Genomic DNA, 72,089 nt, shown 5'->3' with positions numbered 1-72,089 from the left:
TTATTTACTCTCTCTCGAGTAGCTAAACAATCCTAGATAACAATTCTAATGGTGATCAAGCACTAGAAAGCATAAGGAACAATTCATATCAAGCAATCCATAATAATGAAGCAAACAATGATTATCTAACCCTAACGAGCCCCCCAACCATTATCAATCCCGGCTACATCGCAACCCCAAAAGAAACTTAGCCTCTAATGGAATTCATAATCAACGCTAAACATAACAGAATAATTAAAAACACTAAAATAAAGATTGAAACCAACACAGAATTCATATTAAATAAAATTGATGTTCAACAACAATCTAAAGCAATAAAATAAATAAAAGAAAGGGAAGAAAGAAGAACGATTGAATTCGGAGAAGGAGAACTCGTCGGTTTGTCAATTCCGTTGAAGAACGCCGTTTTCCTCTTTCAAAAGCTCTCTAGAACATCCAAACAATAAAATAGAAACTAAAAACAAAAGGGAAGATATGTTTTTCAGAGCTTAGAGTCTCATATATAGGTCAAGGGGTGATTTTCGGAGCATATTAGGCCTTTGGAATGGTTTAATTCGCTCAAAAACATCAAAAACGAAAAGTAAGTCCGTCAAAACCCGAAGGAGGGCGCGGCGCGCGGTCGTCCTTGCGCGGCGCGCGGTCTGAAATCCAGGTTATGCGCGGAGCGCGCATAAGACTCTGTGTATTTTCATGATTTGCGCTCCCATATGCGCGGCGCTATCGCCGATGCGCGGCGCGCGGTCTCGAAGTCTGCCATCGCGCGGCGCGCGGTTGTCGTCAATTTCTTGCTTGTCTCTTTTTTACTCTATTTCGACCGTTTTGTCTCAAAATCCCGTCCTCTTTCCACGAAATTGATTGCAGACGCTCTATTACTCCTCGGAACCTGAAATTACTCAAAAACCTACTAAAAACCATTAAAATACTTGAGGACTCGTCGGTTTTTGGTTCGGAAAATAGGAGTTTTACGCGTGATTAACGCACGTATCAATTACACATTCGTGAGAAGCCTAGTTAAACTCAATTTATCAACATAGAGAAAATCGTATTACAACTATAATCTTAAACTTCAGTTAAACAATCACAATAAAAAATCGGCAATTGGACCATGAAAATTCAATCCTAATATAAGTGAATACTGATAAATTTTGAAATATTTATAACAAAATATTTCCATGAAACACGAAAAAAAAAAACAAAAAATCAAAACAAAATCAATGATGTTCAAAGTGAAGGAGAAAAGTGTTATCAGTCAATTTATCTATAGCCCAATCTAAGATGGACAATAATGGTCTATAGCCCAATCCAATCTGAAAAATAAATATCAAGAATATATTTGCCAATTTTCTCTCTACTACCACCAACCGAGATATCATAAATGCGAATGTATTGTATAGTGTAAGAGGTTTGTAAAAACGTAAAAAAAAAAATAATATAAAATATCAAATTGCTCGCCGACATTTGGGTTAAAACGAGATACACTTGCTACAGTTCAGAGAAAAATGCAAATAGTACAAAATCTTAAAAAGCTCCACTTGTGGCCAAAATGTTGTCCAAGTCAAACAAAACCACTTTTTTCTTTATTATTTTTCATTATTTTATTCTCATCATTCACAGCCTAGTGAGTAGTGACCGGCTAGTCCCTTTTCCACAGTGTTGCACTAGGGACTATTGTTGACCGGCAATAGAAGGTCACTTTTTTTTTTTTTTTTACCATTTTGCTCACATTAGAAAAACAATAAAAATGCATTTAATAGACTTCTTACCTACTCTTGCGCTCACTCGCCGAGTTTCAACTGAGTTCGCTGCTGACTCGGTTATTGACAGGTGGAAGATTAATGACCGTTGGTTGGTTCTTCGGTGAGTAGATCTTGGCCGTTGATTTGGTGGAGTGTGAAATTGGTGATGCAAAATCAAGATCTCTTCATCATGATGTTTTTAACTGGCCTCCTTTAGTCTTTAACGGAATTAAATGCTTAGCTCACGCGCCAATTGACTTAGTTGAGAACTATTTTCGTAATTATGGTGCAAATATATAATAAGCATTTTATAGAAAATACATTTCCAAAACATACTTTTGCACTTTGCAGTGAAAGCTTACCGTAGAAGCTGAGGTCCGAACGCTGAAGTTTGACGATAGCGCCTCTTGATTTGGCTTAATATTATCAAATATTATTTGAACAAAAAATTATACATAATATATTTGCAAAAATTAATTTCTTTATACAACTTCTAGGTTTTCATTTGACATTGTTTAATTTTTTTTAGTGTATAAAAGGAGATATCTTCTACATTTTTTTTTGTTAGTGGTAAAAAATATTGACACATATTTTTGTTAAATATTGCTACTTCACAAAATTTAGAAAAATTTTGACCATGTTATAAGTTTTAATTGATTATTTAGCCAAAATATCATGATACTATTATGAGCGAATTAGGCATATAGCTTATTTAAAATCTCCATGCTAAAACTTTAGGCCGAGTTTCAAAATATTAAGAAAATATTCAAAACTCAAACAAGACACATGCGCCATATTATAAAAGCCATATTATAAAGACGTAGGTATAAGTTGAGCTATTTTTTAACATTTACATATTTAGGCTGTAATTTTAATTGAAGATACTCATATGGTTAGTTACAACAAAAATACTGGAATAATCCATCAAGGCCCCATTACAAATTAAAACTTTAAAGATATCAATAGAAATATTTAGGGTTTTCTTTTCATGAAATAGAATAACGTACTTCTCGATGTTTGAGACTTGAGATGAGATATTTATTGCATAATCAAACATAAAATTTTCTTGGAGGGAATTACAATATGTATCACTCAAATTAGATATAACCTAAATAATCTCATTTCTAAAACATTAATTAGCATTCGTCGAAACTAATACATATATTAAAAAAAAAGACAAGGAATGTGATAGTTTTCTAAGGTTGAATTTTTTTTTCATTTAATATTATTACATTTTACAGAAAACCATATGGTTTTTCAGTTATTGTTGAATACTACCGAAGCCAAGATAGAGAAAATGGATGCCCTTTAGAATAAAAGGCAAGGGGGATTTTTTAAATATTAAAACATATATCAAATTTATCAAAATACTTATATATATCATAAATATTTGTCCAAAATGAGCGAATACAAAGAGCCAGTATCTTGACAAGACAAAGAATCCAACATTGAAAGTGAATGAGAATTCACAGTGATTTAAAATGTCATGATTCACGAGTTACTCTTGTCATTGCTTATTTGTTTGCCTCATTGTTTATGTCTACAAGTATTTTCGACTTTTGATAGCATTATTTCTAGCTGTTGTTCCATGTTGACTCATGTAATTCTATAGTTAGAATTAGACTTCATCTAAGACCCATAATAAGTATATATTGGGTCATAATAATCTCCGTTTAAAAAGCTGAATCAGATCGAATATTGATACAAATATCGAAATAAACAATAGTACATAAGAAACACATAGCATTATAGAAACGTGTATCCCTCACTATTTAATGAAGACTCATGAAAATGCAATTTCATGTCTATTTCATTGGTGTTCTCACATTTCTATGAACTTTTTGAGTTAACTACCAAACACAACAATAGTCTTTCTTCGATGAATGGGATTAATTGAATTACAAAAGTCTGCAAGTTTATTCTCATATAGTTCTTTTACGTTTGTATTTATAGTTAATTGACTTTTTTTTTTCATGTTATGTTATTTCTTAACTACTGCTTGCATTCTATACCAGGATAAAAGTACCAACTTTCTTAGTACTTTAGCTAATTTCAATGACCATGTTTCTTAATTAAATAAACTTACACTTTTGGTACAATTTATACGAGGACATATTTCTCTTCTACGTCTGTTGACATGATTTTCAAATGAGCACTTTCTAGAGTTGACTTTTCGATCTTCGACTTCGTTCATAGAATTAATGTCGGAGCACTAGATCGATAATATGAAAATTTCGTAAAATTTAGCTGGGTCTAATTTAAACACCAGGATTATAAAGAAAAAAATATTAGGTACCACGACTTTGGTAGTTCACTGGTTACATTTTTTTTAAGATATAAAATTTTTATTTTTTAACCTATTAGGAAAGTTAATATGTAAAAAAGATAAATGGTTTATGTGTCTCGTAGGTAATAATGATGAATGGTATGAGTAACGGAGCTTGTCAATGTAACGAAAACATTTCACTTTGAAATTCTTTTTTACTCACAAAAAATTGTTCAATAAATAATAAATATTAATTTCTTTTAAAGATATATATATATATAAATATATAGATATATATATAAATATATATAAGAAAAAAAATAAGAGATTAGACTCTAAACACAAATATTGTTCATTCGTATTGTTTTTTTTTATCGAAAAGATAAAAATGTCTACAAAAATAAAAAAATTTCTAAAAAAAAAATACTGTTCAAGCGAGTAGAGGGGATTCTTCTACTTTTTATATATATAATATATATATATATATATATATATATATATATTAGATGCTGTATTTATACGAGATAATAAATTATATGACGTTGTAATATGATTGTTTAGCCCTATTGAAAGTACCATAATTTATAATTCTTTTTTGCCGTATTTATTCCACGTGTTACTATCAAATATTCACGTTTTCGATTCCTAAAAAAACTTTTCCAATACATTTTTTTTATAAATATTCTTATTGTATTTTGTAAATATTTATTTAGATGCTGTATTTTTATATGACAAATTGAATTTGGAGAAAGGAAAAAAGTGATTAATAAATTCAATAACAAAAATAAAAAATTAATTCCAAACTATACAAGTCCCGATTTCTAACTAGTATATATTAGTCTTTACACTGAACTTATAGCTAGTCTCTATACTCACAGTCACGAGCAAGCAAATAAAATAGAATTTTTTTTTTATAAAAAAAAGAAAGAAATAGAAATAATAATAAACAAACAAAGGAGTTGGTAGCCAGTCTAAATATCTAAATTTATTTTTTAATTTTTCTATTATCACTCATTCAATGTAGGCCTTCTTTGATTGCCACGTGGAGAAAGCAAACTTTCCCTTTTGTTTTGTTTAAGATAAGATAATTTAACCTTGCTTTTATTGTGTATGTTTAACCGCTTTAGGATTTAAAAATATCAAGTTAGTTACGAAATTAAATTTAATTCCATCACTATATAACCTTTTTGTTGTTACTCTTCATACTTGCAACGCAAACAACTAGAGCAACAACTCACGTGTTAATTTCAGCAAAGGGTAAATCCGTCGTCTCTCTCTTTCCAAACACTCTTTCACAATTAATAAATTAATTAGTTCTTAATTGCATTACGCGGCGTTTGGCGGGTAATTAAACTGCCTGTGAGTGCCCGGTAAAAAAAATACATTTATTATTTTCCATTATAATAAATAAATATATAAATTTAAATGGAAAAACTTTTTAATCTTTCTCTGCACTATCTCAGCGAGGGTTACGTAATGAAAAGAATACTCGTCTTTGCAAAAAAAAGAAAAAAAGAAAAGAAAAAAAAAAGAAGAAAAAATAGAGAGAGAATTTTTGTAGAGAGAGAAAGTGAAAAAGCAAAAACCAAAACAGAGACTGTCTGTGACTGAAGAGTTTGGACTTTGGAGAGAGAGAGAGAAAGAACGAAGAAGAAGAAGAGAGCGAAACGAACAAACAGACGAAAAAACTGAGAAAATCTTTAAGCTTTTCTTCTTCTTTTTTTCCTCGGAGGTCTTTGTTTGGCTAGAAAATATTCTCTCAATACTTTCTTTCTGTAGAGAAAAGCACTTCCATTTGATCAAAGCCTCTCATTCCCTTTCTTTCTCTGTGTACAGACACAATATATGCATATATAAATACATACAATTTATACACATATATATTTATAGGGAGAGACATATTTCTAGAACAATCTATTTTTGATCACTGTAGAATCAGTCACTCTAGAAAGAGAAAAAGAGAGAGAGATAGAGTTCGTACAATGGAGAGGTACGGTCGAGCTACAACCGAAGGTTCACACTCCGATCCATCGCCGGAAGGTCTCGAAGGTAAAAGCATTTCCGATTTCGATGATCTCTGTGTCGAATAGGTTTTAATGTCGCGTATCGGAGAGTGCGATTTCGAGGTTTTCGACCGAAATGCGGTTATATTTTTTTTTTGTTTGTTCTTCTTTCTTCTTCTAGGTCTCGAGATTTTTTTTTCCTCTTTCATCTTTTCGATTCCTTGATTTCTGTTTGTTTCTCTGTGAAATGCAGAGTCTGGTTGGCAGTTAGGTCAGGGGAGCGACGAATCGTACCCAGAGAGACCCGAAGAGGCCGATTGTATCTTCTACTTGAGAACTGGGTACTGTGGCTATGGCCCTAGGTGTCGGTTCAATCATCCTCGAGATCGTAGCATGGTAATTCGTCTTTTTTTATGGCTTCGAATTCGTTTGATTTTGGGGCGAATTGGTGGATCACTGTTTGTTTCTGGTCTGATCATGATAATTTTTTCGTTCTCTAAGATTATCTCTGATCTTGTGGTTTTTTGTGCATGTAGATTCGACGTTTCCTTATAAGATTTTAGCCTTATGCGTCTATATATTATTTGTTCCCATAAGGATCTGTGTTTTGGTTTCCCATCAGCCAAATTAGTCAAGTTTGAAACAGTAAAAAAAAAAACAAATTATGACTTTGAACTGTACTGATCAGGTTGTTGGAGCTGGAAGAGGTAGAGCAGAAGATTATCCCGAGCGATCCGGTCAGCCTGTATGTCAGGTACGCAATTAGGGCTTGTTACGCCGAATCAGTTTCGAAGCTCAAATGGTTTTATTTTAGACAATGCACATAGTTTTGTTTTTCGTTATTGCCGTTTGTGACACGCTCTCTCGATTGTCAGTACTACATGAGAACGGGGTCGTGCAAATTCGGCGGTTCTTGTAAGTACCATCACCCGAGGCAGTTCGGGGGCTCCGTCGCCCCGGTCTCGCTAAATTATTTCGGATACCCGTTACGACAGGTCTGTCAAATTTCCCTTTTCCCGTCGAAGCTCGCGGTTTGTGTTCCCGTGTTTTAATATTTTTTTTAAATTTTTTTTTTTTGCGAAACATGACAGGGTGAAAGAGAGTGCTCGTACTACGTGAAAACCGGGCAGTGCAAGTTCGGTCCTTCGTGTAAGTTTCACCATCCTCAGCCCGCCGGAGTACAGCCGCCGCCGCCGCTTCCGCCGCCGATGCCGGCTCCGATCCCCGCCCACGCGATGTACCCGCCGCCGCCGCCGGTGCAGCAATCTCCTACAGGGTCTTCGTCGCAGCAATACGGCGTGGTCCTCACTAGGCCTTCTCTGATGCAAGGCCAGTATGTCCAAAGCCCTTACGGAACCATGGTGATTTCCCCGAGCATGGTTCCGATCCCTGGATGGGCCGGTCCTTACATGGTCGGTACAACTCCATTTCCATGATTTTTTTTTTTTTTTTTGTCGACGAACGTTCATTTTTTTTTTTTTTTTTTTGCAGACACCTGTAAGCTCGCTTCCGTCTCCGAGCAATCAACCCCAGGTTGGTCCGGGCCAAGTTTACGGGATAACTCAAATGTCTTCTTCGGCTCCTGCTTATGGTGGATCTTATCAGCAACCGAACGCTTCTCAGATCGGTGGCCAGAGGGAACAAGTTCAGTCGTTTCCCGAAAGACCGGGCCAACCCGAATGCCAATACTACATGAGAACCGGGGATTGTAAATTCGGACCCTCTTGCAGATACCACCATCCACTTCCGGAATATAGCGCCCCGAGAGAAACTGTTACACTAAGCCCTGTCGGACTCCCTTTGCGCCAGGTAAATTTTCCCTTTGTTCGAAAAAGAAAAGAAAAAAAAAACCGCTTAGGAGCGATTTGATTTCGATTTGTTTGTCTTGTCTCACTTGTGGCACCTAATATTCTCCTCAAGACTCGTATGTAGTACGTGAAGATGAGGGTTAAAATCAACTCATTCGCTTATCATCACCTGCCATAGTATCGGTTTTGTCTTCTTGTGTTTTGTAAATTAGCATTATATATTTGTTTCCTGTCTTCGTACCTTTACAATGATCTCGGCTGTGAATATGGCTTGCTGAGTTTCTTTATTACTACCGATCTTTGACGATTTATACTTGTTAATCAACCCATCTTGTCCCTTTTTTTTTTAATTAATATGTAAACCAGGGAGCTCCACTTTGTAATCACTATGCACAACGAGGAGTGTGCAAATTTGGGCCGGCTTGCAAGTTCGACCACCCAATGGGAACACTAAGTTATAGCCCATCAACGTCTTCGCTTTCCGATATTCCGGTCGCCCCGTACCCGGTCGGGTCCTCGGCCGCCACGCTCGCCCCGTCATCGTCGTCCTCGGATTTGCGTTCCGGGCCCGCAAAGGACTCGGCTTCTTCGGGCCGAATGTCTTCCTCGATGAGCTCTTCCAGCGGATCGGTCGGTTCGACCTTTTCGAAGAGCAGTGCTTCGGTGTCCCATTCGAGTCTCCAACACCCGGCTCAGGTTCAGAGTCCCGGTAGCAGCAAGAACGCAGAGTCTCATCCTTCAAGCTAAGCGCTATATATCGAACACAATTCCTTTCCTTTTCTTTTTTTTTTCTTCTTTTCCCTTATCATTTTTCCCCGCACAAAACCTTTTTTTGGTGCAAGCCCGTTTTAAAAAAAAAGTTGAGGCTTTCATATCTCTCACTTGTCACGATTTCAAAAAAAAAATTCTAAGTCCTAGGCAAATACAATCATCCAAGCTCTGTTTATCTCCGCGTTCATATATAGCTCATTATATTGGCCACTCCCTTTTATCTCTCGAATAACCGATGGCCAAACACCGAAAAGTTTAGCAAAGCAACAACGCACACATAGCCTTTTTTTTCGTAGTTTCTCATGAACAACCATGAAAAAAGATCTTGCAGGAAAAAAAAAAGTGTTGTGTTCTTGTTCTCTTGAAACGAAAGACCGAATTCCACGGTTCTCTTCCTTTTACACTGACCGTGTATTTCATGTCTATCGCCCTTTTTCTTTTTTTTCCCTTTTTTATTTTTTTTACCCCAGTGAATTTCAAAGCAAGGTTTACAATTCAACTTGGGAATTGAAAGCTATTGTTTCCAAAACTCTTTTTTTTTTGTCCAGGATCTATTGTCAAAAGCAGCAGTTCAGAGACCACAAATGAGACATAAAAAAAAAAAAAAAAAAAAAAATTGCTTTTTACCTTATTTTTCTAGAAACATATGTATAACTCAGATACAGTGGATTATGTTATTGTGGCATCTGAAATGCTTGACCTGGTTATTGATGAATTTATATTATCAAAATACGAAATATATATGAAGGAAAAAGAAGAAGAGAAGAGAACACTATTGAACTGTGCAATAATTCTCTCCTTTTGCTTTCCCTGTTTTTTTTGTTTCAAACCAAATATTTGTTATCAGACACTGAATAAATTTTCACCTGGGACTTATTTACAAAGTGATGTGAACTGGTTTCATGTTTTCTTATCTTCTCTTTTGTTAATTTTTTTTTTTCTCACCTAACATGAATTGTCCATTTCCAGAATTGGATGACATATATTCACATCTGTGTGTAAATGATTCCCATTTTATTTTCCAGTACTTGAGGGGTTTTTGGTTGCTTTTCATGAAAAAGTGGTTTAATCCTTATTCGTTTTGTCGCTTTATGCCGACTATTCCACTACACGACAGAATGACGAAAGAGAATTTTTAGCCGTCTGATCATACTTCATTATCTTGTCGTCACCGTCAAAGTAAAAAAAAAAAAAAAACCTTCTCTACCGATCTGTGGAGTAAATATCTAAGATATTTTTTTGATTTGTTTTTATCGATAAAGATTCTCTTACGTCGTTACACAAGACTTAGGGTATTATATCAACCTTATGAGGAATGTATTTGTATTATCACCAACGTAACTCCTAAATTTGGAAAAATCTTGTATGTGGACAAATGATTTTTCCAACATGACTGTTCTCACTTGAAAAGAGAGTTAAATTTCAAATTCCAAGATATAATGAGAGTAACACACTTGTTTGTCCGAAACTTGGAAGAGAAAAAGACAAAATTCAACGCAGGGTTACGGACTTAGTTACAGTACTTAAATCCATGTCATTGGGCCAAAATATCAAATTCATTCATTACACGACTCAAATGCCCCTCATGAAAACCAAATTTTCCATTAATTTTATTTCCCGATTTTCTTTTTTGATCGACAAACAAGTTTCGCGCTTTTTGCTATGGGACCCCGAAAAGCTCCGGGCCCCGACGGCTTCCATGCTCTCTTCTTTCAAAAGAATTGGAACGTGGTGGGCCCTACCGTCAAGGAGGAATGTCTCGGCATACTTAATCGAGGGGATTGTGTTAAGAAGTGGAACGAGACAAATATCATTCTAATTCCGAAGACAAAAAAACCAACCAAGGTTTCGGATTTTAGACCGATTAGCTTGTGTAACGTTGTGCTCAAGATAGTTACCAAGGCGATCGCCAATCGTATTAAGGGATGCTTTCCGTTGATCATATCCGAGATGCAAAGTGCTTTTGTCCCGAACCGGTTAATCTCGGATAACGTGGCTATTGCGTTTGAACTCCTTCACTCTATGAGATTGCGAACGAAAGGCAAACGAGGGGTTTTAGCGCTCAAGCTAGACATGAGCAAAGCGTATGACCGGGTCGAGTGGGGCTTCATAGGAGCAATGATGAGAAGAATGGGCTTCGGGCCAAATTTGGTTGCCGTGGTCCTCAAATGCATATCCACACCCGTGTTCTCCGTGGTCATCAATGGTAGAGTAGGCAATGCTATTATTCCCGGAAGAGGATTGAGACAAGGTTGTCCTCTCTCACCATATCTCTTCATTCTTTGCGCGGAAGGTTTCTCCGCTCTTATTAGAGGTCACGAGAGGTTGGGCCTTTGGAGGGGGTTTGCTTGTGGCACTTCGGCCCCATCGGTGACTCATCTTTTTTTCGCCGATGATAGCCTTCTCTTTTGCTCCGCTACCGAGTCTAGTTGTCGTGCTATTCGGTCGGTTTTGGCTACCTATGAGCGAGGATCGGGTCAAGTTGTCAACTTGGAGAAGTCGGTTTTTTGTTGCTCTCGGAACGTGGATGAAGGTCATATCCCGGGGTTCGAGTCTCTCCTTGGAATATCCGCTACACCGGAATTGGAAAGTTATCTCGGCCTCCCGATGCGAATTGGTAGAAGGAAAACCTTGGTTTTTAGCAATATCATGAGCCGGATTCGGAAGCAACTCCTTGCGTGGCGTGCTAAGATTTTCTCGGCGGGAGGAAGAGAAATCCTCATCAAGGCCGTTGTTCAAGCTATCCCTACCTACTCCATGAGTTTTTTCAAGCTTCCCTCTACGCTCATCGATGAAATTCACCGGTTGATAGCTCGGTTTTGGTGGGGGGTACGGGGGATAAAAGGAAAATACATTGGAAAAGGTGAGATCTTCTCACGCGACCTAAGACCGAAGGTGGTCTTGGATTCAAAGACCTTGGGACTTTCAATCAAGCGCTTGTGGGACGACAAATTTGGAGGATTATCAACTTTCCGGATTGCTTGATGTCACGCATCCTTAAGGCGAAATACTTCCCACACTCTCCGGTCCTAGAGCTCAAATGTAAAGACCATTTTTCCTATCTAGGGAAGAGCTTGAGTTGGGGGTTGGAGCTCATGCGGAAGGGGGTGAGATGGCGGATTGGTAAGGGTGACTTGAGAGCTTTCTCGACGCCGTGGATACCTAGAGCCGGGGGTTTTTCTCTAACCTCGGACGAACCGGAGGACGGGTTTCCTTGGAGAGTGGCGGATTTTATGTCTCAAGGGGGCTGGAACCGTGATCTTGTGTATACTTATTTGTCCCCCTACGACGCGGAGGCGGTGTTGAGTATTCCGGTAAGCGAAGCGGAAAGCGAGGATCGGTTGGTGTGGCACTATGAGGATAATGGACTCTACACCGTTCGCTCGGGTTACCGGTTGGCGAGACAAGAGGAGTGTGGAGGCCCCTCGAGCTCGAATGAGACGGAGAAGTTGTGGTGGAAAAAGTTGTGGTCGCTCCATATCCCTCCGAAGATTAAACATCTTGTTTGGAGATGTTGGTTTGAAACCACCCCTACCTTCGGCAACTTGAGGAGGAGAGGTGTAAATTGTCTGCCGTTTTGTACTTTTTGTGGGGAGCTCTCGGAAAGTGACGTCCATGCGGTGTGGGGATGTACTCGTGCTCAATCAATTTGGCAACGCTCCTTTCTTCACAAGTGGGTGGATAAGTCCGGTCCGCTTCCGTTCAAGGAGATATGTTTTCGGGCGAGTACAAGCATGTCGGATGAGCATTTGGGATTCTTCTGTGGTCTCCTTTGGGCGTGCTGGTCAGACCGAAACCAGCGGCTGTTCGAGAACGTTGTGAAGACTCCGGAAAGGTGGGTCAGCGAGGTGGCGGGATGGCTGGAAAGTTTTAAATCCTTTGCCGGCAAGGTGGAGCGGGCTTCGGTAGCAGCTACGAGGGCCCCGGAGGCGTGGATTCGACCGAGCAGGGGAGAGCTCAAACTCAACGTGGACGCGGCTTGGGAAGCGGGCTCCAATCGTGGAGCAGTGGGGGGAGTGGTCCGGGATCATGAGGGCACAGTCCTGGGAATGTTTGCGATGGCCCTGGACTCGGTCGACTCGGCCCTGACCACAGAGTGCCACGCCATCCGGGAAGGACTCGAGTTTGCAAAGGAGAGCGGCTGGAACATCTCGGCAGTGGAGACGGACTGTGCTCGGGCGACTCAACTGGTGGCGGGGAATTTTTGCCTCGGCCGACAAGGCGCGATTATTGCTGATATTCGGCTTCTGCTGAATTCTTTTGATTTATCTGTTCGTTGTAACTGGATTCCCAGAATATGTAATGCAGCGGCTAATTTGGTAGCAAAAACTCGGATTAACTCTCCGATGACAGACTGTTGGCTTTTGTCCTGCCCTCAGTGGCTATCAGGGTGTATTTCTGAGGATATTTTCAAATCCTCTGTGATAATTTGAAGCTCAGTTTTTCCCTAAAAAAAAAAAACTAATGCTTGAAACTTCGTTAGCTAGAAATCATATTCTAATGTCTTTATTTGAAAAAAGAAAACTCAAATAAAATATATTGGTGAATTTTTGTTCATTTCATTTTGACACTCACATTTATTATCTGACGTTTAATTCTAACATCCGACTACCAATTGAATATTCACTAGCATATTTTCAACACCAACAAAATCAACTTAGACTACTTGAATTAAATCTATTATCATTCAGCTAAGTTACAAAAAAATGCAAGTGCATTTAGATCTAAGAAACAATCAATCTATTGTACATACGGCCCACGGACGAAATCACCAACCGACCCCATCTCAAACTTAGGGAAATTTAAAAAACGGACCAAGTATCTTGTAACAAAGAGTTAGCTCCGTGCCGAGTACCCTCATGCCATGCTTCTCTTGCGTCGCGACCCAAATTCTATGGCACGTCACGCATGCTGAAGACCCTCCACCAAGAACCAAGCGATAAGGCTCTTCCTCGTGTTGACGCCGCGTTCAAAGAGACACATGGCATGCTACCTCATGCCAAAACCACACCTCACGCCGGAGATGCTCCCATAGAAGCAAACACGGCTCTAAAAACTCCCCTCTAATTCCAAGACTACATCTCACACCGAAGATGTTCCCTTAGAGCTCACGTGACGCCAGAGATTCCGTACGCCGAGATCACACCAAGCACCGAAGACCCTCCCGTGCTCGCTCACATGCACTTGAGACACCTCACACCAAGACCCCTACTCTAGGACCCGGGGTTCCTCCTACTGAGGACTCTGTATGCCGAAGACTAAGAGTCAAGCTTAGCTACCACGACTTGTCGATGTGCCCCATCTAGACGTACGATATCAAGCATCCCAAACCCGCCTAGGGACCAGTCTCGCGACCTGCGCCTCGCAACATGCCGCTCGTTGCTCCCGTGTCCTACAACTATTCGTTTTTACTCAGCTCTATATCGACCTCACTCGACCAAAGACATTTGCTTGTCACTTTTCTTCGTCAATGTCGTACTTCGCGACCTACGGCTAGTCACTTTCCCCCGCCAGTGGCTTGCCTCTTTCCCTCACGCGCTCTATTGCCTTACAGCTCGTGAATTCACCCCACTCCACCAAAAGTGGTTTGCTAAGAAGCACGGCTCGCATATCCTTTACCTCGTGGCTAGTCACTCCCTTCATCCCAAAGCTCGAAATTCCTCTCTCTCACCCCCGTTCATCATTCACATGCCTTGCAAAGATCTCACCATAATCCGCCAAATGCTGCGATTCACTATACACGCGTCGTGTAGCCTTAGGGCTAGGTGCCATACTATGGCCAATCACCAAGTCTAAGCCTACAGCTTACCTCACCTCACATGATGACTAGCTAAGACTAAACAGATCGTCTTTAGCCCAAGGGTCGGCGTAGTCCGTACAACCCAAGACCAAAACCTCTTATTAATACGCCGCTCGCACAAGAGAAATGGTAACATGAAAAACTAAGGCAAAAATCTTCCAAAATACTTGTTGACTCTTTATTCTACCTCTGAAGTTGCGAAAAGAACTAAACGCCCTCCACCTCACATTATCACTTAGACTAATGTTGAGCGTTAGGAAAAGGGGATGCGCAAGGGAATATCCTCTGTACTACAAATACAATAGCTCTTTTCTTATTCTTTTGGTTAGGCGATGGACTATCGGAACGCCGAATTTTGACGATGAGGAAAATGGGAGAAAGATTAACTCTTTTTCTATCGACGTGACTCGGAGGACTCCTTAATTACTTACATATGGTGGCATCTCAAGTTATGCCCTTGTATTGTCACAATCTTGATCGGAGAACCAACATTAACAATATATAATTATATACACAAGGGCAAGACAAGTGAGATTTGATTTAAAATTTACTTTCTTTTTAAACCCTATTTCACAATTTTTTTTTTTTTACATATGTATGATTTTTCTATTTTCCCCTTTTACACCGTTCAATTTTTAATTTTTTTGTGTACTTTTATATTGTAAAGATCTTGTTTAAAAATTTATTTTTAACATTGTCTGCCAAACTGATAAATTACAAAAGTTGGTTTAGGTGTTTTAATAAAACACGCTTCCTCCGAGAAGATAGGGAAATATATGCATTCTGAGATCTAAGAGCTTAAGAAACAATTCTGACTACTTTGTTTTCCCAAATTCAAAACATGCACTTGCATTTGCGCATGAGAGAATCATGACCCAACTTACATGAACTGTAGTGCCAAATTGCTCCAAAAAATAGAATAAAAATTGTTTCCCAAATAATAGCAAAAAAAAAAAAAAAAAACAGGACACTCAGTTGTTGATCCTAGATTGTCTTAAAAGTTGGGTCTAAAGATTTTGCTGTTGATGTGGCATGATCCCAAAGTTCTTGAAATTTGGAGCAATAAAGTCTTGACGACACTTTTGGTAGGTATTACTTCATGGATGTTGAATAGTATTTTGGAACACATATATGATTTATTCATTCAACGTCACTGTTCTTCAACATGGAAAAATCAAAAATCAATCCACGATCGACCATTTAAAAGTCCAAAAATACTAACCCACGTTTCAGAACTCTGAAAAGCCAAATAAAAGAAGTATAAAATAGAAATCGCAGTTGAAATGTTAGTTTAGGTTGTGATTTTTATTTTTCATGATCAGATTTTTTGGTTTACCTGAAAAAGACAATCAATACAAACAAACACAGCTGAAAAAGAAATGCACTATTTATATATAGTAGCCTTAACAAGCTAGTGGCACGTACCACGTTCATACAAATACACTACATTACCATATATATAATCATCCAAAATAATTATAAAATAAAAAAAAATCGTTAAAACTATGTAGTAGCTAGGTAGAGACACACTCCAAATCTATATTTTTCAACCCCATGCCAAAAACTCGGATAAGCTATGCATATAGCAAAAAAAAAAAAAAAAACTTGCATTGCATGGATATAAGATTTAGATATTCATATAAAAAAAAAAGGTCAAAAGAGTGATTGGCCAACTCCAAAGTCAACGGCGTGATGATCAGCGAAAGAAGCGTCAATGTTGATCATGGGAAAGAACGAGCCTGAATGCGACGACGGAACGTTGTCGTTGAACCCATTATAATCGATGACGACATTATCTTCTTCTTCTTGTTCTTCTTCCATGACCGTCCTCGTAGAGTTGACCATGGCCGAGAGATCACCATCCCACAAACCTTGCTGGTTGTTACCGTTGTCCCAAAACCCTAGACCAAACTGCTCTTCAAAGCACCCCAAAAAAACATTACCGTTGTCCGATGAAGAAGACGAGGAAGGAGTGGAAACCAGCGACGGCATTGGCAAAACTACTGCCTTGCCGCCGAAGCAACCGCTCTCACTATCGTCATTCGAAGAAGAAGAAGAAGGAGGTCTAAGGCAGTTATCAGGGACTATACAACCCAAATACCCATCGTTACTGTTATTATTACTATCATCACAGCTAGGCCACAGAAACACATCTTCGTCGACGTTAGGGCTTTTCTGAGCAGCGGTGGTGGTGATAGTGCTAGTGATCATATTGTTGTTGGTTTTGGGGATATTTAGGGTTTGGATGCGGTGATGATCAAAGGGCGAGGATGATGAGATTAGGGTTTGTTGGTTGGCGTAGAGGAAGTTGGTTCGGGCTTGGGTTCCTTTCATGGACAAGGCGGCTCGGTCGTAGGCTAGAGCGGCTTCTTGGGCGGTGTCGAAGGTGCCGAGCCAGTGCCGCTCTTTCGTCGTCGGGTCTCGGATCTCGGCGGCGTAGCGGCCCCACGGCCGCCGTCGGACGCCGAGGAATCTTCCCGGCTCGGCTTGCTTCCGGCGGCCTCTCCGCTCGCCGGGGCTGGCCTGCGGCGACGTGTTGCGCTGGAGGATGGTGATTCCGAACCCTAGGCTTTGGTTGTCTTTGTTTGATCCTTGTTGGGTGGTTTGGGTTTGGATGAATATTGGTGTGTGTGTCTCCATTGTGTGTGTGTGTGAGAGAGAGAGAGAGAGAGAGAGAGAGAGAGGGAGAGAGAGAGATTAGTGGTGTAGGGGTTTTGAATGGAATATTGAGAGTGAGAGTGAGAGTGATTGAGTGAGTGGTATTGAGGGATTTTGGGGTTTATATAGGGGGGCTCAAGAGAGAACGTGATATCTCTCTCTCTCTCTCTCTCTCTCTCTCTCTCTCTCTCTCTCTCTCTCTCTCTCTCGGATGTGTATTTTGTTGGGTGTCATTCTTTAGAATTTAATTAATTATAAAGGACATTTTTTTCCTTCTTATTTATTTGCTTCTTTTGTTATACGTGTTTATGATTAAATAAAAGTTTATTTCTATTTAGGACTCATAGTGCCCGTTTTGAGTTGAATACTTCAATAACCAAGTAAGTGATTCATAAAAGGTTTTTTTTTTTTTTTTGTCCTTCTTCTTCCAAAGTAGACTTATGTATAAAGGGTCTTAAATATGGAGGAGGGGTTTTTTTTTTTTTTTTTTTTATACTTTTAAACCAAGTATAAAGGGAGTTCCAAGTACAAGTAATAAGTGACTAGACATTCTCATATTTTATTGCTCTGCACACAACAGTCACTTTCTTTCATCCCCAAGCTCTCCGAAACCCTAGAAGAGTGGCCTAAAATATATATAAATATTTGCTATGGTTATGACACAAATGCATAGAACAATATATATATATATATATATATATATATATATATATATATATATATATATATAATATGATGTTCTAATTCTTCTTTTATTCTAATAAATGATGAGATAAGTATTGCCTCATGCTAATGTAAGGCTATTAGGATTTACAGCCCACCCCAAAAGATAAAAAAAAAAAGGTTAAAAAAAACTACTATGGGGATTTGTTAAATATGGCTGAGTTCGCAAAACATGGAATATAATCTTTATATAATTGAGGAACATACGATCAGATCACGTGCAAATATTTTTTTACTGCCTAATATAGCTCGATTACTTTGAATAAAAACCGCCAATATTTCCTATTTTTAGAAGCTCTTTATAGAATGTCAAAATGAAAAATAAAAATCTTGCTTGTTAAATCTCATTTGACAATATATATATATATATATATATATATATACACACACACATATGGAAAAAAAAAAAGAGCTACAAGTAGGGTTTTCTTGTCTGCTCATTAATTCCTAGGAACCCTAAAAAAAATTGAATTTCGCCACTAATATTAATTGTTATGACATGCACATGTAAACCCGCGTTTTGTGCTAAATAAATGAAAAGGATTTCCATTACAACAACAATATTGTCTCCAATTCATACCTTTTTTTTTTCTTTCTAACACTAAGGGAGTAGTTAGGATCATGGTAACCAAAACAGAAGTGATTAATTATGATATATTTGATATTCTATAATTAAACTATACATTATTGTTATAATAAGTGCTATTGTCTCATTCAATGTCCAATATCATGGAACCAACTCCACGATAGAATACAGTACACGAAGAGACAAAAAAAAATCTCTGTGTATATGGTTAACTTAAAGTCAAAGTTACATTTTCTTCTTGCTTTGATGTGGTTATTATTATATTATATAAATATGCCTTGAGTTGTTTTTAGTGACGTGTTTGCACTAGTAGGGTCTAGGAAATATAATTAAGTTATTAATGTGGCACTTAATTATATGAATATATATAATATAAATATATAATATTGCAGCAGTTGACCTCGGTCTCTATGCTATAGTGGAGTTTTCCTTCACTCTCAAAGTGGGCTTCACATGGTACAAATAAATAGTTAAATGATCACACTATGTCACGTTGCGTTTGATGATTTATACACAATCCAAATGATTGAGTCATTTACTATGATTTTAATAATGGCCTAAGAGCCATTTAGTGCCACCTTGGCGTGGCTGTATAATTTATTTAGTTTCTCTAGAATTCTTGGTCAAATAAATCCGTAATATAATTAGTAATTGTTTATTTTATTTTTCACATTAGATTTTATCACGCATTTAACTTGTTATGGAAACTCATATACTCCTAAGTCCTAATAAATATAAATATATATTATGATTGGCATTTTCTTATTTACATGAACATTATATAATAATATTGAGATGAGAATGGTTTACCACCATGAATCAGATACTCTTTTGAAAAATTACAATAAAATACTTTTGTGTGCTTATTCCCATGAAAATCTGTGTACGTATGAGACATTATTCATAGTGACAGTATGTTCTTAAACCTTTTATGATTTCATTTTTATTTTAATATCTAAATATTTATGTAAATACTTTTAAAGGAGAAAAAAATGAATAACAAGATCATCTGTTTATCTTTAACTACAGATAAACTTAGGCGTAAAGCTAACAAAATTAGAACTTTTAGACAATTATTCGTGAATAATTGTGCAAGGCATGATACACATGTTAATTTTTTTCATACCCTCAACTACTTTCAAAATTTCAAACTAAAAATCATACTTTATCAACTTGATCTAAACATAATTAGTCACATTAAAAAAAATTCCATAAATGTTGATAAAATAGATCATGCTTTGATCAATATATATATATATATATATATATATATATATATATATATATATCCCCTAGTTCTCTATTTCAAGATTGATTGTTGGTAGCTATATAACCTGGATGAAGATAGACAAACTAGCTAAAACCATACGTACAAGATCTACATTATTAAGTGCTATTGAAGTTGGAGCAAAAGAGATATTGTATGCATGGCATTATTAGCTCCATATAGAAGCTACCTCATAAGTAAAATCTTGTCAAGGAAAAGATAGAGATATAGCAGAATGTAAATAAAAATGGCGCTCATAGATAGAGTTTTTTGTCTCCAAAAGTACCAAGGAAAGTTAAAGGTCAAAAGGCAATAATCAAAAGCGTTGTAAAGCAAATTGGATTAAACTGCCCAAGCAAAACAAAAGCTCCAAGTGGGACAATATTGGTCCAATTTTATTTTGCACTTTCGGTAGGTTTTTATTTCCTTGTTTTTTTTAGAAAACCCTTTTTAATTAAACTTAAAAATGAACCTAAATGGCATTGGGAATGTCATAAACTAATGATAAGCAAACTGGTCAACTTCTTTTTCCGGTCTTTTTAGAGTTTCCAAATGTTGCAATCTTTGTCACTGGTCATTGTCACGGCTTGTTATAAATTATAATATAATGGGCCAAATATAACTCAAGAATTAGGTAAGAAAAAGTGAAAATTTTGAAATGGGAGAGTCCAACTCCAAACAAATCATTTACGTGTCTATAGAAAGACAGAGAGAAACCTTGATAAATAAAATATAAGTTCCATTTTTTTTAAAGTGTCATGGAATCTATGAACCTTGACTCATCCACTCAAGATTTGAAGAAGAAGAAGAAAAAAAAAATTAGACATAAAATTTATTTGATTAGACCCATCTTAATTATAGAAATTACGCATGTTAGAACATGCCTTCATAATGAAGTCATGTGATTGGAAAATACAAGATATTTTATATAAAAAGACAAATAACTATTCATATGTATGGTTCTACTGCTGATTGGAGTATTGATTAGTAATCAGTAATTATTTAAATCATGTGCACAAACAAATACACACATTTATTATATTGGACTAATAGAAGCACAAAAAATGACATGGGAAATATAAAGGTGTTAAAAACTATATTTATAGAATTAAATGACATGGAAGGGTTTTTTTTTTTTTTTTTCATTATGTGAAGGGAAACAAATAAGGGCAAGGCCAGTCAAGTCCTCATCTGAAAAGGTGTGACCTAGTTAGAATGGAAGACTATAAAGCCAAGCCAAAACAAGTACTTTTCATTGAACACGAATAAATTGGGTTTATTGCCTTGTAAAATAGCCTTAATAAAAAAAACAAGGACAAAAGACAATGTAGTACGGGCTCAGCTCCTCTCTCTCTCTCTCTCTCTCTCTCTCTCTCTCTCTCTCTCTCTCTCTCTCTCTCTCTCTCTCTCTCTCTCTCTCTCTCTCATACACACACTATAATATTTACTATGATTGTGTGTAAAAATACTTTCAAATATCACTTTTTTTTTTTTATAAGTGACAATAATTATCAAAATTACATAATATAATATATTAGCAGTGCATGCACATGTCCCGTGATATTATTGATTAAGATTACATGATTAGTACAAAAACATTAAGTTGAAAAAAGATAAATGTTTCACCCATAAAGAGACATGCATTTCTGCCATTCAAGTATTCGAACCTAAAATTTTCGGTCGAGATATGAGATATGATCATATGAGATATGAGTGGGATTATTACTAAACTAAATAAATTAGCTACCACTTTCGAATATCACTTTGACAAGGGACTTTTTTGGGTCAGATGGGAATTTAGCACATTCTTCGAAACTAGCGCACACGGATACATACATGTCCATTATATACTCTAGATATTATACACATAAATATATATAATTGTTTTAAGAATTTAAGGTCATCCGGGATTTATGGAAAAAGATAAAAATGTGTCTTTCATAGGACTTTGAACTTTTTGACGAGGGAAATGAGAAGATATGATGGTTTTCTTTCATTTTGAGATTAGTGTGGTCTATATATCTAAGAACAAATTCTTCACTTTAGGGTTGAATTTGAAAATTGTCCGGGTGATATACAAGTTAAATAGCCAATTAAAGAAAACAGCTAAGATGTGTAAGTATTGGATTTAATTTTTTATTTTTACTATAATTGTGATTCCTTTTTTTTATAAGTGATAAATCATTTATATAAATTATCAAAATTATAATAATAGCATAAATTTTTTATAACGTAACTTTGATTATTTAACAAAAACTTTAACTAGTTTACTTCAAATAATTATTTAGTATAATTTTTCCTTTTTTGTTTTCTTCATACAAGCGCCTTATATGCCCAATAAAACAACACTAATAGGGTCTAGTTTGTCCTTCCAATAAAGCAATCATCATGAGCCATTGCCAAATACCGATACGCTTTTTGAAAATTTTAATCAACATTTTATTCAATTTGGTGTTTATCTTTTGGTGTTTTAGTATTTTTAATAGGATTATATTATGGAGTGCAATTTGTCTAGGATTGGACATGATTTGGGAGTCATGTGGGCATGCTTAAATGTGTTATCATTGATATATTGAATTAGATTAATTAGTGTGGCAGACCGTTGCCATAATAAACTTTTTTTTATATCGGAATTGCCATAATAATTATTTATCATTATTATTATGTAAATTTAGACTCATGACTAAGCTTTAAACAAATCCATGCTTTCAAGCGTTCAAAAGAAAGACTGTCTCTCATTTGACCTTCATAATTTGGTCCTTATTGTTTTGTGGAAAAGTTTTCCCAATTTTAGGTGGAACATTTGCCAAATTGAATAAAGACACCACGACTAATTTTTGTATATTTCAATTTCAACTTTTCCAACTATTCCTATTTGATGTTTCTTTTGTTTGTGATTACAGTGATGAGATGAGACTATAATTTTCTTTTGACAGAGACATGTAATTAATTACTAATTGTCACGTGAACTCACTATTATCAAATACTACTATTAGTACTATTGAACGTAAATTATTTGGAATTTTGTATCTTTTGGCACCCCCTTCTAAGCACGATGTGTTAGCTATCTCCGTGGACGCAGCGGTGGATGTTAAAGCTCTCCGATTCGGGACCGGCTGCGTTATTCGTGATCAGAAAGGTTTTGTCATATCTTCGGCGATTTCCGCCAACCATGTTGGCACAGCCATTTTTCGGGGTTTGAGTTTGGCCGAGAGACTTGGGTTTGGCCGAGTTGTGATTCAGTCCGATTGCCTCGAGGTGGTGCGTGCGATTAAATGTAGAACGACCTCGCCAACGGAACTCGGTACCATCGTCAATGACATCAAGGTGGCTTCTAGAGTCTTTTTGGATTTTGATGTTATTTTTATTTCACGTTCTTGTAATGTCGTGGCTCACAAGATGGCCCGTTATGCGCTTAGTGTTGGTTCGGATGTGCACTGGCCGGGGTTTGTCCCGCCTTGTGTCATGCGTGATGTGTTATATGACCAAGAGGCTTTTATGTAACCACGGTTTTCCTCCCTCATTTACGTGAGAGTTTTTATATATTTGCCGTGGTTCCGCCCACGTTTATTAGGAAAAAAAAAAAAAAAAAAAAAAAAAAAAAAAGTACTTTTTTGAAAAATGAAATTACGATTGTTGAACATCATAATATGGAATTCTGTTGTTATCTAAGATGTGCTAGCTGGTGCAAACAAATATATACTCAAATACATCTGCGTTGGTATCCATTAATTACTCTAATGTTATTTAATATAAAATTAAAAGAAAAATTGTAAATTATAACACTATCATCCCCCCAAAAAAAAAAGTGAACATTCATGAAAAAAAAATATTAAAGCTGATGGGTTTTTTTAGGTTTTATTGGTTCAGTCAATTGATAGTTTAGACTCTTTAATGTATTTTGAGTACTTAAATCATTCACACAGAGAATTTTGTGTCATCGTGATCATCTTCATTATACTGATGTTGATGATCATCAATTAATCATCATCATATTTATTAGGTTAAATCATAATAAACGTAGACAATGATGTAGACATGGCTTGATTAACTGTTGAGCTCATATATTTGGTTATATGTCTTATTTAATCCCGTTTCATTCAAGTTTTCATTTTCTTATTTAAGTAAAACGGAAAATTTTCTCAGCAAAAGAAAAAAAAAAGAGTCCAATCCAAACCCAAAGTAGGTATAAATTGATCCAAAAAGTCGAATCAGAAGTGGACACGCAACCTAGTACATACGACAAGCAGACAAAAGAAGACATGACACGTGGACACTGTTGCCAGGTCACTCATCATCGTTGGGTGACGTGGCATTTTTGCTGCAAAAATCTCTGATAGAGGTCAAATTGTACGAAGATCGTAGAAGGATCGCTGGAACAGTGAGAGGATCTATACGAGGTACGGATTGGACGGCTGCGATTGGGTGACAGAGAGATCGGAGGGCTTAAAAGTGGAGAGAGTGGTCAAAGAGTGAATAATGGTTACGGACGATGTGGATCGGGATTGGACGGTTGAGAGACAGAGTGAGGTTTTGACTTTGAGTGTGACGTTTTTCACTCTCTCTCTCGGTCCATGTTTTCATGCATAAATTCAGTGATGTGTTTTACTATTATTACAAACCCACGTACGAACATGAACGTTTGGGTTTGGCTTTGTTTTGAATTTCGCACACACATACAAATCTGATTTTTAAAAGAATGTCGTGTAAGATGAAAAAAAAAACGACAACGGAAAGTGAAAGAGAATACTTGGAACAAACGACGAGGAATGGACAAAAATGCATTACGTTTTGTTTCTTGTGTGTGACTTTTTTTATCATTTCTCAAATCCGATTTCACCGTCACTTTTATAAACAAACTTGGTTGATTAGCACGTTAAGGATTTGGATGTGGTTTCTTCTTATAGAAAAGAAACGAGAAGTGTCATACAAAAGTCAAAGTCAATGACACTTGGAATATAAATTATGAAATATTTTATTATATTACTTCTTGTATTAACGCTTTATAACACTTGGAATATGAAATTAATATCAAGAAACTGCAAATAAGCTGAATTTACATATTAATTTCAGTTACAAAGAACAAAACACTAAAGATCTACTAATCTAATCAATAAATACAAGAAAGGTTGTTATTTCACATTCCAAAAAAAAAAAAAAAAAAAAAAACCCAGCATATTCAAATAAAGAATACGTTTACAAAAATAAAATAAAAAGGAAGACGACTATAAACAGTAGACCAATTATAGAATGGTTGGAAATATAAAAATGAATATGACCAAGGAAAAAAATTACGGCAATTACATGTCATACTCTAAAAAGTACTAAGATGGTCAATAACAAATCAAGGATAACAAGCCACAATTAGTCTAATAGATAACGTTTGTATAAACTATCATAATCCACAGCAAAGAAAAACTTTAAAAATAGTCTCCAATCAACACAAAGTATACTCACTGACAACGAAGATCTAATTATTTCTTTTGGAAGTCCTTTTAAACAAAAAAAAAATCTAAACAAATTGGTTGTATAAGCTCCAAAATCAATTTTACATTCGAGGATAAATAGCAATAAATCACGAGATATACAGGGAAATTAGTTCAAACCTCCTTCTCATGCATTTTCTTCATTTATATTCGATACCGACCCGAAACATTCTTCCTAACCTGACAATTCAGCAATGCACATTTGTCTAGAACTTCTAAAACAAAAAAGCCAAAGAATGAAGACGAAGAGAATTTTCGATAACTAAACGAAATCATTGGTTCTCGATAGTTATCGAATCCAAGCGCACCTTCTATTTTGGCAGGGTTTTGCTGCCATAATTTAAGTCCTGAGTTATGACCTCTAACCGGTCATCTGTGCATTGAATGACCACAGATAAGGACTGTTAGTGATTTTAAGTAAAAGGTTGTTCTTACACCCAAAAAAAAAAAAGATTAAAAAATTACAAACCGAACCTCGTTGCCAAATTAAAAGGCTATGATTTCCATTCCGCCCATCTGGTTGAGTCCGAGGATCTTTTCATATTCGTCAAACCAGAACTGTCAACAGAGTCGTGCCATTCCATCTCCATCTAGAGAGAGATAGAGATAAGAAAAAAAAAATACCGACAACAAAGATCAGAAAGCTTCAACGAAAGATAATAGTTCTCAAGCTAAATAAGCGAATGGAAAACAACAAACCTCGCCGATAACCACCGTGTCGCCTTCCTTAACCCCCAATTTTATCAGAGACTTGTTCACACCACAAGCGTCTAGAACGTGTTGGAACCTTCTCTCCGAGTCCATATATCTGTTTGAACATTTATCATCAGTTTCTTTTACTTTATTTTTCCTTTCTTCTAAGGAGCATAACCGATCAGCTATATGATCAACTTTTTTTAATTTTAAAATTTTACTCCCTTTGTATTATCTATTGATTTTGATAGTCTTAGATTTATCGACTTTTATATTTACTATCGTTGGCTCCTGAATTTCTTTGTCATTATCAATTTAATGACAAAAAAAATTTAAATATTATTTTAAATCTCTCGTAAACTTAATTTTTTTTACCCTTATACAATTTAATTTTGTCATTTGCATCCCTAACTTCGATTTCTACGATGATAGTTAACATACCGCCAGTTTGTCATCTGAACAAAACGCTGCAACCCAGCTCCCTCGACTTGCCAAATATCGGTATGACTGTCGCGGGTAATCACAAAGTCGTTGATCGAGGCGGTTCTCTGCTTGCGCACCATATCGGCTACCCGATTTAAATCAACCTGTTGCCCAGAACCTAAAGAGAATAAAAAGTCTCGGTTCACGTCGGAAGAAATACCATGGAGAGAAACAGAAAAAGAAGATTATATGCATACCATCGAACTCCATGGACGCTTTTCTTTCTTGAAGAAGCTTGTGAGCAGCCAATATCACTTCACGCGTGCCATCTCTTCGAGCGGCGCTCATGCAAAACGGTTCGATGCCGCGATCTCGCAGGCTTTTCCTGAACGAAGGCCAGTTCTCGCGCGCCTCGGGGAGGTCCATTTTATTGAAAGCGACGATGAAATCCTTCTCGGCGATTTCGGGGCTGAACATCTCGAGCTCGAGACGAACCGCCTCGAACTCGAGCTCTGGCTGTTGCGATGAGCCGTCGACGACATGTATCTAAGCTTCCACATAACACGAGTCTTAGATTATAAACAAAGAAAAATCACATGGTCGGCTCTTGAAATATTTGAATTGTAATTTAGGACGTGGCAATTAATTCGAAAATTGCATTCCAGTTCTATCTTTTTATTTTTGCAGTTAATATATACCTTTATAAATTGTTATTAACATATATTAACCAATACTAACTTTCGAATTCGGGGGTTTCCGTGTAGGAGAGGTTTTCCCTCAAATTTTGTGGTATTTTGAAATTTAGGCGGTCGGTTTAAGTTTAACTAGAGTACCCATAAAAAAAATACAATAAAAAAAATAAATATAACTATACCAGGGAAGAACACCTCTCCGTGTGTCGTAGAAACTCATGGCCTAAGCCGAAACCCCGGTGAGCTCCTTCGAGCAGACCCGGGAGATCCGCGACAACGATGGTCGAATCGAAGTCGAAAGAAACGACCCCCAAATTGGGAAGCAAGGTTGTGAATGGGTAATTCGCAATCGCCGGCTGAGCAGCGCTGATAGCGCTCAGGAGCGTGCTCTTCCCCGCATTCGGAGCTCCAACGATTCCGACATCTGCAACAAGCTTCAGTTCCAGCTCCAGCCACCTGTCGATCGACCACATATTACGAATTCCAAAATCCCGAAATGTTTGATTTGTAAACAAAGGAGATTAATTTAAATACAGCATATTCACATCCAAACTAAGAACTAAAAATGAAGTTTGAAGAATATAAGATCACGAGTTCGTCATCTCTCAGGCAATCCATTTTTTAGACAGAATTAGAGATACATTTATTAGAGCCTAATAGCTACAACCAACGTCGTTGGACCTATTAAAAACTATGATATACCATCAAGGGTCTAACAAGGTGTATTATAAGTCGTGACTCACTCTTCTCATTTACCAATTGGTTCTGAGATGGAATTGGTAGCAATTAGTTTTTAGATGAAATCTCACGACACTAAGTAATAGATACCAAAGAAACTAAGCCAAGAGACAGACTTTTCGGTGTCATGAGATTTCATCTAAAACCTAATGCAACGCACATACAATGCAATGCACATACACACGCTGCAAACTAAGTGACCGAGCGCCTCAAATAACACAAATCAAAGAGAACAAGGAAAATGCTAATAAGGTATTTAAGGCCATGAGGTGGAATCCCATAGGTCCTAATAGATACCAAAGAAGCTAAACCGAAGAACACACAAACCAAGTCAACAGTAACTTCGTTTTCTTCAAATAAACCAAGGTTCTGAACACTAGACCACCAACTCTTACGTAATCCCTTAGCTCTAAATAGATACCAAAATAATTAAACCAAGAGACGGGCTGAATTTGATGACAAAACCATCAAAACTTGCCAGGCAATCGAAAAAAAAAAAACACATACACAAAATCTACATCGATAAAAACTCTGAAATTCTTCACATAAACCAAGGGTCTGCACACAAACTAAGTCAATAATAACTTGGAAATTCTTCAAACAAACCAAGGGCCTGAAAGCTAGACCAATAACTCTTAATAGATTCCGAAGGAACCAAACCAAGAGGCGAACTAAAGTTAATCACAAGCCCATCAAAACTAGCACTGCAACAAGAAGAAAACACACACACAAAACTAAGCGACTCAAACGCTTCAAACTAAGTCAACAATAACACAGTAATCTTTCAAAGGGTATGAACCAACGGCTCTTAGGTAACCTCATAACTCTTAATACATAACTAAGGAACTAAACCAAGAGGCGGACAAAAGTTGATCTCAAAACCATCAAAACTACCACTGCAACAAGAAAACAGACACACACACACACACACTAAGTCAATAATAACTCAGATATTCTTCAAATAAACCAAGGGTATGAACTATGAACCCACACCTCTTAGGTAACCCCATAACTCTTAACAGATAGATACCCAAGGAAGGAACTAAGCCAAGAGGCGGACTAAAAGTTGATCACAAAACCACCACACGAAACGAAACACGCGACTCAAAACACTTCAAACCAATTCAATAAGTCAGAAACTCTCCAATCAATCCAGGAAAAAAAAAACGAACTCACAATTCGGGACCCTCCTCGCCGTTCTCTGCGATCCTGGGGACTTTATTTCCGCCGGACTTGAAGGAGGCGTTCCCTCTGCCGCCCCTGCCTCCGGGGAGGAGCAGCGCCCTCTGCCCCGGGCTGAGGAGCTCCAGCAGCGGCTCTCCGTCCCCGCCGGACTCCCTGACCACCGTCCCCGGCGGCACCTTGATCACCGCGTCCTCTCCTTTGGCCCCAGCCATCATCTTCCCTTGCCCGTGGGACCCGCGCCCCGCCCGGAAGTGCACGCTGCTCCGGAACGGGAGCAGCGAGTTCAGCGCTCCGTCCACCTCCACGTACACTCCGCCGCCGCGGCCGCCGTCGCCGCCGGAGGGGCCGCCGAGAGGGACGAACTTCTCCCGCCGGAACGCCACCACGCCGTTCCCTCCGTCGCCGGCCTTCGCGAAGATCTTCGCTCTGTCGAAGCACCTCATCACCGCCGGGATTCCCTTCTCCTTCACGTCGATCTCGTCCGGATCTCCTTCCTTGCCGGTGATTCCCTCGAATTCGATTCCGGTCTCGCCTTCGAACCCTAGGTTTTCATCTGAATCGTTGTACTCTTCTTCTTCTTCGATTTCTTCGCCGTTGAGATCGTACACCTGGAATTTTCCGAATTCTTTTTCTTCTTTTTCCTTCTCCTTCTCATCTTCCTCTTCGTCTGCGTCGACCTCGAAGATCTCGAACTTTCCGTACCTGGCTTCCCAGTCATCCTCGCCTCCTCCTCCGACTCCGTCTAGGGTTTCGGCGGCGGCTCCGCGGCGGCGGAGCTTTGCGGCGTCGGAGAGTTTGACCTCGGCGGCGAACTGGAGCATCGGGAGCGAAGAGGAATCGAGCTCGTCTGCGAAGTCCTCTCTGGGAGGAAGGCAAGTGTATGTGGTGGCTTCTACGCCGGCGGAGGAGGAGAGAGCGCGTTTTCCCTGTCGGGTCTTGACCTCCGGCGGGGCGGTTTTCCGAGATCCGGTGCGGGTCTTCCTCGGCGCCGTGCGGCGAGGAGAACGGGACTGAGCGCAAGGACGGAACCAAGTGGATAAGGACGCCATTGTTGAGTCCGACTCCGAGAGTGAGAGTTCATTTTTTTGGGTGGGAAAATGAAAGCGGGAACGTCGTGCCACGTGGTGATGGATAAGGCTCCACAACACGACGCCGTTTTCTTGTTCAAAATAATGTAATTTCTTTTTCTAAAACGACTTTTATTTTGACTGCGTTTGGCATAGCTTTGCTTTTTAAAAAAGTGATTTTAAAATAACTGTACGAAAAAACTGTTGTTTTAAAAAACAGATGAGTGTTTGGTAAACTATTGTAAAATAGCTGTAGTTGTTAACAAAAGCTGATTTAGTGTTTGGTAAAATATATATTAATATTTATTTGTAATAATTATTTATATAAAATGTAATTAATAATAATAATAAGATATATTTTGGTATATAAAAAATATATCAAAGAGGGTGTCTATAGAATGTAAAAAATAAATTATAAATTTTGGTGACGTCAAACAAATTATTTGATAAAAGCATATAAAGATAATTAGAATTAAAAGTTAGTGTAAGAGAAAATAAAAGTTAAGAGAGAGAAACTACAAACCAAAAACTAAAGCTACGTATAAAAGCTACAAATTGTAGCTTTTAGTTAAAATATTCAAAAACACTTTTTAGCTTTTAGAAAAAGCAATTTTACCAAACACTTTAATATGATTTAACTTTTAGAAAAAGCTAAAATCAAACTTAATAAGCTGAGCCAAAAATAGCCTTTATCTGGGTGACTAGCAAGAATTGCAAAGTCGAGACCCTTAGACAATCATTGAGATATCACTCCCCGTTATCCACTACTACAAATCGAGCTATTTGCGTCGCTCGAAAAGTGACGCAATAGGTCATTTGCGTCACTTTATAGGCGACGCAAAAGGCACTGCCGCAATAGGTCTGGGACGTCGCTTTTAAAAAAGCGACGTTCCACGTGGCGCCACGTCGGATCTAACGCACAAATCAGTTGGGGCGTCGCTTGGTTAAAAGTGACGCAATAGGCTCCGCGTCGCTCAAAAAATGAGCGACGCAACAAGCATAAAAGCGACGCAATAGGCCCGGCGTCACTCGTTTATCAAGCGACACAATAGATAATTTATTTTTAAAAAAAAAATTAATTTGAGCGCGAGATTCAAATTTTAAATTTTAAAATTCAAATCTCATGCCCTCCAAAAGTAAAATTCGAAAAACTTAAAACCACAAATAAAAATAATTAAATTAGAATTTCAAAATAACTTACCGGGATGAAAGGCTCGGCCGTAAGCATGGAGACATGGTCGGAGTGGCTAAAGGCGGTCGAGGAAGTCAACACCGAGTAAAAATCTTGAAACCACAAGAAAATATGCATTATAATCGAAACCTAAAATTAGGCCGAAACCTCATAAAAATGTTAGTTTAAAAAAAAAACCAATTATATAAATGACCACAAACATACCTTCGACGGAAACAATGATGGTCAAAATCGTGAGTACCGGACGAACCTTCCAAGACCGAGTAAAGGAAACCAAGGTTGAAAACCGTGGGTTTGAAAGTGAAGAAAAACCTTGGGTGGTCTCGTAAGAAAGTGAAGAAGAAGAAGAAGAAGAAGAAGAAGAAGAAGAAGTGTGGTTGAATTCGCTAAGTTCAGATTTTATACATGGAATCGTGCGTCGCTCAATTTAAAAGCGACACCCTAGATGATAAAAAGTGACGCAATAGATCAAAAGTTATGCATAGATTTAAAAGCGACGCAATAAGTCGAGCGTCGCTCATTTATTGAGTGACGCAATAGGTTGGGGGCGTCCCTCGTTTATTGAGCGACGCAACACATAAAAAGCGACGCAATAGGCAGGGCGTCACTCGTTTATCAAGCGACGCAATAGGTAAAAAAGTGACCCCCGCCACATGTCACCATATAATTGGACTTTGTGAACTTTCCAGCGTCACTTATTTAATAAGCGACGCTCAATTTAATCCCGCCAATCTAGCGTCGCTTTTTTACAAAACGACGCCCGATTAATTACACGTGGAGAATTGTGGCCATGCCACATCATATTTTGACAAGAAAAAGAGCAATTGCGTCGCTTAAAAACAGCAGTGACGCAATAGGGGCGACGCAAAGAGCAGTTTTTATTTTATCGGTAAAACTATGCTACAATAAAACTATATTGTCTTTATGATTTTTGCAAGTATATATCTGGATGTTTGTAAGTCGTTTGATGTTGTGGAATTCTTGTGGACTAGCAGAGACTCTAACCGAGTTGCCCACTCTTTGTGTCAATGGGCGGCAAGGTCGGAAGCCTCGGGTTTTTGTAACTTAAGAGATGCTCCGCCCCTTGTGCGGAGTGCTTTTGATGTGGATTTCGCTAGTTCTATGAATGTCTCAGCTCCTCCTCGTTCTACTGCTCTTCCTGCCCCGGAATGACGGAGAGTCTCCTGGAGGATGCTTTTTGTTAAAAAAAATTAAAAAAATAATAAAGTTAATGTAATAAAAGAAATTGTGAATTTTACGATTTTATTACATTTTTTGTGCATTTTTTGTATGGTTTTGACGGTTGGTGTCGGCTTCGCTAAAATCAATACCCTTAATATGATTTTTACGAAATTTTGCGCGAAAATTATGGTATCTCAAACCGTGGTCTAGACATACAAGTTACAGCTAAAAGGATAGCTCATTGTGTGAGTTTGAGTTACAAAGAATTTATTTAAAAATTCATATATGGTGTCCAAAAATCTCTTTTTTATTTCTCTTTTTTCACAATTTTGTAATATTTCTCAATTACGCTGTTTTTTTTTATTGCGGGATTTCTTTAGTATATCGTCGAGTTCTCGTTTGATCAAGCTTCTAATACCGAATGCAAAAGTAACAAAATTAATCAAAATCTCGATGAACCAAAACTATATATAACTCTCAAATAAATGTTATATTTCACTCAAGCCTTGTTTCTCGCGTGTCGCTCAAATTTTGTGTATGTTTCACTTTTCCCAATTGAAAATATAAATTATCAATTTATGCCAAATATATCATTTAGATTTTCTATATAAAATAAAAATGAAAAATAACCTTACTTCTATCCCTCGTAATCAAAATTGTCAACTTTCGTTTTTTATCGACATTTGAAATCACACATTATATGATTTACGGTCGGACCCTATCACCGCATGTGGGCTAAATAGTAGATAAATTCTCTAACTTAGTGTTACGAAAGGGTTTTGATTTGCAAGGACGTGCAGTGTCTCTCGCACAAAGGTGGAGACTTTATTGTAGTAACTTAGTCGCAGCAATTAACAATGACTTTGTCCCTCGTGTCATTGCTCCTACTATTGAAGACATTCGCTTTCTTTTTCGAGCTTGGTGGTGGCTCTAATTTTCATCACGTTTCTCACAAGAGCAATGTACACTTTTTTAGTATTTTGTATGAATAGGTTAATGATTAATGGGTCCAAATAAATGAGAATGGTGTTTGTTTTTATTAAAATACTATATATAATGTTTTTGTAAATTATAAAATGTGAGAATGAATTATTGAGAGATGGGTAAGAAATATAAAGACATTGAATGCAAGGCACAAAGTGTAAATAACGAGGGCATTGGTTGAATAATAATCGAAACCACTTTCATGTAAATAATGTGGTAGTTAGTTTGGTCTACTGGTAATCTCACGTTTATTAAGGTTGAGAAGTTCGGGTTTCGAGTCTCATGGGTTGCTAAAATGCATGCCCTTTTACAAATACAAGTGGATGATTTATCATCTTTCAGCTTAATATCACTGTACTAAATCATGTAATTTTGATCAATAATGTTATTTGCATTTACACGGTTAATATATCATGTAATTTTGGTCAATAACGCTCATGTTACGAAACCCCTCTTCTGGATAGAGTTTTTCTGGGTTCGATCTGTTACTTGTTGTGGAGTCAGTTGACATTAAGCTAAACTTGGAAAAGTTTTGTGAACTTTTGAGTCCGAGTATTTTACCTCAAGCTTTGTTCATTTGGATCCATGAGGTCACTGTCACAAATCATATCGAGTATGAATGGTTAAACTAGAAGCTAAGTCAAAACAAGAAACGAGACAAGTTTTACGAAAATTGTCTAAATGGTATTTTTGTCTTTTTGGACATAGGATGAAATGAATGTCAATAAATTTTTTGACATTGTCATATGATGACAAATATCACTCGGCCAACTTAAGTTATTTGGGCCTTGAGGATTAATTTCATTTCATGGAATTTTACTTGAAAATTCTTAATGGGCTTTTCTTATGTTGTCATGAACAAATGAAGAAAAATCTAGAAGCTCATTCTAGAAGCCTTGCACGTCCAACCCAAGGAAAAGATAGGCTGAATTTCGTGCATGCCATAGTGTGAAAGAGAGTTTATTGCATAAGCAAGGTCAGGTCTAGAGCATATCATGGCATACATTAAAGGGAAATTGCCACATCTACTACTAAATCCATAACTTTTTCCAATTTCCCACCAAAACCATAATTTGGACAAAAATACCACTAACTCAAATGTGCAATTACCCTTTTACCCTCCACTTAAATTTTTCTTACAACCTCACCAACTCTCCCTCATATCCCGCTCATATCTCATTAATACATGAGACTTACATTACCTGACTCTCTCTCTCTCTCTCTCTCTCTCTCTCTCTCTCTCTCTCTCTCTAAAACCCTCGGCGTCTCTACCCCCACGGTCATGCAGAGCCAAACGCCTACGAGACCCAAACGCCCACGAGTTCGTAGTCCAAGACCAGCCCGCGCCTACGAGACCCAAACGCCCACGAGTTCGTAGTCCAAGACTAGCTTGCCCACAAGGTTTGTCTCTCATTTCTTCATTTCCCATAAATTTCGTGGTTCAAAAAGTTCAAGTTCTATGTCATTTTGATAGTTTAAAGAGATTCAAATGTTCTGTTTGGTCTCTTTCTCGCACCAGCTCTCTAAAACCCGAGGACCCAAACGCCGACGAGATCCAAATTCAAAACTCAAAACTCCAGATTTAGTCCAAGATCAGGTCGCGCACAAGGTTTGTTTCGCTTTTTAGGATATTGTTTGGGATATTGTTTGGATGAACTTTGTGGTTAAGATTTTAGGATATTGTTTGGGTATGTTAAGAATCTAGAGAGTTCATCAGTTGTTAACATTAGATGTCAACAATGGACGTCCATTGTTGACATCTAATGTCAACAACTGATGAGAGAATTGACATCTAAACTCTACAGAGTTCACCAGTTGTTGACATTAGATGTCAACAATGGACGTCCATTGTTGACATCTAATGTCAACAACTGGTGAACTCTGTAGAGTTTAGATGTCAATTTCTCTCATCAGTTGTTGACATTAGATGTCAACAGTTGACGTTCATTGTTGACATCTAATGTCAACAACTGATGAACGTTGTTGACTCTAATATTGTAAAAAATATGCAGAAATGTCAGAAAAACACTCCATTGAATCTCCGGTGACAAGCTATGATGACTTCGAGCCCCGAAAGAGAAAATGTTCTAAAAATGAGGTACATTTTGGTTATTATTTTTTATGATTGTAGACATTCATACCTATAATTGTAGACAATTACTAAAATTGTAGTCAATTGATGTTAATAATAAGGCAAGCGGATCGGAACTCGGTGATGCACAACTCACAGAGTTTCAAATGAGCGAGGCTGAGTACATATGGTACTTGGATACTTTTTCTAGTGAGACTGAATCGGGTCCGATCATGTGTCTGGAAAGTGTTATGAAAGAAATCTTCGGAGACGACTGGGAGACTCAGTTGAAGAAAAAAGGAGATTTTATGGAAGTCGTGCCCAAGGGGACACTAGTGTTTATGCTGAAAATCCAGAGAGAGGAACTCCTCTACAATAAGAGGATGTGGATTAACAAGAAATGACTCTGCCGATGAATTCCCCACATCATTGGTCTAAACTTCGTGATATTTATGTATGACTTGAATGCCTGAAACTGCTTAATATGTCTATTTACACTATGTTTTATATATGAACAAACTAGTCATTGACAACAGATGTTTGACATAAGAGTACATAATCTAGTACATAAACTACAAAAGATTGCTTAATCTATTATATGAACAAACTAGTACTTAAATCAAGAGAATGTCATAATTTAACCAACCAAAATAAAAAGTTTCCTAATCATCATCCATTTCAAAGTCTGAACCAACTTTTGTTGCTATTTTAACCGCCTCGTGTCTGTATAGATCAATTGTGATCTTTTGTCGATACATGGCCATGTCATCTTGTCGGATTTCCGATAGATCATACCCGTGAGTCAAAAACTCGATGGCCTTTATCACAAACATTCCACAATCGCCAGTGTTTTTAAAAATAAATTTGAAATTAGACATCTTGAATGTTCAATAATAGCAAGACGTACCCATTATTCTGTTGAGGCATGTTCGTGTAAGTTCCGACTTTGAACTTCGACGAACTTGTGTCTTCAATCCCCAGCCCATCAAACGCACCAACATAACAAAGAACTAACGGCAGAAATTCAGCAATTTTTTGTACGTGGGCCGTTACCATTTTTCGGTGATGCTTGTTCCCGGACAACGAGTCATAGATCATGATAGAACGTTCCCGAATCGTCACAGCTAGAAGAAGCCAATGTGACCTATCTGTGAAGCATACGGGAAGGTAAACTACCTCGACGTCCACCCAGGGAGAAGAATGCTTCAAGGACTTGTTGGTGGCTGTAATGTAGTCATGGATTCGGGACTGGTTTGTCCAATCAAACCTATCTTTATCTTCACAGTTGAGCCATGCTTCGTACCCTTTGATGCAGTAGCTATGAAAGAAACTGCTCATTATTGTGAATGATTCTTTCAACTCACCTGTCATTCTCTTCTTCCTCAGGTAGTACGACACAACATCTACATGCTGCAAAAACAATGAAAAGGTGAGGGATATTAATATAATATAAGATCAATTGTAAAAAAAACATACAACAATAGAAATCAACAATAGATGTCAACAATAGACGTCTATTGTTGACATCTAGATGTCAACAATACACGTCGATTGTTGACATTGATGTCAACTGTTGACATCAATGTCAACAATACACGTCGATTGTTGACATTGATGTCAATTGTTGACATCTAGATGTCAACAATACACGTCGATTGTTGACATTGATGTCAACTGTTGACGTCTAGATGTCAACAATTGACGTCTATTGTTGACATTGATGTCAACTGTTGACATCTAGATGTCAACAATTGACGTCTATTGTTGACATTGATGTCAACTGTTGACATCTAGATGTCAACAATTGACGTCTATTGTTGACATCTAGATGTCAACAGTTGACATCAAGCTTATTACATGAAAAGTAGGTAGATAGTAGTAGTCATACCTGATCGCACAACCATTTTTCTTCGGTCCAAAGGGTGTAAAAGAAAGTATTTGACCTGACTTCTACCTCTGTGAAATCCCATCTCAATGATCTTCCCTTTTCACATACCATAAGCCTTCATCGTCCTTCTTCTTCCTCAGGCCGATCTTAAGCCAAGTCTCTATTACGAGTACGTCCACAAGAGACGTTGAATCGAACTGACCAGTGAGAGGGTTCTTCATCGGGCGATCGATGTTTTTTGTGAACTTCAAGTACGGCCTTGGGATAGGAGTCGGAGTGTATTTCTCCGGAGATCTCGTGATTCGGACAGGTCTTCTCGGTGAATCGTCTATGTTTATCGGAACGATCTTCCATGATTCTCGATTCTCCTTGTCCGTTGAAGCGTTGATCTCCTCATCCATATCCCTCAAGGTTTTGCCCTCAGGAACTGAGCCAATATAAATCAGTTGGCTGTCGTTGTACATATCTCTCTCAAACTGCTCGCAATCCAGTCGTAGAAGGTGCGATCTGGCTTGTGATTCAGTTAGATTTTGGGACTGAATGTCTTCGATCTCGATCGGTCCTGAATTAACAAGAAATAGGAATAGGAATAAGTTAACAACAAATCGGTCCTGAATTGCATTTATTGACATAATGTACGTACCATCTATTTCTTTTTCTTTCTCGTTTTCTTTTTCTTTTTCTTCTCCTTCTTTTTCTTCTTCTTCTTTTTCTCCTTCTTTTTTTTCTTCTTCTTCTTCTTCTTCTTCTTCTTTTTCTCCTTCTTCTTCTTCTTCTTCTTCTTCTTCTTCTTCTTCTTCTTCTTCTTCTTCTTCTTGCCCTTCTTCTTCTTCTTTTCCTCCTCCTTCTTTTTCTTCTTCTTCTTCTTGTTCTTGCTCTTCTTCCTCCTCGTTGTCCTCTGGTTGATTATCTTTAGAATTCTTGTTGGACAGCTCCAACAATTGATCCTTCACACTCTTGGTGAATTCATGGAAACGTTGTCTCATCTCCATCCGGAATAAGCTCCATTCACCCTTCATGAAGGGAAGTTGATCTTTCCCTTAGAGGCTGACTTAAAGGAGACGTTCTTTATGTACTTCCTGGCACATTCCAAGAAGAACTTCCATACCACGTTACCCCACGAATGAGAGTTAAATTGGTCTAGGTCTTCCACCAACCTCACGTACGTCCAGTCTGGGATGTTGGTATGCGGTGCGGCAGCGAGAAGTACGTTGATGAGAAAATGGAGAAGCAAGAGCTTCACCCGCTTTGTCGGATTTTGCCAACCCTTGCTCTCTTTGAGCTGGGAGGTTAGGACGCCACGAGTCTTGTATGTCCCGTTGTTGAAGACGCTCGTGAACAATCCGTCTTCAACAACTTCGGTATAGTTGACAGCTTCGTAGTTGTCGACTATACGAAGACCCGTGATCTCCGCGAAATGGTGGATGGTAAAAGCTCGAGGTTCACCCCCGAGCTCAATGACGAGCGCATCCTCACTCGCGTGCCCTTCATACTGACCGACCCTCATCAACAAGTGGTTGATTATCTTGGACGACATGTTGATCTTTGGAAGCTTCAGAAACTGGCCGAAGCAAGACTCTTGAAAAAGAGCCGTCTCCACCGCTGTCATGTCAGCGGCTTCTTCAAATTTATCTAATGAACCATAAAAACTAAAATTATGGTCCACTATTTCCCCATCGGGGACAAACCTCTCCCATCCCTGAAAACCATTACAAAAAAGAAGGAAAGAATGAGAAAATCAAAATCAACAATTGATGTCAACTATTGATGGCAATTGTTGACATCTATACGTCAACAACTGATACCAGTTGTTGACATCTAGATATCAACAATTGCCATCAACATTGATGTCAACTGTTGATGGCAATTGTTGACATCTATATTCATCCCATTTGTTGACGTGTAGATGTCAACAATTGCCATCAACAGTTGACATCAATGTCAACAATTAGTTCAACAACAACAATATTCATTCAACAACAACAATATTCAATCAAACCATAACAAAACCGAGATAGCCCAATGCAAACCGAGATAACTCAAAACTAGTTAACCAAAACTAAACCGAAACTAAATCAAGTCTATCCCAAAATCAATCAAGGTCCCATCAATCAACAACAAATCAACCGAAAACCCCCAAACTAACCTGAATATTGGCGGACTTAGGGGCTTGCTCTTCTTCCTCGGCGTCAGACGTGACATGCATGGGCTTCCCCTTCCCACGCCGAGGTTTCTTCGCTGAACTCTTCACCGGTTTGGGTGAAGCTGTTGTTTTTCATTTCCGGGACGGTTTGGGTGAAGACGGCGACTCCTCCGGCGCTTTCGTCTTTGTCCGGGGACTCCGTCTAACAACTTCATTTTGTTTTTTTCCGTGTTGTTTGCGTGATTGAAAGTCGTTATCGTCGTCCATTTCCGGGACGGTTTAGGGTTAGGATTTGGGGGTTGGGTGAGTGAGGGAAATCGCGACAGAGGGAGAACGCGAGAATGAGAGAGAGCGCGAGGATGAGAAAGAGGAAGAGAGAACGCGACAGAGAAGAAGTGGGGATGACGACGGGAAATGAGGAGAAGTGGACGGTTTTAGGAAGAGAAGAGGGGAGTGACCATTTGAGGAGAGAGAGAATTTTGAGGAGAAAACGAGGGAGAGATATGAGCGGGAATGAGCGAAAATGAGGAGTGAGATGGGATATGAGGGAGAGTTGGTGTGGTTGTAAGAAAAATTTAAGTGGAGGGTAAAAGGGTAGTTGCACATTTGAGTTAGTGGCATTTTTGGCCAAATTATGGTTTTGGTGGGAAATTGGAAAAAGTTAGTGATTTGGTAGTAGTTGTGGCAATTTCCCTACATTAAACTGCCTACAGCACTAGCATAGGGAATTTTAGACATCTCAGCAATATCAAAAGGAGTACTAGGACACTGAGACATAGATAATTTCATATGTTGAGGTATATGAGTGGATATAGATTTGGCCTTAGCCATGTCAAACCTCTCAAGCACTTTGATCGGATAGTGCTTTTGGTGAAGCTTGAGGCTTTTCCTGTTTCTAAATCTCACTATTTCCATGCCAAGGATCTTCTTTGCTGGACCAAGATCCTTCATCTGAAACTCACTTCTTAGCCATGACTTCAACCTGTCTATCTCAGACATATCTTGACACACAATTAGCATATCATCCACATAAAGGAGTAAATAGATCATGTGAGTGTTTTTAAGACATTTAAAATATACACACCAATCATAATTGCTTCTGTGAAAACCATGCTTAATCATAAAAGTGTCAAACCTGAAATACCACTGCCTTGGTGATTGCTTTAAGTCATGTAGTGACTTATGTAGCAAACACACATTGGCTTGGTTCTCACCAACCACGAACCCCTCAGGCTGCTCCATATAGATAGTTTCTTCAAGATCACCATAGAGGAAAGCTGTTTTCACGTCCATCTGTTCAAGTTCCCAGTTGAACCTTGCCACCAGAGCAAGTATGGTTCTGATGGATCTATGCTTGACAACTGGCGAGTAGATCTCATTGTAGTCTATGCCCTCTTGTTGTGAATGTTGGGGATGATTCTCCCATATAACCATATTAATGCGGAAAAGTAATTAATTACGCTAATCATGAGCTAATTAATTCATTGATTATATGACAAGATCTAGATTTATGTTAATTAATTTTATACGAGAGCATATATGTCAAACAACCGATTTAAGAGTAAACGAATACTTACATTGATTTTCGGTATATACAAGATCTAGATTTACGTTAATTAATTTTATACGAGAGCATATATTCACGTTGAGTGCTTCCGTGTTGTCACACCCTTCTTCTGCAATGGCGGCTTTCGCATTCTTCTTTGGTCGATCGAAATGCTTGTCCTTGTCCATGCAATCCTTCTTCATGTGACCTTCCTTATGGCAGTGGTAACATTTGTAGGGAAAAACTTGGTTTTCTTCGCTCTGATTCTTTGGCTTGTCTTTGGATTTTGATTTCCAAGATTTCTTGTTTGACTTTGATCGAACGTTCAATCCTTCGATGTGAAGTCCAATTCCTTTGGATTTAGGGAAATCTGAACTTCCTCGAGGGTAAGTGATTCGCGTCCGTACTTCATCGTCTCTACAAAATTGGCGTGAGACTTTGGGAGCGCATTCAAGATCATTACCGCTTGATCTTCCTCTTCAATTTTCACATCGATGTTTGAGAGATCAATCACGATCTTGTTGAATTCATCGAGGCCTTCTGAGATCGATTTACCCTCTGGCATCTTGAATTCGTAGAGCTTTCCTTTGAGGTGGATTCTGTTAGTTAGAGATTTGGTCATGTAGAGAGATTCGAGTTTTGACCAAACTCCAGCGGCGGATTTTTCTTTGGAGACTTCGTGCAGTACTTTGTCTCCGAGATGAAGAATTATCGTGATGTAGACGATGTCGAGGATGTATGATTTCTCCGCATCAGACATTGTGGATGGCAATTCCTTTTCTCCTCCAAGAGCCTTCTCCTTCTTTATTTGCACTAAGACTGCTATCATTCGAGTCCGCCAAAGAGAGAAGTCGCCTTTGCCGTCGAAGCGCTCCACCTCAACCTTGTTGACTCCCATTCTTGAATTCATACGCAAAGCACGAGGCTCTGATACCAATTGTTACAAAACCTCTCTCCTGGTTTGAGTTTTTCTGGGTTCGATCTGTTACTTCTTGTGCAAGTAACGTCAACGATCTAGCTTTGCGTGATGATGATGAACAGCAAAAGAAAAGAGGCACAATCTTTTACCCTGGTTCGGTCTAGAATGACCTACTCCAGCATTCAAGTCAATCAACTATCAACGAAGAAGACTCTCTCTCTCACCCGGTTACAAATCACTCAAACACCCCTAACTCGATCTCGAGTTATTTCCCAACTCACTTCTCTCAAGTCACTCAGTGTTTTTCCCAGTTTGTAAATAATACAGAGAATTACATTAGGCTTTACAAGTCCCTAAAACTCCTGTTTATAGGCCACGAAGATGCTTCCTCGATCACCAAGTAACACCAGATGAAGATCCAACGGTCCTGTAGTGGAGTTGCTGTGAAACTGCCTTGACTGCTGGTGAAGCTTGTCACGTGTAGGAGTAGATAGGAGACTTAAATCAACAGCTCAAAGAAAAAAAAGAAAAAAAAAATAGAAGTCATTTTCCTTCACTTTTTGGTTTGTGACGTTCAATTCTGAATTTGTTTCTTCACACAAAAAAAAATGTAATTTTTTTTAACTTTGGGTATGATTTGGAAGAATGAATAATTTTAAGAGGACAACCTAAAATCTTAGTGGACCTCTCTGCCCAAATCACGACTGGATCTTAGTGGGAAGAATAGAAGACAGTGAATCTTGTGGGACATAACAGCTGTAAAACAATTGTATATTTGTATTGTATTTTGGTCACATACTTAACATATTGTCCTATAACATTCAATGTTCACATTGACCATTTGAAGAGCAAAGCAAATCCAATCCAATAAAACAAACACGCCAATTGGCCTATGATTTCATGTGGTCTCAGCCCTTTAGTACTTTACCATTTATCACCATAAATAAAATTTGTTTTCAATTTTACGTTGTACTTTTTTTTATTAAAAAAAAATCCTATGTGGTGTCATTTCATCACAAACATTGTCTACTGTAGAGGTTTTTTTTTTTTTTTTTCCCCCTTCACAACTAGTAATAAATAAATTAAAAGCCTTTAAGTGGTGTGGCAAATAGACTCAATAATAGAGAGACATAGGCTTGTTGTCACATCATCACTTTTTTTTTCAAAGTCTATATCAATTGAGAGAAGGGTTATCAATATTCGATATCCTTATAATATCATTCAGTTCCATAATTATGAGACATGTTTAATCAAATAATTTTTTTTTCTTCATATTCATCTTCATCCCACATTCCACTACTTGAATTATTCTTCATTTTTGTTTTTTTTGGTTTAAGTGTAAAGACATATCTACATTGTCTACATCTATACACCTTAAATTGTACAACCGGTTCTAAACTTCATTTTTTTTTCTTAGATAATTTTTCTTTTTTATAAATTTATAACTAATTAGGTCACATCAAACATTCCGTTTTCAATATAGTCAACATTTGAAAAATTTTAAACTTATAGTCGAAATGATGAGCTAACGGTTGATACCATATGTTAAAATTCCAATGGTAACTTTTTTTTTTTAATAAAAAAATCATAACCTTTACCTGGCGGTTATTTATTTTCCTTAAATATTTTGTCAATAATTATTTTCATGTTAAATAGGTCACATCTGTTTCCTATTTTGTTGAAGTTAGCTACTAGTTTTTGAACTTAAATGACCCAAATATTCAGCACAAAAAAAAAAAAAAAAAAAAATAGTAGCAACTCTTGGTTCATTTCAGACCGTAAGGTGTTAGAATTTTCCCAACCTTTCAATTATTTTGGTATGAATTAGATTTTATTTGCAATGATAATAAATCACTACCAGGCTTTAGAAAATATATGTCATCTTCATTTTATTCGTAGTTTCTTTTTATTTTCTCAGGGATTAAATCATTTTTTACTCTAATAAATTGTTACTAATTAACAGTTATTTACATTTATAACTTGTTTCACAATAATGTACATATTTTTTATGTTAATTTGCAGGTATTAATGTACATATTTTTCATGTTAATTTTCAGTTATTAGCAGTTATCACAAAACTATTAGTTTCAATATAATTAATAAATATTTCCAATTATCTTTTGTTATGTTTCGTATCATTACTATTAAAGCAGATTAACATGCACAATCGTAATGTTTTGCAATATTTTTTTATGTTAATTTTCAGCTATTAACGGTTATCACAGGACTATTAGTTTTAATGTAATGTAAAAAAAATTCCGATTATCTTTTGTAATGTTTTGTATCATTACTATTAGAGCAAATTAACATAAACAATCGTATTCGAATAACATAAATCACAGGACTTGTTTTTTATATAATTTTTTTTTTCGAGTTGATCACAATAAAAACACCAAAAAAAATCTTGACGTTTGTAAATTGATTACAAGATTTGTTTATTCTATATATATATATATATATATATAAATCTTCTTACGAACCTCGTCTTTCTCTTCCCTTCGATTTTCTATAAGATGATTTATAGGGTGTTTGTTTTCATATAAAAGCGAAGAGTCACTTTTGGTAATTTTCGTTTTTAAATTTTTTAATGTTGCATGTGTATAGGAAGCTGTTATTAAATATTGGAACTAATTTATGGCGCATCATTAATTGCAGTTTTTTAAAATTTATTTTGGCGTTCTAACTTACTAGCCTTTTTAAAACTTAGAATTATGAAATAGCCAACGTTTTAATAATATTTGGTAATTAATCAATCTTTGATGCAATAAGACATAAGTATCCTTATTTTTTCCCCTAATTCTTTGCCAAAAATAAATTAAATGAAATAATTTATCTATAACTAAATACTCTCTCTCTCTCTCTCTCTCTCTCTCTCTCTCTCTTCCTTACATTTTTAGCCATAACGGAGGTTAAAAAAACAGCATCTCGCAGTTAATAGTCGGTAATAACTATTAATAGGTTTCTACCAGAAACCTATAAACAATTATTATTGACTATTAGTTAAAGCATAAACCTATTAACAGTTATTAACGATTATTAACTGCGATTTTTATGTTTTTGACCTTTGTCAATGGCTAAAAAAATGTGACAAGAGAGATATATAGAGAGAGAGAGTGTGTGTGAACGTGAAAATAGAGAGAGAGAGATAACTGAGATCCTAATAATTAGGGATTTTGAATAATAAATTAGATTTTATTAATTTTGAAAACAAATTATATTAACTAATTAATAAGGGTAAAAATTGTATAAACAATGTGCCACATAAGCAGAATGACTATAAATCAAAAAAATCTGAAACGTATGACATAATGAAATTCTTAGGTTTGAATATGGTTAGTCAGCTACAAAACTCAATTTATTTTGTGCATTATAGCTGGATTAGTTGAAGGGTATTTAAGCCAAAATGTATGTGTCAGTTAATACCGTGTGCCTATTTTTCAAAACGTTTACAAACGTTGGTTACATAAAAAAAATTTAGTTTATTTTGGATTAGAAAACTACAATAAAAAAAAAAATATAGCATTTAAACGAACGAAACTTTGCTTCACAAGGATCTCAAACTCTATTGGCTCAAAGTTTTGTTCTTTTTGCCCAAATTGCAATCCAATGTTTGTGTATGTGTTGTACTTTATGATTAATAAAAGGGATAATTCTAAACTATGACCATTTAAAATATTTTTAAATAGAACTTATTATTTGTTTATGATTTTAAATCTATGATTAAAATTGTCAATAAATACATTTGTTTATTGATATGTTTGTCAATAAACATAATTATTTATTGACAAATTTGTTGTAAATAGTCATAGTTTTGGAATTAAAAGAAATTAATAGATTTTGATAAATAAATAAAAAATTAAATGATTATAATTTTGGAATTTCCCGTAACAAAACAATGAAGCCTAATTTCACAAAAGTTACGATTTCTCTTTGCAAGTTGTAATTTTCTCTTAATTCTGTGGGGGTGGGAGTGTGTATTTTTATTTTTTGAGAAGTTCTTTCCCTCTAAGTTAGATTATCTTTTTTCTGTCTAAAACAAAGATTCGAATGTTAAAGGTAAAATAAAACATTTGATTAACAAAAAATGTAAACAAAACATAACCAATTGATGATCCCTGAAATCTCAGTAGTACAAGAAATTGACATATCCTAAATTTAACTTCTTTGTGGGCACAAAAATTCATACACGACAGACAAAGAATAGAGTACAAGTTGATTTACATAGATTTTTTTTTTTCAACATCTCACAATTTGGACACAATGTACAATTTATCCACCCAAAATAAAGAAAGGGAAAAAAAAAAAAAACCAATTTCATCTCAAATGCCAAGCTGTTAGTTTTTACTTGTGGCCAAGCTTGAGCTTAGTACACAAGCTTTATGAAACTTTACCAACAACTTTTTTTTTTTTTTTTTATATATATAAATATATATGATTAATTTTCAAACTTTCAGCTAAAGAGTTGGCTTCCTAGAGTGATTGTGGCTGTTCCTTCTCCCATGACCGTTGTCAATTCCATTTCTTTCTTTTGAATCTTCTCGAGTTCGGCCACAACATTTTCCATATTCGGACGCCTTTTTCCCGGGAAACTCATGCATTGTAAAGTCAACCGTATCAAATCCCTCATTCCATCCATCGTGAAGCTACCGTCGATTCGGTGGTCAACAAAATTGTTTATACTCAGCCGCGATTCAACCTTTTTTTCCACCCGATGAAAAATGCATAAACTTAGGTTACATCTTTAGGACAAAAATATGGTTATCTCCTACTTTTCTTGTCGAACAAGTCATTAAAAACGAGTTTTTGACTTACCCATTGAACCAAGCTTTCGTTTGACCCCAAAATGTCGTTCCGTATAGCCTCCTGGCCCGTTACGAGCTCCAAAAGAAAAACCCCGAAGCTGTACACGTCGCTCATATCAGACGAGACTCCGCTAGATATTCCTACCCTAGAGTGTTCGACAAGCAATCAAACAAAACAAAAACAAAAAAATTACTACCTTGCGTGACAAAAACCCCTAGAAAAGGTGAAAATTATGTAGAGAGGGTAAAAAAAAACGAGTAAATGCAATTTTGTTACTCTGGATCGTGGAAAACATTGAAACTAGACGCTCGGGACGAACCGGCTTCTTCGATCTTCTCGAGCAAAGATGCGATCCCGGTGTCCGAGACCTTGGCGATCAAATTCTCGTCGACCAAGACATTCGCGGTCTTGAAGTTCTTGTGCAGCATCGGAGGCTTTAGGCCATGCAAATGCCACAAACCTGCATTTGTTAGAAATCAAATAAAAAAATATATATATCTTCTTAAAAAAAAAAATAATAATAATATTAAAAATTCCGAGTTTTGTTTACCTTTCGCCGCCCCTAGAGCGATCGATACCCTCTGCTTGAACTCCAATTTATTTGAAGGATCTTTCGTAGTATCTTCTCATACAAGAATTACATTAAAAAAAAAAAAAAGAACCTATCTAAAAGGGCATTTCACAAACAATTTTATTATTTATGCAAAAACATACCATGATACAAGTGATTGCAAACACTCCCATTCGGCAAGTACTCGAAAACCAACATCTGCGATCCGCTTTCTTGGCAGTACCCGATCAGACTCACCAAATTCCGGTGACGAATCTCCGACAACAACACTGCCTTTTGAAAACAACACACACACAAGTTAAGATTTTCAAGTATATATACAAAAAAAAAAAAAAAAAAACACCCCTAAGAGCCTAACGGGCATCTAGAGAGAGAGAGGAAAAAAAAATTGAAAATTACAAAAATAAATTTTTTTTAGGTGGAACAAATCTAGCGTAACAGCTATTTTATATCCTTTAAAAAATAGTTTTTTTTTTCAAACGGTAAAAAAAAAAAAAAATTTCCTTAATAATATCGTAAACCGTAAATAAAGCTGAATAGAGGTAAAAACTAAAAAAAAATTCAAACATGTTATTTTCGCGATAAAATATTTTTTTTAAAAAAAGCAAGCTACAAGAAGCAATTCAAATAATAAAAAAAAAACACCTCGGTGGAGAATTCGGGCCTGGGCGGGCCCGAGCGCCGCTTGACAGCCACAACGGTCCCGTCGTCCAACAAGCCCTTGTAAACCGACCCGAACGATCCGTAGCCGATCAAATTCCCATCCGTGAATCTCTTCGTGGCCCGCTCCAGCTCATCCGCCCCGAATAACCGGGCCGGGCCCGCCGGGCCCGATGTCCCGGCCCCACCTCCTCTTCCTTCTCCCCTACTCCACTCAACTTTTTTTTTCCCCAAAAAACCTCAAAATTAAAAATATCAATAAATAAATAAATAATAAATCTACGCCGACTATTTTTTTTTTTTTTTTACTATTTCAAAATAAAAGGTGTAGGTTTTTTTTATTGGCTAAAACTACTCTCAATTACTTGACCAACAAACAATGTGAAAATTGAATTAAATTGAAGATGAAATGGAAACTGAGTTTATAAATAATACCCTTTTAAAAAAATTGAAAATTTTGGGATTTGACTTAGCTGATAATCTTTAATGAAGGCCATTCTTTAAAAAAAAAAATTAAATAAATAAAATGGGCGTAGATAATAAAATTTTACTCTATTTTTTTTTTTTTTTTTACTATTTCAAGATAAAAGGTGTAGTTTTTATTACTTGGCCAGCAAACAATGTGAAAATTGAGATAAATTAAATTGAAGATGAAATGGGAACTGGGATTAAATTGAAAAAATTTGGGCGTAGATAAATATATATATATTTTTTGTTGGCTAAAACTTGGTCCAATTACTTGGCCAACAAACAATGTGCGGAGATTAAATTAAATTAAAATATAAAAAAATCCGAAGTTGAAACTGAAATGAGAAATAATACCTAATGCAGAGGGATCTGAAGAACCGGTATCGGAGTTCCGATTGGAGAGCCTTTTCCGGCGGAGTCTGAAGAGCCAAACCAGCCCCACCGCCACAGCAATCGCCGCCGCCACCGCCGCCGCAGCAGCGCCGCCGATTACGCCGCTCGACATTTATCTACCTTTTCAATTCTTCATCCAACAGAGACAAGCACGAATGTTTTTGTATGTGTGTATATATATACAGAGACATATATCGCTGTGGCTAGTGATTTGGTGCCGACACGGAGCTCATAAATGCTGACATGATGATGATCTCTAGTTTCTGGTTTTAGGAACAATTTTTTTTTTTTTTTTTTTTTTTGGTTTGGGTGAGAACGAAAGTAATGTTGTTGTTGATTGATAAATAAATAAAATAAAATAATATTTATTTATTTATTTATATTTATATGTAAATTAGAAAGACATAAAGATCAATTTTTTGTATGGTACCCCACATTTTTGCTGTATAGCATTTTCATGGACAATTCTCTAATCAAAGCTACTCTCACCAAGAGAGAAAGAGAATCTCCAAAATTGAAGAACATCTCTGTCATTTGGCTTAACTTAACAATAATGATTTTATTTATTTATATAAGTATTATTATTATTTTACTTATATATTTTGGATGGAAGAATAAGTCTTTCATCTAACTGCTGAGATAGGCTAAAAAGTTGGTCTAGATTTGGCATTGCTCAGTAGAATGAAAAAGGGCAGTTTTAAAAATTAAACCTATGTAAACAAATTAGTTTAAATTAAGATATGAGATAAACGTTACATCCTACTAAACATGCAAAAAAGATGATTTCCCTTTGATCAGTCACTTTTGTTTTCTGGCCAGGAATTGAAGGAAAAAGAAGGCTCATTATTTTGTTCTCTCTTTTTTTATTTTCTCATAGTTGTTACCAACTGTAAATATATTTGGATTGACTTGTATAATGCCCATATTTAATTATAAATTTAATTCAAAAAAATATTTAATTTTAAACAAACAAAAAAAAAATTGTAACTTTTTATCAGAGCCTAACTGACACTAGTTTGAAGACATAATTATTGAAAAGGATAACAAAGAATTATTAAAAAAAAAGGATAAAAAGAAAGAAAAAAAAAGTTGTTATTTTACACTCACTCACTAGAATCCTAATCATCAATATTTATCTGTAAAATCCTCTGTCTCTCTATCATCTTACTCGATATGTATTCCCTTCTATGTCTATCCATTATATATATATATATATATGTATATATATATATATATATGTATACATATATATATATATGTATACATATATTCCTTTTTTGTCTTTCTTTCCATTTCTTAATTTCTCTTAAAAATAAATACATAAGATAAAAGGAGAGACAGGCTTTTTCCACGGCAAATCTAGAGAAACGGCCACTTTATTTTATTTATATAACTAATTTAAATTACATTTAAGTCAATAATTCACCCTCTTTATAAAAAATAATCCAAATTTTACGAAAAATATTATTTATTAAACCGAAGTTAATTTAATTATCCCGTCCTCTTTTTAAAAAATAGTCCAGGTTTTATTTTATTTAAAAAAAATCTACAAAACCGAAGTTAATTAAATTAACTGCTCAGTTAATTTAATTAACTTTGATCTGGTGGGCTATTTCCCTAATAAAATAAAACTTGGATTAAATCTTTAAAACGAGATAGATAATTGACTAATTGCAACAAATACTTGCAAATTTAAACTACAGTACAAATAATTTTTTTGAAGGTAGTACAATTAGTTAATTATTCATATGCATACATTAACTTTATTTCAAAATACTAATAAAATTTTCATGTTATATATAAAATAAAATTACATGATAAATTAACAAAAATTTGTTAGAACTAATAGTTTTCCTTGCAATTTTTAAGATTTTAGTCAAAATTTCATTTTATTAAAAAAATAGTTCATCAGATCTGCAGTAAATTAATTAATTAAAGAGTAAAAATTAATTAATTAAAGAGTAAGTTTAACTTATAGTGAGTTTGGTGTGGAATTTTTTTTTAATAAAATGAAATTTTTGGTATTTTTGGAAAGATGATAAATTATTGGGTTATTGACCTATAATTGTCCCATAAATTAATCATCATTTACAGTAAAATAAATTATTATTCATATGCATATATTAACTTTATTTCAAAATACTAATAAAATTGTTATGTTATACATCAAACAAAATTACATGATAAATTAATCATCATTTACAGTAAAATAAATAAATAAATATCCTTATTAAAATCATTCTATTTATGTATGCACAAATAGGACGGGGCTCTTTAATGGGGTCATGACAGCTTAGCAAAAACAACGACATTACTTCAACAAGTTTTTATTCAGTCATTTATTTTATTTTATTTAATTCCCGATATAGCTTCCATAAAGTTTTTGGTATATTGTTGAAAATGAGTATATATTTTCCTCTTTTGACAAAACTAGTACTTTTATGCAATAGCTTCACTCTTCTTTGCCTTCATTTCTCTGTGTCCATCCCAAATTTCAATTTTATTTTTGCACCACATAAATGAATAAATATATACAAGCTGGTGAAGTGAACAAAATGGTGGGGTTTTATATACATACATACATGATACATGTATAATAGTATATGCTTTATATTTTTTTTATACTATTATTATTATTTTTGTTGGCTTCCATATTTTGGCTGGAAAGCAGAAGGACATTGGTGGAAAGGATGTTGTCATGTTGTGCTGTGATTTTAATGGGCTGGATTTAAAAAAAAAAAAAAAGATTGAGCATAAGAGAAGAGCCAATGTCAGAAATATAAAATAATTACCTGTTTCGAAAAAATAAATTGCATGCATGTATATTATTTGATAAAGCCAAAATCTTGAGTTTACTGTGGCAAACTTGGGGATGTTTTTTTTCTGATCTGCACAAATTACTATAAAGGTAGTATTCATTTATTTATTCGTTCGGCGTAACCAATCATAGTCTTGTATAAATAATGTACTTACCATACCCAACCCACATATATATGTATCAATAAGATATTTCCATAAAAAAAAATGTATCAATAAGATATGTATTGATCTGGTAATGTTATAGCTATTTTTTTTTTTAATAATACATTGATAAAGTAAAAAGGACTTAAGAGACTACAAAAATTAGGCTCAACAAAAAAATATAAAACTTCTTAAAAAATAAAGATGATAATTAGATCATAAACACAAACGTGATCACAATTAAACAACAAAAGCAGTGAATTATCAGTCTTTTTTATTGCGTTTGAAGAGACTTCGTCTGAGTGAGTGAGAGCCATGCCTAAAATAATAAATCTCTTATTTAAAATTTAGATCTAAATAATAAAATTTAAAATCATTATAATCAAAGATCCAGCAGTACAAAAGTCAGATTCATGTTTGAATTATTGAAGCATACAAATTAGAAAAAAAATAAAACAATAAAAAAAACTCTCTATTGAAGACATTCGAATGGTGTTGGTGTGCACGACAGAGACGTGCTCGTAGTGGAGGGATGATGACGGCTCTAAGCTCCGGACGACTACTGAGAAAAGTCAAGAAGCTTTCTATAATGATAAATTTGATAGAAATCGATGAAGACACGGAAAAAAAATAAAATGAAAATAGTGTCTCTCATGACGAGAGCCCTCTAATAATTTTTTGAGAGAAGAAGAGTGAACGTGTATAATTTTTTAATAGGGCGTGAGTCTAATCTAATATTGAAGCTTAAATGATATTTATCATTTATTTATAGTGAAGTAGTAAAAATCTTGGAGATATTTATTATCTTTTCTTTCTTAGCATTTTACTTGTGTCTTACTCATCGACATGTGTAAAAAAATTAATCATGTCTAGTAATAAAATTTTGACAACAGTTTTAGTTATTAAACATTAGTCAATTGTATTTATAGTAATAAGTATATTTTTTGTGCTTATTATTATAAATGGTGAATAATTTATACTTGAAGGATTTTTTTTTCAATTTTTGTTTAAATATTTAATATAATCAATTAGACACTATATGTGTAAATTTATGAATGAAAAATAATAATAAAATATATAAATTTAAAATAATTTAGTTCTTACATGTACATATATATGTTATGTTTACGGTGACTCGAACTCATTTAGGGACAATTAGATCAGTAATACAATAGCTCACTATCCTTTTACAAATAGCTCAAGTTTTATTTTATTAAAAAAAATAGCTCACTATATCCGTCATATGTCAATTAGCTAACGAGTAAATTAAATTTATTTTTAGTTAATTAATTTACTACAAGTCTGGTGGACTATTTTTTTTAATAAAATGAAACTTTGTTTAGAATTTTAAAAAGAGCCGAGGAAAAGAATAGTTGCAACAAATTTTATTTTTTTAAATGAGGTGATTACCACTTAATTAATTAGTACCCAGTCTCAACTAGTGCGTTTATGTGTATGACATAGATAACTTATCTTTTAAAACTGGTAGAAGTCAAAATCTGAATTATTTATAGGATAAATATTTTATTATCGATAATAAATTGAATTAAAGAAAGGTAAAATAGAAACATTGTCGAGGTTGAATATTTAATTAATAAACAGAAACTCCAGACATTTTATTTAAGGTAGGCGGCTATATTATAAAAATTAATATTATACTTGAATTTTATTTAATGCAACTCAGTTTCTTACCTTCGTATTTGTGGAACAATCCAGTAAGCAAATGTGTAATATGACAAAATATATAAAGAATATATAAAGTGTAAAACTATATGCTCAAGGTGACCAACTCTGAAATATCAAGGATTACAAAAGCTGTAAGATTCACTGCAAGATTGCCATTTTTAATGGGGTTTGGATATTTATTACTTTAAATAAACTCCTAAAGGGGACCATATTTTGGGGGCATGAGTTATAATAGTAATAGTTAAAGAGTATTTGTCTTTACTCATCTTTCTTAGACCATCTCTAAAACTCCATAAATTGTAAAAGAAAAAATTAAACTAAAAGAGAGTTTCCATTAATATTCAGGTTAAATACTCATTTATACATGAAAAAATATTGTAGTACAAGACACACCACAAACTTAAGTTAAAGTGAATCTAACACTAAATTACGATAATTGTTAATCTTGTGCTTGCTTCCGATAAAGAAAAGACCAAAAAACACAAAAAATAAAAAATTAAAAAATAAAATCGAACACATGTAAGGCTCTTTCAACTACTCATAATAGTTGATGGAAAGATCTATCGAACTGCGATCTTATGACCATGAAAAAGATGACTCTTCGGCCTCTATATAAATAAAAATCTAACACCGGGATAGTGGATGACGGCTTAAAACCCATAATTGAAATGTAAAAATACCAAACCAAAATTCAAGCAAAACACCAAAGATAAAATAATATAAAAAAACTACCATAAAAACTAAAGAGTAATCTTCACTCGTTAACCACTTGCTAAACTCAGAGAATGACGACACAATCCATCCGCGAATCTCCATTGTCACAATTCAGTACACGAATATCTCCACACTAACCGGTGGTAGGACTGAGTCAGCGAGAGAAACAGGGCCAGATGGGTCTAGGAAAATCGACGACCAAATGTGCCAAAAACAACATCGGCTGACGAGCCGGAGTGAGGTGGCGATTGAAGACTCAGAATGGGCCGGAGAGTCGTGGAGGTGGGGGGACCATAAACAAGACGAACTTAATGGTCTTATCAATTACATACCATAAAAATTCCACACGGAGGTACCATTGAAGAGCGAAGTCGTAGGAAAACGGAGGCAGCGATATTCAATATCAGCGGAGGTGAAATGACCGAGTGATTTGTGCAACAGAGGAAGGTCGCAGAGAGAATGACGACGATTGCACTCAGCTTCGGCAACAAAAACGAAAACTTGAAGCACCCGAAAATCCGACGAACTCGGCCGGAAAAATACCTCCAAACCCCAACTCCTCCACCAAAGAAGATAGGAGAGGAGAGGAGAGATGGGTGAAGCTTCGCCGAATCGGATCTTCCGGCAATGTGTTGATAGCCTACACCTCTGTAAAACTAGAGACAAAATAAAAGACATAAATAATTATTGCAATACTCTATCCCCCCAGGTCGAGCACTCCATTAGAGTCAGAGACTCGGCCACCTAGGACTCTAGGAGGTGGCAGTGAAAAAAACCTGAAAATCCTAGATCAAGTTTTCAATTTTTTAAATCTTGATTCACCTACTAGTGATAAAATAAACAATAATTGTCGGCAACAATAACGCGGAGGAATAAATAAATAAATAGTCTAAATTACTCTAATAATAATACTTAAACTCTTTAATTTTTTTTTTATATATATTACTATCTTATAACACCAATATAAAAAAAATACAAAAAATTAGGTAAATAGCAAATTAAAACGCTTGAGATTGTTAATTATATAACCAACGTTTCGTAAATTTTAGGTATATAGTCATAAAGATGACGTAGTATTTCTGGTTTGTACTTTCATTGAAATAAAAAGGTAGAATTTATGTCAATTTACACGTGTAAATAGATAGACGTGACTATTTACCTAAAATTTACGAAATATTTGCTATATAACAATGTAAAAAATATAAATATGACTATATACTTAATAGAAAAAAATCCTTTGTTTATCATTGTCTTTCTACCAAACAAGTAGACTTCTCATCTCTCTCTAAAAAAATCTTCCTATATTCCCCCACATATTTTTCATGGTAATAATAATAATAATAAAAAATTCAACTACTTTCTCACGTAGTTTACTTTTTCATGCATATGATTTGTATTGTATTTTAATAATTTGTATTTTTTGTTCTAAATAATGTAAGTGCCAAATGCTATTAGTGTGTAGTGGGCATAATATTCTCTTTTCTCTCATTGTTATCAATATAGGTCATAGTGATATGTTTAAAATACTACATTTTTTTGTATAAGCTCGAGTTGACAAATTTAAAGGCATAACATAGATCTTTTCAATGTGTACATTATACAAGTTGCCTTCAATACAACTCAGCATGTCAGGGCATATTTTTAAATCCCCACTCTGAATTTATATTTATTAATTTAACTTCAATTCATGCCTGCAATATTGTCTCTGAAACAATACTGCACATTTTGCCGTACTTTTATAGCACACATTTTCCAACAAGTTATAGTACATGACAATGAGATCTAAGTTTGCTCGTGTACTTATCTTTGTTTTATTTTTATCTTCTTTGTATAAGATGAGGCCTAAGTCTAAAAGGTAAAGTAACTGCTCAAACAAAAGATATTATATATTATATATAAAGTAGAAAAAAAAGACACTCACAAAACACTGTTTTAATAAACATTGTTGTGTGAAGAAAAAAGCAAACCAAACACCAATAAAAAGTATCTCTGCTCCTCTCGTCTGAGTCAGAGTCTCTCACTGGTTCTTCCTAGTCGTCCCGGCGATGGAAGACCTATGTGATAAATGGTCCGAACTGGATATTGGAGAGGATGAAGAGGGTGAGATGCTAATTCTCGAAGCTGACGAACTTGAGAGTACCTCTGTCGATCTCTCACGATGTCTCCTGGGGAAGCTGCTGAGGAGGAAACCCTTCAATCGCAACGCCCTCAAATCTGTCATGGCCGGAATCTGGAGGCCTAAGGGAAAGCTCGAGATTAGCGATTATGACGGGGGAGGTTTCTGCTTCAAGTTCGAATTAGAGGCGGACAAAAAGAGAGTCTGGGAGTTAGGCCCCTGGTCTTTTGACAAGTCGTTGGTGGTTCTGCATGACCCGGAGCTGAAAGCTGATGACGGGGGAGAGTTCAGATTTGTTGAGTTTTGGGTTCAAATGCACGGCATCCCGCTGAGGAATCGCTCGGCTAAAATGGGTGATCTGCTGGGCAAAAGAATTGGAAGAGTGATAAAGATTGATAAAGACAAGGAAAATAGAATAAGAGAGGAGTTTATACGTGCTCGTGTGGCGATCGATATCGGGAAGCCGCTGGTTAAAGGGATCCACGTTATGATCGGAGTGGAGAAGACGTGGGTGACGTTTAAGTTTGAGAAACTCCCTGACTTCTGCTATACCTGTGGAAGTCTTGGACATGGGAGCTCTGACTGCCCAAAAACCGAGGGATCTACAGGGGAGACCGGGAAACTTAGGTTTGGGACGTGGCTTCGCGGGGGAGCCCCAAATCGAAACGCTGGTGGTTTCAGAAGCTTCAAAGGCGTTGGTACGATGATGGAGAAAGGTTGGGTAGGACCGGAGAAGCCTCCGACAAAAGCTTCGCCTCGGACTCCGCCGGCCGAGATGCCTAAAGACAACTGTACCTCCCCGGCGGCGACGGAGTCGGAGACCCCCTGTACGGCGGAGATGGAAGTAGACGGGGGTAAAACTGACGGCGCCAAGGCCTCGTCCTCGGCGGTGAACGATGGCCCGACTCCGACTGAGGAATTACCAGAACAGGTTTCGATGCCAAATGGGGCTCCGACGTTGGGAAATGGCTCCACCATTCCCCGGCGAAGAAGAGCCCGGTCCGACGAGAAGACATCTCCGGCACTGAAGACCCAGCCAGCGAGACCGAAGGCAAACCAGACCCAGCCGGCGAGTCCGACGGCAAACCAATGGGAGTCGGGTTTCCCGGGGAAAAACAAGGTTTGGGCGGCGAGTGGACCCACGGCCGAGAGCCCTGGAATCGGACCGATGGAGCATGGTACGCCTTACCCTGCTCGGCAAAACACGAGCTGTACCACCCCGGTTTCTGAGGAGAACAGATTTCCTGATTTGGGGGGAGTAGGTTTTGCTGCAGTAGTTCAGAATAAAAAAAATGAAAGAAAAGGAAAAGGAGATGGGTTTGGTGGCGTGGGCACGAGGTTATAGAGGCAGAAGTGGCAACAAGTCAACTGCAGAAGAGTGTGACCTCTCCTAAGGCGGGGCCCGCGCGCCCTCTCCCTATTGTTGCTGACGTGGGCCGGGCCCTAGTGGATGTTGGGCTTTCTACTGATGCGGCTACCATAAAAAATGGGCCCATCTTTAATCAGCCAAATCCCTTGGGCATGGAGAGGACTTTTATTTTCGAAGGTGGTGCTTCCGGGGGGCCCGATTCAGGCGATGGAGGGATCACGGGCACCGGTACGCGGCTGGGGACGCTGGGAACCGGCGGAGGAGGCTCGGGCACCGGCACGAGGCTGGGGACGCTGGGAACCGGCGAAGGAGGATGGGGGGAAAAGGAAGTCTAGCGAACGACTCCGAGTCGGCAATGTGAAAAGAATGGCGCGTCTTTTCGAAGCCAGCGACGTAGGACAAGACGGACCGGAGAAGACGAGGCGCCCGTCCCCAAAAGCCCAGGTAAGTCTCTCTTCTCCCTATCCTAGTTTGAGTTTTCGTGGGGATTTTGGTGAGGGGCAGGGGGCCAGGGATCTTGTTTTGGCAGATTGTATCTCAGAGGTTCCTGGTTCGGCTGATAGAGACTTACTTCCTGCTACACATGACCTAGGGAGAAGAGACCTTTTTTCTGTTTCTCGTACTTTGGAAGTTTCTAGTCCACTAGATTCGACCTTAGTTGTTTCTGATGAGAGAGCGGCGCCCCTCGAGAGTGAGGGCCGCCGAACGCGATGATAGGTGTTATTTGGAACGTCCAGGAGTTGGGTAACCCCGGGACGAGGTCAGCCCTCCTTGTTCACGTTCGATATCACAATCCCGATTTTATTTTTCTTTCGGAGACTAGACTTCGGCGAGAGGGGGCTGAAAGGGTGAGAGTGTTGTTGGGTTTTGACGGCTGTATGACGGTGGACTGTCTTGGTAGGGGTGGAGGCTTGATGTTACTTTGGAAAGAGCCTGTGAGATTCCTACTCGGGACGTTTTCGAAATATCACATTGAAGGAGATCTGGTTAGCGAGTTAGGTGAGAGTTGGAGATTTGTTGGGTTCTACGGGGATCCTGTGAGCGCCCAGAGGAAGCATTCTTGGGAGCTCCTTCGTCGCCTCCGGAGCTCTTTCACGGGTCCTTGGTTAGTTGGTGGCGAAATGAACGAAGTTGCCTCCAACTCAGAGATTAGAGGCGGTAGAGACAGAGGTCCCGGCCAGTTATCAGCTTTCAGAGAGATGATGTTGGATGGCGACATCCATGACTTAGGTTTTGAGGGAGACCCTTTCACCTGGCGCAAATGTGGTATAGAGGAGCGTCTGGATAGATGCCTTGCGTGTCACGAGTGGAGCGACCTCTTCCCCTCGGCCACTGTTCGTCACTTGAGTTTCTGGAGTTCGGACCATAGACCTCTTTTTCTGCTTACTGCGGGTTTCAGAGATCGCCGAAGGAGCAGGAGGCCGAGGCGTTTCTTCTTTGAGGAGTCTTGGATAGGTGAGCCTGAGTGCGTCGAGCGGATCCGTAGAGCATGGGGGACGGGTCAGAGCGGTGATCAGAATCCGAGCTTAGCTGATGCGATCAGTCAGTGCAGACTGAGTCTCTCCCACTGGGGCGGAACGAGGAACAGAGAGATCAGAGACAGGATTGAGAAGCAGAAGAAGATCGTCGAGCTTGCGGGACTATCGAGCCCGGATTTCTGTATGGAGTCCTTCAGACGGGAGGAGAGACAGCTTGCCGCTTTAGTTGAGAAGGAGGAACAGTACTGGAGACAGAGGAGCAGAGTGTCCTGGATGCGGTGCGGGGATAAGAATACGAAGCTTTTCCACCGCAAGGCTTCTGCTAGGAGGAAGATGAATGCCATTAGAGGTTTAGAGGATGAACACGGGGATTGGCACAGTGGAGACTCTGAGATAGAAAGGATCGTCTCTGATTACTTTGGTGATATTTTCTCTTCAGCGAGGCCTTTTTCGCAGAGTATTGAGTTAGTTTCTGCGGGCGTACAACCTAGGATCTCGGAGGCGTTAAACGCCGAGTTAGAGCGCCCTTTTGAGCCAGATGAGGTGAAAAAGGCGCTTTTCTCGATGGATGCTATCAAGGCCCCGGGGAGTGACGGCTTTCCCGCAATTTTCTACCAGAGATATTGGGACATAGTAGGCGAGTCGGTCTTGAAGACATGCCTTGGGATTCTTAACGACGGAGATGAGGTGGCCACCATTAATGACACTGTGGTTACCCTCATCCCCAAAGTAGAGGACCCGAGACGAGTCAGCGACTTCAGACCGATTAGCCTATGCAATGTGATCTATAAGATAGTGGCCAAGTCCTTGGTCAACCGTCTTAAGATCACGATGCACGACGCTATTTCTGAGTCCCAGAGCGCTTTCGTAGGTGGTAGACTGATCTTCGATAATGTCATGGTTGGATTCGAGGCTCTCCATACGATGAAGCGGAAACGCTTCGGAAATGGAAAGTGTGCGTCTCTCAAGCTTGACATGGCGAAGGCTTTCGACAGAGTTGAGTGGGCCTACCTGGAGTCGATGATGTTGAGACTGGGATACAGCGCGCAGTGGGTGCACCTTATCATGAGATACGTTACCTCAGTCAGATTCGCTTTCAACATCAACGGCTCCACCCGAGGCAGTGTGACTCCCTTCAGAGGTCTCCGCCAGGGGGATCCTCTCTCTCCATTTTTATTCCTCTTCTGCTCTGAGGGCCTCTCGAGCCTCTTCCGAGCAAGCGAGGATGCTGGAACGCTTTTAGGAGTCCGATTCCGGGAACTCCACGTGTCTCACCTTCTTTTCGCGGATGATAGCCTGGTTTTCTGTCGAGCGACACCCGACGAATGTGTGAGGGTTACATACATTTTACGGACTTATTCAGAGGCCTCGGGCCAGATGGTGAACTTTCAAAAGTTCGATGTCTGTTTCGGTAAGGAGGTCAGTGAAGAGGAGGGTGAGGTTTTGGCCCAGATCCTAGGAGTTAGGAAGACAGAGTGCCATAAGCGTTGGGTCTCCCCGCGTTCACTGGTCGGAGGAAGACAGAGCTTTTTGGGTTTGTGAGAAACCGTGTCTGGGATAAGATTAAGAGTTGGAATGGTCTCTCCCTCTCGCAGGCTGGCAGGGAGGTTCTCATTAAGTCCGTCCTCCAGTCAATTCCCAGCTACGTGGCCTCTTGCCACAAGATCCCGCTGCGTTTGATTAGGGACATCCATTCGGCGATTGCCAGATTCTGGTGGGGGGTGGTACGGCGACGAGGAAGATCCACTGGTGCAAGTGAGAGGACCTCACGCGTCACAAGTCAGTGGGAGGGATGGGCTTCAAAGATCTGGAGAAATCCAACCAGGCCCTTCTGGCTAAGAGTGTCTGGAGACTCCTCAGGAGACCGAATAGTCTGGTAGGCCGAGTCTATAGTCAAAGCTACTTCCCCGATGGTGATATTATGACGGCTCTTCCTGGCTCGTGTAGCTCATCCATGTGGCGCGGTCTTCTTTGGGGACGTGAGATCATTCAGTCTGGCTCGAGATGGCGGATCGGGGACGGGGAATCTGTGTTCGTCATGGGCGACAGTTGGGTTCCTAGGGACAGACCTGCCACCTGGATTGATCCCCCCTGGATTCCCCCCGATATACGGGTAGCTGAGCTTATGAGGTCCGACGGTACTTGGGACGTCGATCTTATTACAGCGATGTTTGGGGCGGAGGACGCTGCGGCGATCTTGAGCATCCCGTGTGGTGGTGAGGGTATTCCTGACGTGCGTCGCTGGCATTTCACTGATGACGGAGAGTACTCCGTCAAGAGTGGTTACCGTGTAGCTATGGAGAGAGCCAGTACTCCGGCCGCCAGCTCTTCAGACCCGACGGTGATGGAGAGGTGGTGGACAAAGTTCTGGCAGCTGAGAGCTCCTCCTAAGGTGAAACTCTTCTGTTGGCGAGTCTGTTCAGGCCAGATCCCGGCCAGAGCAGTCTTAGCCAAGAAGAGGATCACCTCTGACGACAGCTGCCCTGTCTGTCAGGAGGCGAGAGAGACTGTTTTTCACGCGTTTTGAGGTTGCAGGTGGAGCAGGAGAGTCTGGAATGAGGTGAGCTTCGGCCACATTCTTCCGCCTTTCAGAGACGGCGATGCTTTCGACACTATCCTCAGAGTGACGGAGACCCTTGAGGTTCGTTTCCATGAGCTTTTCATTACTATTATCTGGGAACTTTGGAACCACAGGAACAACGTCTTAGCCGGGAGATCAGCTTGGAGCCAGCCTCAGCTAGTCCAGTGGACGGTGAGCTTCCTCGAGGAGTACAGAGCGGCTACGGATAGGGAGACCCCGACGAGCACGAGGGTGACTACGACCCCCAGATGGACCCCCCCAAGGGACGGGACCCTCTCGATTAACGTTGACGCGGCACTAGCTCGCGACCGTGGAGGCTTCGGTGTCGGTTGTATAGTTCGAGACCACACCGGAGAGGTGATCGCCTCGCAGACGCTTTTCCTAGCTAGGGGGTTCTCCCCCCAGCTTGCGGAAGCGTATGCTGTCCTCCATGGCATAGAACTAGTTCGCAGCGTCAATGGCAGGAGAGCGGAGATCCAATCTGACTGCTTGGGTGTGGTGAGGATGATCGATGAGGGCGTGATGCCTGCGACAGAGCTTGGGACGATCTTGCTCCGCATCTTCAGAGAGGCGAGGGAGCTTGAGGTTTTTCGCATTTTGCATATTTCTCGTCTTTGTAATGTTGCAGCGCATAACCTAGCGCGCTACGCGGTTAACCACCACTCGTCCTCGACCTAGCTGGGTTTAGTCCCGCCTTGTTCGGAAGAGGCCATTAGGGCCGATGATCGCGAGTTGCGGTCCCGCACGGCCTCCTAGGGCCCTTGTTGTTTGAGTTTATTTATGTTCTCTTTACCGATGGTTTCTGTTCCATTCTTATCTTTGTAACCACGGTTTTCCTCCGCCATACGTGAGGGCTTTTATGATATTTCGTGGCACCGACCACGTTTCCTCAAAAAAAATAAAAAATAAACATTGTTGTGTGATTTTTATTTTTTTAAAATAAAAAAATAAGATATCAAATCCTAAACATAAATAGTATTTATTCGTACAGATTTTTTTTATCAGAAGATAAAAATGTATTTTAAAAAAAAAAAAATACATTTTTTTAAACTTAAATATTTATAGACAAAGTGTTTATATATTTTTTCATCCAGACTAAAATATATTAATTATTCCGCAGCAACGTGCGAGGTATATATTGTTTGTATTACATAAAAATCGCACATGATACATGTAGTAAGAAAATGTAAATATATATGTATAGATAAAATCGCACATGATATTGTAATAAAGTTTAGAAAATTGAATAGTACAATTTTTCTAAATAATGACAGTTTTAAACCATTTTAAAAATATAATCTTTTCAATCTATAAATAATTATATGTAATTAATTTTCTTATAAATGAAATTATAAATAATAAATAAAGTATATACAGTCCAAAATAACATAATAAAATAATTATTTATAGTTTAAAAAATATTATTTTTATGATAAAAACTTTAAACACACCACTTTTACGATTAATTTGAAAAAGCATTGTCACAAACAATTTTGGAAAACTGACAGTAATAATACCATTGACTTGACATTTACAAAAATCTCACAAAACTCAAATATTGACATATTTAATACCAAACCTAGTGTGTAAAGACAGAAATACCCTTAAATATCATTTAAACAAATACAAAAAGATTTAGCTTAAGTGACTCTCTCTCTCTCTCTCTCTCTCTCTCTCTCTCTCTCTCTCTCTCTCTCTCTCTCTCTCCTTTCATTCCCTGGTACAAGTCCCTTCATTGCCGACTCTAAGTTTGTGAACAATCGGCGCCGAAAGAAATTGGTTGAAACCCTAAGTCGGTGTCAAAAACAAAAGAAAAGTCTACACTGCCACGGGTAAGGTCGTTGGTGAGCCTCCCTCTGACTCCACCGTCGGAGCGGCCACAACGAATAGTCGCCAAACAGAGTTGGGAGGTGATGAGCCACACGGGAGCAGCAGAAGTGCTGCCATTAACGGTTATGACGGCAGCGCCGCGGCGAGCCCCAATTTTGAACGGGTGACGTAGAATATAAAGTGGTCAGAGTATCTACAGATCCCCAATTTTTTTTTCCTATTGTGTTGGTATTAATGGGATATGGGATGAGAGAATTACCGTATCTTTGGTTTTTCCTTTTGGGTGGGCGTCGAATGTGTTTGGACGGTATGTAATCAATTAGTTTATGGTGTATTCAATTTTCTTAGATGGATGTTGATATATTGTTTTCTAGGTCTGAGCACATATTCTGGTACTTTGAATTTATTGTTCTTATTTGAAAGTGGAACTTGTTGGTGAGATAAGAGTGTAATTTTGAGTTGAAGTGGATTAGCATGTGGTATATGAAAATTTAATGACAACAAAAATTTGAAAATTGTGACAAATCGATCACGAAATGAGTGTACTTCGTGACACATGTGTCAAGAAGTAGATGTATTTCATGACACATGTGTCACTAAGTACACCCATTTTGTGACACATGTGTCAAGAAGTAGATGCGTTTTGTTACACATGTGTCACATAATGACTTCATTTTGATTTTTTTTCCTCGCCATTGGATTTGTCCCCTGTTTAGGATTTTTTTTTTGTTTTTTTTTCTTTTTCAAGATTTCATGATCACTCAATCACGGAATTGGAGAACTTCGTGACCGATCGGTCACGAAATTTAAGATATCGTGACAGATCTGTCACCTCGTTCTCCAATTTCGTGACAGATATGTCACGACATTCTCCAATTTTATGACAGATTAGTCACAAATTAGAATTTGCGTTACAGATAGGTCCCAACTCTCACGATAACATAAAACAACAGCACATGAAGAGAACTAAAAAAATCAAACAAATAGCTCAAACTCGCATGTTCATATCAATGCAATACAAAAATTCACATAACACAACATTATTTTTTCCCCTTTTTAAGAAGACTGCAAATTTCATAAATCAAACACGATCACTACAAATTTCATAAACCTTAAACTAACCCATTATGGCCATACTAATAAAACTGCAATGAATCTTCATTTGAACTGAACTCAATACAAAATCTTATTTTCTTTCTCTTGTAATCATTGAACTTCTTTTTCGGGACCCTCGAAACATTACTCGGTCGGACCTCCTCTGGCTTCATAGACTTGTTCGTCTAGAGCATGTATAATCATGCATCGAGGTGTCGCCGTCTTCTTCATGCTGATCGAATACTATGTTGGTACTTTCGCTGAACACATGATACGCCTGGTTGTACCCACTTCTACTATGCTTATCATATACACATATTTCCTTCATCCCCATTTACAATTGGGGATATTATATATACGTCCTAAAATATGGTTGTTAACATTGAAATAAATACATTTTGTGACTTATGTATCACGAAATGAACCCATTATGTGACACATGTGTACTAAAACGCATCTATTTCGTGACACATGTGTCATGAAATGAATTTGAACTAGTTTCAGTGTTACGAAGTACATCCATTTCGTGACACATGTGTCAAGAATAGGTCAAATTGGAATCCCATTTTTAGCGAACTAATAACTCAGAATCGCATTGGAACCACATTCAAATTGAACGTAATCACTTAAACTAGTTTTTATTTGTTAAACGGACGACGAACTAACCTAAATCTGGTGGAGGAATTTTTGGATCTCGACCCAAACTCCCGAGCAAGGAAGAAGACGACCAAAGCTCCTGAGCAAGGAAGAAGACGACCCAAACATTATGAGCAAGGAAGAAGATGATCCAAACTCAAACCACGTTGAGTTGATGACCAGCGAAGAGAAGACGAGCAAATTTATTTAAGTTTGGACTTTTAAATTTGGTTTAGCATTCAAACCTAAAAAACGTGACCCAAAGATCCTATTCCCAAGGAAAGACGACAGGTTCCTTTGTAATATTCTGATCGGATGAGTGAGTGAATTCAGGCGGGTTCGGTGGAGTCAGAATTTGGCGAGCTGAGTGTGTGAAAACGTGAAAGTGAAATAGAAAAAATAGAAGCGAGCGTGAAGGAGAAAGGGAAAAAAGAGAAAAAAAATAACAAGAAAAATAAATATTGGTTGAGGTAGTTGGAGAAACATGTATTTCTCTCACTTACCTTTAGTCTTAGATGTGTTAATATTTGAGTGTTGAGTGATTTTTGGTAAGTGACACGCCAATAATTCTATTGCTGTCAATTTTCCAACAATTTTTTATAGCACCAAATTTATGTATAAGTAGATACACTGTAGTTTGTAAGGAAGTTCAAAGCCCATGAATTTTCCATGGATTATGTGTCACTAGAGAAATGATATGCAATAAATATTACAAAGCCACACAGTTTAAGCAATAATTTAGAGATATAATCAATGATATATGCATAGTTATTATTACAAGAGGCAATTAGACCGATAACACAATAACATATTCCCCTTTTAAAAAGTAGTTCAAGTTTTATTTTATTAAAAAATAATTTACCAGTCTACAGTGAGTTAAATTATCTAACGAGTTAATTCTGTAGTTAATTTAATTTATTGCGGAGTGTTGGATTATTTTTTAATAATTTTAAAAAGAGCTGTTAAAATAGCTAATTGCAACAATTTAGGTTGTGTTTGGTTCTCAACTGCAAAAGAGTTTTTGACTTTTTGAGATAAAAAAAATCATAAACAAAAAAGGAAAGTTGCGTTTGGTTGTGTTTTCGGAAAAAAATTTTAAAAATTTTTGAAGTTGTTTTGTAAAAGAGTAAAGAAAACTGAAAATAAATAAAATGTGCTTTTGTAAATTTTTTTCTTCTCTTCTCTCCTACTTCTCCTCACCCGCGCGCAAGACTTGAAAAAAAAAAAAAAATCCGGTCATCTTCTTCAATCACCACCGAGCCTCACCATCACCGCCAAATAGTTTTCATTTTTTTCATTTTTTCAAAAGGTGTATCAAATAGTTTTCATTTTTTCAAAAACAAAAATGAAAACTGTACCAAACAGTTTTTTCAATTTCTCAAAAACAAAAATGAAAACTGTACCAAACAGCTTTTTGAAAACAACTGTAAAATAATTTTTCAGTACAACTACAAAAATTAGAAAGTAGAAAACAAATTTTTTTTTACTTAACCGCTAAACAAAGCCTTAATGTTATGTGACTAGTTTTATTTGCTGAATTTGAGGGATTCCACATGGGTGTGGGGGCAATATATTTAGAAGGGATATAGTAATGCAACAAAAAGAAAAAGAAAGAAATAATGCAAATTAAAATAAGGTTGGAAAAGAAACATGGGTCCTCCTAGAGATGTACTATTAATCTTTAGTCATACTATTTTTGTTTTTTTGAAAAGATTGTCATAGTAATCTTTTTGATATTTTACCATGCAAGATAGGACCTTTCTTTACCACAACTTGCATTTCTCTTTATGTCCTTTCCATTAAATTTTAATTAGATTATTGACATTAGGGATTTGTCTTCTACTGCGTATTGTCTTCAAGTACACACGAATAATAATCCAATATTTTTATAAAAAAAAGCAGAGAGAGAGAGAGAGAGAGAGAGAGAGAGAGAGAGAGAGAGCAATGCGTAAGTGTAACAGTGCTAAATACATATTCAACAATATATTTGTTTGAAAATGGGGTTTGAATCATTTTACAATACCTTACACATCCACCTGGAATTTATGAAATTGATTGTAGTTTTCATGTATTTTTTCATTAGTTAAAAGTATTGGTACACTGTGTACGATAAAAGAAATAGACGTTACAGTTGCAATTAAACATAATACTATATATTTTTTTTTTTAATAGTACGGATTTTCCATTAAAATTGAGTAAAAACCCATCAATACAGGAGAAAATACCTTAGTACATGGATTACCATGACCTAAGTCGAGGTGAATCTAACACTAAAATCCGGTAAAAGTACGATATGTGCTAACTTCCGACAACGAGAAGAATTACAAGCACCAATAGAGCACACAAGAGGCTCGTTAAAAAACTCAAAAATTGGCGATGGAAAAATCCAACCAAACTCGGTCCGATAACCACGAATAGGGTTGCTCTTCAACCTGCATAGATAAAAACCTAACAGGAAATCCACTACGGGAGATGAGACTACGGCTAATCCGAGTCCAAAACAAAACAAGCATAATAAAAATTAAAAGGATCCATACTCCAACAACCAAGAACCCTATAACTAAAAGAAAAACCAAAAACCAGCCAGCGAAACAGTAAACCAACCACAAAAACCCAGATCTACTACCACCTCTCAGATCAAACCAACCCAGATCTGCGAACCTTCGTCAGTCGCACAACGATCGGAGAGCAAGAGCCCGGCGGCACATCCCGACGGCGGTCACACTACGGTCGGAGAGCGGTAGCTCGGACGCGGACGCGCACAACGACGACACGCTGAGATACACTCCGAGGGTCAGACGCGGACGGCGGTCGCACCGTCGGAGACCGGCGGCGCACAGCGTCAACGAACCCACTCTTAGATCCGTGATGTTTCTTCCCTCCGATCCAAACCCAGGTCGCGCGAAGGGGATGGAGGCCGGGTCGAGGAGTCACGCGCGCCGTGAGAAGATGGCCGACGGATCTGGACAGCGGTGGCGTGCGGGCTCGACGGCTAAGGAGCGGAGAAACGGCGTCCACAGAGAAGGGATCTCGTGGAGAATCGCCCTCCCCTCCGGACCGGAGCCGCGACGGTGACGGCTTCCGAACCCAGAGGGGCGGCGGCGGCGATTAAAAGTTAGGGTTTTCCCCTGTTTCTGTTCTGAGGTTTCTCCAGGAGAGAGAGAAGTTTTTGGGTTTTAATACTATATTATTAAACAAGGCAAAGTTATGTTCTAGTACTACGTCTGTCACGAATAAATCTCGACATATGAAACCTGTTGAAATTTTATTCTACATTGTTTGCCATTTGAAACTGGAATTTTGTTTTCAATCTGAATAAGAAATTATGGTTGCGTGAATAGTGACAAAAAAATATAAAAAATCTTTTGCCATTGTTTCATTTTTTAAATTAGACTATATTTTAGTTTTTAAATTTTTCGATGACATCTGAACAATTTTTTTTATTATTATTAATTAGCTGAAATTTTCGGCCACTTTCAGAATATAACTGTCCGTTCAGATTGGTCCCGAAATTATGGTAAGGATTGAACAAATTTATTGTTCCATCGGTTTACCAAAGTTTAATAATGAATAAAGATGAAGTTACGACCGACAATGATAATCTATGTTCTTTTGTTGACTAGACATGCTTTTATTGAAAGGGAATATAATGCATATAACTGTTGTTTCCAAGTAATGTTTCACACTCAACCAAATTACTCAAATTTGCTACATGTAATAAACAAAAATTACTTGCCCAATCATAACGAACTTATACATACATATTGGTTATAACTTTACGGTTAATTTTGTCTCTGGATTTTGGACCGGGTTGCAATTCAAAAGGTAGGTGCACGGTGTACCTAATAAATAAGATGTTAAATTCAAATATAAACGTTGAAAAGTCTAATCAAATAGTGTGGTCCAAATAAATAAGAAAGAAGATGGTCCTAAATTAGCAAGTATGTAAATGTCTTTTACCATAAAGAAAGTGTAAGCAAATATAGCAGGTTTTATGCGCTGTTGTTTAATCACTTATGTGTTAAAACTATCGTTTCATGTCTGGACTGACTCATCATTTTGTCATGCTTATCTCACTTCTTTTTAGTCCACGTGTCATTTTCTTATTCGCTACGCAATAACTACTCTGTAGAGTGCTATAACTATTCTATTGGTTTGTATAAAGACGGTATCGTCTTCTTCTTTTGAGCTTAATGAGAACTCTCTTTGCTTCTCGTCCACTGACCTTTACTCTCTCTCTCTCTCTCTCTCTCTCTCTCTCTATATATATATATATATATATATATATATATATATCTGAATTCTAACATGGTATTAGAGCGGATCACTCCAACCTTTGGAAGCTTTGATTCCGCCATGTTCGCCGCGAGTCAGGCCATTGGTTTAAGTTCCGGTGACCTTCACTCATCCGACTGCGTCCATGCTAAACCATAACAATTTCCTTCCATGGAAAAAGCAAGTTCTTATGACAGCCAAACGTCATCGGCTTCATAATTTCTTTTCGACTTCATTCAATCCCGAGTTCTCTGATTGGGAACAACAAGATCAACTGATTCTGCTTTAGCTTTTCTCCTCAATGTCTAAAATCACAGTTTCGCACAAGATAAATTACAAAAAAAAACTTGTCAACTGTGGTCCACACTTGAATCCTACTTTGGAGCTCAAGTTCGAGCAATAATTGCTCAATACAAGACCTCATTGTTGAACACAAAGAAGAACACCATGACGATCAACAAATTCATTCTCAAGGTTCGCAATTGTATGTATCTACTCAATCTCGTTGGTCACAAGGTCACAGAGAACGAGCACATCGATGCAGTACTCGAAGGTCTTTCGATCAAGTACGAGACGTTTGTAACTGTCATAAATTTGTGTGATGAGCCTTACACTATCACAGATATGGAGTCTCTCTTGCTTAATCACGAAGTAATGCTGGAAAAGAAGAATAGAGAAAGTGAGATTCTCTGCAACCCCGCCATGTCGAACTATGCCATATTTGGTGCCTAAGGATGCAAACCGTACTATAACAACCAAAATTACATGTCACAAAGCTAGAATCAACAATCTTGAGGGGGAGGTTCAAATCAGTACAAGTCTAATGGTAGAGGTAAGTTCAACAATCACGGAGGAAATCAATCTTCTCAATTAAGAGGAAGTGGTCGTTCAAACTCAGGTGGAAGAGGCTCTTGGCCAAACAACAAGACACAATGTCAACTGTGTGAAAAACTAGGACACATTGTGTTCCAAGCTCAGCGAGTCAGAGTGATAGCCACAGTCTCTACTTTATGCCTGCTACAGCTCAAAGCATTCAAGATCCATTGTGGTTTCCGAATGAAAGTGAATGATATCCAGACTTTGGAGCAACAAATCACATCACTGTAGACTTGGCAATCAAGTGAGAATTCATCGGAGGTGATCAAGTTCACATGGGAGATGGTAAGGGATCGAACAATCATTATATTGGTCAAAGTACTTTTCAATCTCCTTATGTGCCAAATAAAATAATGTGCCTTAAACAATTACTTCATGTCCCTAAAATAACAAAAAAAACTTATGAGTGTGTCTAAATTTGCTCATGATAATGGTGTCTTTTTTTAGTTCGTCCTGACTCTTGTTTTGTGAAGGATCTTACCAGCAATTCCGTAAGTATGAGGGGTCATCTTAAGGATGGGCTGTATGTTTCTGACAACACTCAAATCAACCTAGAGTCTTCAAGTCATGCATTTCCATTCAATCGAGTTAGTAAAACTACAAATCCTATGTCTAGCATTGAGTCTGTACATAAGAATTCATATGTGTCGCCTATGTGTCATATAGCTTATACAACTCCTTCATTTTCAATTTGGCATAATAGACTTGGTCATGCATAAGAAATTTCTGTAAAATCTATACTCAATCATTGTAATGCCAAAGTCATGAATAAAGACTTCAAGTTTGCTTGTTGTTTGGGCAAACTTCATAAATTCCCATTTTCCACATCACTCATTTCACATACAACACCTCTTGGGATGATCTATTTTGAAATTAGGGGTCCATCACCAACATCATCCACATATGGGAATAAATGGTACATTCACTTCACGGATAGCTATTCTAGATTCTCTTGGTTTTATCTCATAAAACACAAATCAGAGGCCATTCACTATATTAAAAAGCCTTCAAAGCCAAAGATGAAATACAACTAGCACACTCCATAAAATCTGCTCAAGTGATGGTGGTGAAGAGTACAGACCTTTTACCTCATTCCTCATTGAGTTAGGCATTAAACATAGAATATCATGTCCATGTGTCCATGAGCAAAACGGTCTAGCTGAAAGAAAACATAGGCATATTGTAGAAACTGGGTTAAGTCTTCTTGCACAAGCTTCTCTTCCATTCAAATATCAAGATGAGGCAATGTGAATTGTTGTGTTTATCATCATTGTATTACTATCCCGCGCCTTAGGCCACAAGATTCCCTTTCAAATGTTGTACAAAAACTGCCTGACTATAACAACTTTAGATCTTTTGGTTGTTTATGTTATTATGATCTTCGTCCTTGTAACAACCACAAATTTGCTTACAAATCATCTCTCATGCACATTTATGGGATATGGCATCAAACATAAAGGTTATAAATGTATCTCTTCATCTGGTCGCATATATATTAATAGGAATGTGATCTTTGATGAGATTGTGTTTCTATTCTCCAAATCCCTATTTGTTTCATCAAAAATATCATAAAATCATCGGGCAAGATTGGAGTTCAATTCTTATAGAACTCTGATTGCCGGATGTTGATAAGACCCATTTCTTTATGAACAGTTCAGTATTAATCATGTGCGTGAGTTTCTACAATAAGAAAAGCCAATTGTTCAAACAACATGTACTCACCATTCTCAATGTCCTATCATCTCCATCA

The 72,089-nt window shown here is 37.5% G+C and overlaps 4 protein-coding genes across 6 annotated transcripts; 1 reads left to right on the top strand and 3 right to left on the bottom strand.

Annotated features, from left to right (window-relative positions):
* Positions 1–5,459: 5,459 nt before the first annotated feature.
* LOC149392868 (Zinc finger C-x8-C-x5-C-x3-H type family protein) lies at positions 5,460–9,497 on the top strand. The gene is made up of 7 exons (XM_089617105.1): positions 5,460–6,051; positions 6,259–6,401; positions 6,694–6,759; positions 6,881–7,000; positions 7,097–7,417; positions 7,497–7,814; positions 8,180–9,497. Exons 1-7 carry the CDS (start codon positions 5,985–5,987, stop codon positions 8,558–8,560), a joined length of 1,416 nt encoding a protein of 471 aa, XP_089473231.1. The 5' UTR covers positions 5,460–5,984; the 3' UTR covers positions 8,561–9,497.
* A 6,274-nt stretch (positions 9,498–15,771) lies between these two features.
* PUCHI (Integrase-type DNA-binding superfamily protein) lies at positions 15,772–17,132 on the bottom strand. The gene has a single exon (XM_089617695.1). The coding sequence runs from the start codon at positions 17,022–17,024 to the stop codon at positions 16,038–16,040; it is 987 nt and encodes a 328-aa protein (XP_089473821.1). The 5' UTR covers positions 17,025–17,132; the 3' UTR covers positions 15,772–16,037.
* Positions 17,133–24,893: 7,761 nt separating this feature from the next.
* Positions 24,894–29,920, bottom strand: EMB269 (GTP1/OBG family protein). Of its 2 annotated transcripts, none has more exons than XM_089616938.1 (8): positions 28,827–29,920; positions 27,095–27,368; positions 26,478–26,766; positions 26,239–26,398; positions 25,804–25,912; positions 25,579–25,694; positions 25,413–25,505; positions 24,894–25,284 (listed from the first exon to the last, which is right to left on the bottom strand). In XM_089616938.1, the coding sequence occupies exons 1-6, from the start codon at positions 29,882–29,884 to the stop codon at positions 25,599–25,601; spliced, it is 1,986 nt and encodes a 661-aa protein (XP_089473064.1). In that variant the 5' UTR covers positions 29,885–29,920; the 3' UTR covers positions 24,894–25,284; positions 25,413–25,505; positions 25,579–25,598. The 2 variants fall into 2 exon arrangements, with proteins under 2 accessions (XP_089473064.1, XP_089473063.1); XM_089616937.1 differs by having other exon boundaries at positions 25,413–25,477.
* Positions 29,921–45,877: 15,957 nt separating this feature from the next.
* On the bottom strand, positions 45,878–49,070 carry LOC149392865 (Protein kinase superfamily protein). Of its 2 annotated transcripts, none has more exons than XM_089617580.1 (7): positions 48,684–49,070; positions 47,847–48,100; positions 47,345–47,474; positions 47,181–47,252; positions 46,907–47,090; positions 46,640–46,775; positions 45,878–46,523 (listed from the first exon to the last, which is right to left on the bottom strand). In XM_089617580.1, exons 1-7 carry the CDS (start codon positions 48,832–48,834, stop codon positions 46,278–46,280), a joined length of 1,173 nt encoding a protein of 390 aa, XP_089473706.1. In that variant the 5' UTR covers positions 48,835–49,070; the 3' UTR covers positions 45,878–46,277. The 2 variants fall into 2 exon arrangements, with proteins under 2 accessions (XP_089473706.1, XP_089473707.1); XM_089617581.1 differs by having other exon boundaries at positions 47,847–48,079; positions 48,684–49,069.
* Positions 49,071–72,089: the final 23,019 nt, after the last annotated feature.

Source organism: Urtica dioica, chromosome 6 (assembly GCF_054948205.1).
Source record: "Urtica dioica subsp. dioica isolate 48M chromosome 6, U.dioica_male_clone48M_v1_H2, whole genome shotgun sequence".
NCBI classification, from domain to species: Eukaryota; Viridiplantae; Streptophyta; class Magnoliopsida; order Rosales; family Urticaceae; genus Urtica; species Urtica dioica.
This window is presented reverse-complemented; position numbering and strand designations above follow the sequence as displayed.

Excerpts from the sequence above, each read along its gene's own strand:
- LOC149392865 (XM_089617580.1), bottom strand. The coding sequence starts at position 48,834 with ATGTCGAGCGGCGTAATCGGCGGCGCTGCTGCGGCGGCGGTGGCGGCG. Across the intron at positions 47,475-47,846 it reads GGCCCGAATTCTCCACCGAG|GCAGTGTTGTTGTCGGAGAT; the intron begins GTGTTTTTTTTT and ends TGTTTTCAAAAG. Across the intron at positions 46,524-46,639 it reads ACGAAAGCTTGGTTCAATGG|GTTGAATCGCGGCTGAGTAT; the intron begins GTAAGTCAAAAA and ends GTGGAAAAAAAG.
- PUCHI (XM_089617695.1), bottom strand. The coding sequence starts at position 17,024 with ATGGAGACACACACACCAATATTCATCCAAACCCAAACCACCCAACAA.
- EMB269 (XM_089616938.1), bottom strand. The coding sequence starts at position 29,884 with ATGGCGTCCTTATCCACTTGGTTCCGTCCTTGCGCTCAGTCCCGTTCT. Across the intron at positions 27,369-28,826 it reads GGCGAGGAGGGTCCCGAATT|GTGGCTGGAGCTGGAACTGA; the intron begins GTGAGTTCGTTT and ends GTCGATCGACAG. Across the intron at positions 26,399-26,477 it reads AGCGTCCATGGAGTTCGATG|GTTCTGGGCAACAGGTTGAT; the intron begins GTATGCATATAA and ends TATTCTCTTTAG.
- LOC149392868 (XM_089617105.1), top strand. The coding sequence starts at position 5,985 with ATGGAGAGGTACGGTCGAGCTACAACCGAAGGTTCACACTCCGATCCA. Across the intron at positions 6,052-6,258 it reads ATCGCCGGAAGGTCTCGAAG|AGTCTGGTTGGCAGTTAGGT; the intron begins GTAAAAGCATTT and ends TGTGAAATGCAG. Across the intron at positions 7,418-7,496 it reads GATGGGCCGGTCCTTACATG|ACACCTGTAAGCTCGCTTCC; the intron begins GTCGGTACAACT and ends TTTTTTTTGCAG.